Raw genomic sequence first — 72,089 nt, forward strand, 5'->3', positions numbered from 1 at the left:
CGAGGAGTATACAATATTGGCTTAGTGAAAGAGATCTCAACCTAGGGCCAGTATGCTGCCTAGGCTGAGCTGCTTCATGTGATCAGCTTGTCCATCAAAGATCTCAGTGGCATTTTCTTATCTCTTTCTTCTTTTGGCCTGACGTGATCTGAGAGGAGGCAACTAAAGGTGCATTCATAATGGCCTATCTTACCATCTAAATGACATTCACGGATCTTGGATGAGTTTGTGTCTCTGTACATAAAAGAAGGTGGCTCTGTGGACTACGCTGGCGTGATGAGTAACCTTGCCTGAGAGTCGTCTGAAGAGTTGCATTAGCTCTTTGAGATTAAGCAAAGTGAGCTGACAGTCTTGTGGCACACAGGCGACCAGTGTTCAAAGCCAGCCTGTTCAAGCAGCCACACAACACATAGACAGGCTGTGACTGGAATGTTGTGGAGGGCATATTATTGAGCATGGTTACATGCACATAATAATGTGATTATTGTGGATAGTCAAGTTAATATTATTGTTTGTTTAAAATGTTTACATTAAATGTTTGCAAGAAGAATGATTTCCCTAATAATCCTGTTTCCATGGACACATCTGAAATCAGGCTACTGATGGGACTTTTTATAAATGCAGAAAATCACCAATCAAAATAAACCTTCTACAAGTGACTGCTTTTTTTGAGTATTGACATAAAAGTGTGTATGTGAAAACTATTTACAAGATGCATACGTTCAGTTTTTCTGAACTCACTTCTCTCGTGGATAAGAGGGAAGCTCGCGCTACCCGGTGCTGGTACATGTGCAGATCAAATACACCACTGGAACGCTGATTAAGCTGTTTACACGTCATAATATTTAGAAACATTGCTCAGAAAACCAGCTGTTTTAATGGCCGTATGCTTACTTCGATTATGACCTGACGCCGATTAAGATAAGTAGAGTCAGGTGTTTCCATGACTAATGCCAATACTCGGCCTACTGCCATTATCAGTTTAATATTGAATCATTAGTGTGCATGTAAATGTACTCACTGACTGTCCACATGCAGACCAGACATGTAATCTCCAGTATTCATTTTTCAACCCTCTTCAATCAGTCCAATCCACAATGAGCAGGTGACGTAGTGGTAAGAAAGGTCTGTATAGCTGCACCAAGCACCACAATGGCCTCTGATTAGGTCACTCTTCTATTCTGATGTGGCTTCATGCCTTTGGCCTTAGCAACAGGGAATGCAAGTGGAGACTTGAACATGAACACATTTTCAATAGGTTACAAATTAATAAATCTATCCCTGTCCAAAAGTAGTGTGGTGCGTTGTTAGCCAGCTTGTAACTTAGCTCAGTGAGATCTGTAGAAGCCTGGGTAATTGCACGCCGTTTTCGTTGCATAAGGGGAAAAGACATGCAGGGTTTAATTATGAGCAGAGAACAAAGGAAACATTGAGGGTTTTTCGTGTTTCACAATACACAGTCTGTAATACCTAGAATTTCATCAACTATGTCTTTGTTAGAGAGCCCAGTTTCCAGGAGAAGCCCTTATACCCAAATGTGCACAGATCTTTATGGTGATTGGCGTCTAGTTGGTTGTTAGTACAAATTAGCGACGCCGCCCCTGTGGTTTAATGTATAGCCCATTACACTGGCGGTACAGGCCTCTCTGGGGCTGTCCTCAGATGACCTCCATTCACCTATTCTGTTTGTTTATTCATCCCATCATCCTTCCCATCCCTCTTCTTTCATATTACTGACAGTTCAGGTCAGGACTGGATAGAGGCTTCTCACGCTTTGACCCAAAGCCACATTACTACGATTATTCTATGACTGTCCTTCAAGTTCAAAGCGCTCAGTGATGTGTGAGTTGTTTGTGTGTTTGCACGCGTGCATACATGTCTTTGTGTGTGCATGTGCATGCGCGTGTGTGTGCATGCCTTTGTGTGTGCATGTGATCATGTTTATTCAGCATGTTTGTGGGAAATAAACACGTCGAGAACCTTGATTTCAAAGGTTATCCCTCTCCACATCAGTTCTGGATAATGTGATTTTATTTGATTGTTTTACTAAACAATAGATCTATCATCTCCCTGAAAGTTGCTAGAATTAAATGCTGCAGGATTTGAGGCATTGTTTGTGAATATTAAGCAACAGTGTTGGTGGTTGGTGTTTAGCTCAGTTCCATATGTGGCCAGTAGATAGAGGTTGTGCACTGCAGCAGAAAATGCCCAGGAATCTGAGGTACTCAGTAGCAATCACCAACTGAGACTGTTCTATTGTAATCTAACATTAGCCAACCTAAATATCAGCCTCATGCCCCGAGCTTCTACACTCTCCTATAGAGCTCAGACAAACATGTGTTCAACCCTGGTTCATCTTTGCCACCTGGTTAAATGTCTTGTTGGAGTTTCACAAAGTCAAATGGCCCTTGGAAATATTTGGTTCACGCCTGATATGGGACTAATCACTCATGGGGGGGGTAGTGTGAGGAGGGTGATGTTGTGTGTGTGTGTGTGTGAGTGAGAGAGTGAGAGAGAGAGAGAGTGACGTGTGTGCTATGGTAAAGGACCAGATCAGTCAAATGTAATGGGAAGAAGTCTATTCTGCATCAGCTCAGAACTGCCCCACTGGAGTGATGAACCTCAGAACTGCCCCACTACCCACTGGAGTGATGAACCTCAGAACTGCCCCACTACCCACTGGAGTGATGAACCTCAGAACTGCCCCACTGGAGTGATGAACCTCAGAACTGCCCCACTACCCACTGGAGTGATGAACCTCAGAACTGCCCCACTACCCACTGGAGTGATGAACCTCAGAACTGCCCCACTACCCACTGGAGTGATGAACCTCAGAACTGCCCCACTGGAGTGATGAACCTCCGAACTGCCCCACTGGAGTAATGAACCTCAGAACTGCCCCACTGGAGTGATGAACCTCAGAACTGCCCCACAGGAGTAATGAACCTCAGAACTGCCCCACTACCCACTGGAGTGATGAACCTCAGAACTGCCCCAGTTGAGTGATGAACCTCAGAACTGCCCCACAGGAGTAATGAACCTCAGAACTGCCCCACTACCCACTGGAGTGATGAACCTCAGAACTGCCCCAGTTGAGTGATGAACCTCAGAACTGCCCCACTGGAGTAATGAACCTCCGAACTGCCCCACTGGAGTGATGAACCTCAGAACTGCCCCACTGGAGTGACGAACTTCAGAACTGCCCCACTGGAGTAATGAACCTCCGAACTGCCCCACTGGAGTAATGAACCTCAGAACTGCCCCACTGGAGTAATGAACCTCAGAACTGCCCCAGTTGAGGGATGAACCTCAGAACTGCCCCACTGGAGTGATGAACCTCAGAACTGCCCCACTGGAGTGAGGAACCTCAGAAATGCCCCACTGGAGTGATGAACCTCAGAACTGCCCCACTGGAGTGATGAACCTCAGAACTGCCCCAGTTGAGTGATGAACCTCAGAACTGCCCCACTGGAGTGATGAACCTCAGAACTGCCCCACTGGAGTGATGAACCTCAGAACTGCCCCACTGGAGTGATGAACCTCAGAACTGCCCCACTGGAGTGATGAACCTCAGAACTGCCCCACTGGAGTGATGAACCTCAGAACTGCCCCACTGGAGTGATGAACCTCAGAACTGCCCCAGTTGAGTGATGAACCTCAGAACTGCCCCAGTTGAGTGATGAACCTCAGAACTGCCCCACTGGAGTAATGAACTTCAGAACTGCCCCACTGGAGTGATGAACCTCCGAACTGCCCCACTGGAGTGATGAACCTCAGAACTGCCCCACTGGAGTGAGGAACCTCAGAACTGCCCCACTGGAGTGATGAACCTCAGAACTGCCCCACTGGAGTGATGAATCTCAGAACTGCCCCAGTTGAGTGATGAACCTCAGAACTGCCCCACTGGAGTGATGAACCTCAGAACTGCCCCACTGGAGTGATGAACCTCAGAACTGCCCCAGTTGAGTGATGAACCTCAGAACTGCCCCACTGGAGTGATGAACCTCAGAACTGCCCCACTGGAGTGATGAACCTCAGAACTGCCCCACTGGAGTGATGAACCTCAGAACTGCCCCAGTTGAGTGATGAACCTCAGAACTGCCCCAGTTGAGTGATGAACCTCAGAACTGCCCCACTGGAGTGATGAACCTCAGAACTGCCCCACTGGAGTGATGAACCTCAGAACTGCCCCACTACCCACTGGAATGATGAACCTCAGAACTGCCCCACTGGAGTAATGAACCTCAGAACTGCCCCACTGGAGTGACGAACCTTAGAACTGCCCCACTGGAGTAATGAACCTCCGAACTGCCCCACTGGAGTGATGAACCTCAGAACTGCCCCACTGGAGTGAGGAACCTCAGAAATGCCCCACTGGAGTGATGAACCTCAGAACTGCCCCACTGGAGTGATGAACCTCCGAACTGCCCCACTGGAGTGATGAACCTCAGAACTGCCCCAGTCGACTGATGAACCTCAGAACTGCCCCAGTTGAGGGATGAACCTCAGAACTGCCCCACTGGAGTGATGAACCTCAGAACTGCCCCACTGGAGTGATGAACCTCCGAACTGCCCCACTGGAGTGATGAACCTCCGAACTGCCCCACTGGAGTGATGAACCTCCGAACTGCCCCACTGGAGTGATGAACCTCCGAACTGCCCCACTGGAGTGATGAACCTCAGAACTGCCCCACTGGAGTGATGAACCTCAGAACTGCCCCAGTTGAGGGATGAACCTCAGGACTGCCCCACTGGAGTGATGAACCTCAGAACTGCCCCACTGGAGTGATGAACCTCCGAACTGCCCCACTGGAGTGATGAACCTCAGAACTGCCCCAGTCGACTGATGAACCTCAGAACTGCCCCAGTTGAGGGATGAACCTCAGAACTGCCCCACTGGAGTGATGAACCTCAGAACTGCCCCAGTCGACTGATGAACCTCAGAACTGCCCCAGTCGACAGTTAGCCTCGAGGTTAGAGCGTTGGGCTAGTAACTGAGAATCGTGGAGCAGATAAAGATAATGTCGCTGTGCAAGTAGACCTGGCCATGACCTCACTTCCCTGCGGGGGAGTTGGGATATGTAAAAAAGCATTTCCATTACACACTTGTGTAACAGGACAAACATAGAGGGGCTGGCTGACAACTTCACCAAAACAATGTGACATTCTGGATGGACAGATTGCTAGCAAGAATAACAAGAAACATGTCGTTTTTGTTGCTAAACATCCAACCTGTCTATAAGCAACCCCCAAAATTATTTATTATTAACTTTTGATGTCTCTTCTTTCCACTAGATGTCCATAGAGTTCTATTCTGAAACCATGGCTGGGTTAAACTGCAGTTGAAACCTTCAGGATACATAACACTGTTATAACAGTTATGACAGCTGGTATCCCGCATGTCATCAATGCGCCGCAAAGCACACAATGCTTTGCAGATGTTTGATTAAATGCTAAATAAAACAAACACAATTGAAAAGGGACATCTGTTCCGCTTGCTAGTATGCTGTCCTGTGTTCAATTCTGCAATTGATAGAGTAAGTAACTCTTCAGTGGCTACATTCACCAGCCCATTTATTTGGTGCATTTCATACAGAATCTGCCCAAAGTCAAAAGGACAACTTTAAGTTTCGGAATAAATTACTCAAATAAATAACACACACACGTGACCAACACCCCCTTGAATGGCTTTAGAAGATAGAAGCCATTGCAATGCCTCAAAGTCAACCATATTTTTAGATCAGCAGCCATCACTCACCTCATAGCAGTATCCCACTAAAGAGGCATCATTGTAACAATATTCCATGAAGAAGGAGTACATTATTTATGTCACACACACAGAGAGACAGAGAGACAGAGAGAGATATCTATGGTTACAGCATGGTCCATGAACAGAAACTATTCATCACAGGATACCTGAGTAATACACATACTACTGACAGTACTATCATATTGCTCCTAGGAAGTGGCATGAGTTCTTTGTTTATGACCTACTGTGTTTGTTATAAAGTTGTAGGCGAGGCTTACTGTCAGCATGCAAAGTAGGCTGAACGTCGGCAGCAAGAGACAAAGGACACAGAGGCTAAGATTTTGCCACTGTTAGGTCATGAGCTGTAAGTAGAATGAACGTTCACATTTTGGCAGGCACAAAATACTATAAACCTTATATTTTTTCAAAAACAATTACTCTGAGTTTCTACTTTTTACACACTCTCTGTCCAGTCCCCGTAGCCATATCACTCTCTCACTAGTCCCTGTAGCCATACCACTCTCTCACTAGTCCCTGTAGCCATACCACTCTCTCACTAGTCCCTGTAGCCATACCACTCTCTCACTAGTCCCTGTAGTCATACCACTCTCTCACTAGTCCCCGTAGTCATATCACTCTCTCACTAGTCCCTGTAGCCATACCACTCTCTCACTAGTCCCTGTAGCCATACCACTCTCTCACTAGTCCCTGTAGCCATACCACTCTCTCTCCAGTCCTTAGTCATACCACTCTCTCACTAGTCCCTGTAGTCATACCACTCTCTCACTAGTCCCTGTAGCCATACCACTCTCTCACTAGTCACTGTAGTCATACCACTCTCTCACTAGTCCCTGTAGTCATACCACTCTCTCACTAGTCCCTGTAGTCATACCACTCTCTCACTAGTCCCTGTAGCCATACCACTCTCTCACTAGTCCCTGTAGCCATACCACTCTCTCTCCAGTCCTTAGTCATACCACTCTCTCACTAGTCCCTGTAGTCATACCACTCTCTCACTAGTCCCTGTAGTCATACCACTCTCTCACTAGTCCCTGTAGTCATACCACTCTCTCACTAGTCCCTGTAGTCATACCACTCTCTCACTAGTCCCTATAGCCATACCACTCTCTCTCCAGTCCTTAGTCATACCACTCTCTCACTAGTCCCTGTAGTCATACCACTCTCTCACTAGTCCCTGTAGTCATACCACTCTCTCACTAGTCCCTGTAGCCATACCACTCTCTCACTAGTCCCTGTAGCCATACCACTCTCTCTCCAGTCCTTAGTCATACCACTCTCTCACTAGTCCCTGTAGTCATACCACTCTCTCACTAGTCCCTGTAGTCATACCACTCTCTCACTAGTCCCTGTAGTCATACCACTCTCTCACTAGTCCCTGTAGTCATACCACTCTCTCTCCAGTCCCTGTAGACATACCACTCTCTCTACAGTCCCTGTAGTCATACCACTCTCTCACTAGTCCCTGTAGTCATACCACTCTCTCACTAGTCCCTGTAGTCATACCACTCTCTCACTAGTCCCTGTAGTCATACCACTCTCTCACTAGTCCCTGTAGTCATACCACTCTCTCTCTAGTCCCTGTAGTCATACCACTCTCTCACTAGTCCCTGTAGTCATACCACTCTCTCACTAGTCCCTGTAGCCATACCACTCTCTCACTAGTCCCTGTAGCCATACCACTCTCTCTCCAGTCCTTAGTCATACCACTCTCTCACTAGTCCCTGTAGTCATACCACTCTCTCACTAGTCCCTGTAGTCATACCACTCTCTCACTAGTCCCTGTAGTCATACCACTCTCTCACTAGTCCCTATAGCCATACCACTCTCTCTCCAGTCCTTAGTCATACCACTCTCTCACTAGTCCCTGTAGTCATACCACTCTCTCACTAGTCCCTGTAGTCATACCACTCTCTCACTAGTCCCTGTAGCCATACCACTCTCTCACTAGTCCCTGTAGCCATACCACTCTCTCTCCAGTCCTTAGTCATACCACTCTCTCACTAGTCCCTGTAGTCATACCACTCTCTCACTAGTCCCTGTAGTCATACCACTCTCTCACTAGTCCCTGTAGTCATACCACTCTCTCACTAGTCCCTGTAGTCATACCACTCTCTCTCCAGTCCCTGTAGTCATACCACTCTCTCTACAGTCCCTGTAGCCATACCACTCTCTCTCCAGTCCTTAGTCATACCACTCTCTCACTAGTCCCTGTAGTCATACCACTCTCTCACTAGTCCCTGTAGTCATACCACTCTCTCACTAGTCCCTGTAGTCATACCACTCTCTCACTAGTCCCTGTAGTCATACCACTCTCTCTCCAGTCCCTGTAGTCATACCACTCTCTCTACAGTCCCTGTAGTCATACCACTCTCTCACTAGTCCCTGTAGTCATACCACTCTCTCACTAGTCCCTGTAGTCATACCACTCTCTCACTAGTCCCTGTAGTCATACCACTCTCTCACTAGTCCCTGTAGTCATACCACTCTCTCTCTAGTCCCTGTAGTCATACCACTCTCTCTCCAGTCCCTGTAGTCATACCACTCTCTCCAGTCCCTGTAGTCATACCATCATTACTGCTCCTGCAGTCATTTTAGCCTCAATCAACAATCCCTTTTAAAATTGTGCACTTTGCAGCGCATAGATAAAATGCTCAATTATCGCAAATAAAATTGATTCAAGTAGAGAAGTGCCTACAAAACAGACTAGTACTGTTCAGCTTGCTAGATGACACCTTGCCTAATCTTATCTTTCTCTGCTTTGATGAAAAACATTTACATTTACGTCATTTTGCAGGCGCTCTTATCCAGAGTGACATACATTTTCCATACTGGTCCCCCTTGGGAATCGAACCCACAACCCTGGCGTTGCAAGATCCATGCTCTACCAACTTGGCTACAAGGGAGGAGAGGCAGGAGTTGCGAAGACCAGTGGTGGAAAAACTGCTGTCCTTCAGGGTCACAGCCAAGCTATTTGTCGTCTCTTCCTGGTACTCTCCCTGATATTGATCATTTCTCAGTACTTATTAACCATTATAAACTGGGTGGTTCGAGCCCTGAATGCTGATTGGCTGACAGCCGTGGTATATCAGACCGTATTCCACAGGTAAGACAAAACATTTATTTGAACTGCTCTAATTATGTTGGTAACCAGTTTATAATAGCAATAAGGCACCTTGGGGTCTTGTGATTTATGACCAATATACCACGGCTAAGGGCTGTGTCCAGACTCTGCGTTGTGTCATGCTTAAGAGCAACCCTTAGCCGTAGTATATTGGCCATATACCACACCTCCTCAGGCCTTATTGCTTAAGTGTCCAACACACCTGGTTTCCCAGATTAAGGGGCAAGAATGAAAGTCAGTAGACACTGAGGCCTGAGGGGTACACTCTTTGAGTCCTTAGCCCAGAAAAGCATGTGCATATCATCTAACCAAGTGTTCACTAACCTTTTCTGGGTCAAGATCACCTCCGGAGTCAAAATACAAGCCGAGATGTGTCGCTCAGATTTTTTTTTACATGACTGAAAAAAACGGAATCCTATGCAACATTAAGATATTGAAAACAGTACTGTAGCAATGAGGTTTGTGCAGTAGGCTATAGGTCCAACACATTATCACTGCATATTGGCTATACTTGAATTGCCCTGCCAAAGCATTTTTGTTTGGACCATTAAAATATATTTCATATTTCAAAATTTGAGGTAGGCTATGTGATCACACCGGTTATAGATCAATTGTTGTATTACTTGTGAGCATACATTTACAGCTGAGTGAGCATACATTAAAATATTTTTTTATTTGAATTTAGTTTACTGGGCTGATGGTGCCTGCATCTGATGGTCAGTCTCAGTGGAGGTAGAGAGAGAGCAGCAGACTGACGATCTGCCTTTCAACGTCACTCCGCTCTCCTTTTCCTCTGCTGACACTGACCAAAAAGGGACACCGTCTTCCAGCTGATGGCGAAACTCGAGTCACATTGCATTATTTAAACGTAAAGATGGCGCCGAAGAACATGGCAGACGTTTTACATTCTCCAAACCAATTGTGCAATTTTGTAAGTTTTCTTGCGTAACTTATTTTGTAACTTATTGTGTACATAATGTTGCTGCTACCGTCTCTTATGACCAAAAAGAACTTCTGGACATCAGAAAAGCGATTACTCCCCACAGACTGGAAGAAACTTTTTCCTTTAACGAGTCCAACGAGAAGGATATCCTGTTTTCACTGGAACAGGCCCAGATCCACGCCTTTTGCGTGAAGAAAAGACACTGGAAAAGGGGAACCAGATTGGAGATCCTTCTGAGAAGCCGGAGGCGAATGAGTAAACTCCCAATGCCTTCCATTCTCCTTGCTAATTAGAAAATAAAATTGATGACCTACTACTAAGATTATCCTACCAACGGGACATTAAAAACTGTAAAATTTTATGTTACACCGAGACGTGGCTAAACAAAGAAACGGACAATATAGAGCTGCCGGGATTTTCCATGCAGAACAGAGACGCTACCTCTGGTGAGACGAGGGGTGGGTCTGTGGGTCTTTTTTGTCAATAACAGCTGGTGCGCGATGCCTAATATTAAAGAAGTCTCGAGGTATTGCTCGCCTGAGGTAGAGTACCTTATGATAAGCTGTAGACCACACTATCTGCCAAGAGAGTTCTCATCTATATTATTCGTAGCTGTCTATTTACCAACACAAAGTGAAGCTGCCACTAAGAAAGCTCTCAACCAACTCTATAAGGCCATAAAAAAAGAAGAAAATGCTCACCCAGAAGCAGTGCTCCTAGTGGCCAGGGACTTTAATGCAGGTAAACTTAAATCAGTTTTACCATTTTTTTTTACCAGCATGTCACATGTGCATCCAGAGGAAAATAAATCCTAGACCACCTTTACTCCACAAACAGAGATGCATACAAAGCTCTCCCCCGCCCTCCACTTGGCGAATCTGACCACAATTCTATCCTCCTGATCCCTGCTTACAAGCAAAAACTAAAGCAGGAAGTACCAGTGACTCACTCAATACGGAAGTGGTCAGATGACGCAGATGCTATACTACAGGACTGTTTTGCTAGCACAGACTGGAATATGTTCCAGGATTCATCCAATGGCATTGAGGAATACACCACCTCAGTCATCGGCTTCATCAATAAGTGCATCGATGACGTCGTGCCCACAGTGACCTTACATACATATCCCAACCAGAAGCCATGGATTACAGGCAACATCCACATCGAGCTAAAGGCAAGAGCTGTCACTTTCAAGGAGCGGGAGACTAATCCGGATGCTTATAAGAAATCCCGCTCTGCCCTCAGACAAACCATCAAACAAGCAAAGCGTCAATACAGTGTAAAAAAATTAATCACACTCGTCAGATATGGCAGGGCTTGAAAACTATTACGGACTACAAAGGGAAACCCAGATGTGAGCTGCCCAGTGACGCGAGCCTACCAGATGAGCTAAATGCCTTTTATGCTAGCTTCGAGGCAAGCAACACTGAAGCATGCACGAGAGCACCAGCTGATCTGGACCACTGTGTGATAACGCTCTCGGTAGCCGATGTGAACAAAACCTTTAAACCGGCTAGACGGATTACCAGGACGTGTACACAAAGCATGCGCGGACCAACTGTAAAGTGTCTTCACTGACATTTCCAACCTCTCCTGACTGAGTCTGTAATACCTACACATTTCAAGCAGACCACCATAGTCTCTGTACCCAAGGAAGCGAAGGTAACCTGCCTAAATGATTATCAACCCATGGCACTCACTTCGGTAGCCATGAAGTGCTTTGAAAGGCTGGTCATGGCTCACATCAACAGCATCCGGACATCCTAGACCCACTCCAATTTGCATACCGCTCCAACTGTTCCACAGATGATGCAATCTCAATCGCACTCCACACCGCCCTTCTCACCTGGACAAAAGGAACACCTATGTGAGGATGCTGTAAGACGTGAGTAACTGGTGGCAGGGAAGTCAAACGCAGGAGAGCAGAACGTGGTGAATAGCCGGAGCAGTTTAAAATATACAACTAACGGCAAATAAAACAACAAACACATGGGTACAAAAACCATAGCGCACCAGTAACACATAGCACTTACAAATAAACAATTCCCGACAAGGACATGGGGGAAACAGAGGGAAAATATACAACATGTGATTAGGGAATTGAAACCAGGTGAGTGTGAAAACAACACAAAACAAATGGAACATGAAAAATAGATCGCCGATGGCTAGAAGACCGGTGACATTGACCGCCCGAACAAGGAGAGGAACCGACTTCGGCAGAAGTCGTGACAGATGCTGTTCATCGACTACAGCTCAGCGTTCAACACCATAGTGCCCACGAAGCTCATCACTAAGCTAAGGACTCTGGGACTAAACACCTCCCTCTGCAACTGGATCCTGGACTTCCTTACGGGCCGCCCCAGGTGGTAAGAGTAGGCAACAAAACGTCTGCCACGCTGATCCTCAACACTGGGGCCCCCTCAGGGGTGTGTACTTAGTCCCCTCCTGTATTCCCTGTTCATCCATGACTGGGTGGTCAAACATGACTCCAACACCATCATTAAGTTTGCCGACAACACAATAGGCCTGATCACCGACAACAATGAGATGGCCTATAGTGAGGAGGTCAGAGAACTGGCTGTGTGGTGCCAGAACAACAACCTCTCCCTCAATGTGAGCAAGACCAGTAGCTGATCGTGGACTACAGGATAAGGCGGGCCGAACAGGCCTCCATTAACATCAAAGGGACTGTAGTGGAGCGGGTCGAGAGTTTCAAGTTCCTTGGTGTCCACGTCACGTACGAAATATCATGGTCCAAACACAAGACAGTCATGAAGAGGCCATGACAAAACCTTTTCCCCCTCAGGAGACTGAAAATATTTGTCATGGGCCCCCAGATACTCAAAAGGTTCTACAGCTGCACCATCGAGAGCATCCTGACCGGTAGCATCACCGCCTGGTATGGCAACTGCTCAGCATCTGACCACAAGGCGCTACAGAGTGTAGTGCAAATGGCCCAGTACATCACTGGGGCCAAGCTTCCTGCCATCCAGGACCTATATAATAGGTGGTGTCAGAGGAAAGCCCATAAAATTGTCAGAGACTCCAGTCACCCAAGACTGTTTTCTCTGCTACCGCACTGCAAGCGGTACCGGAGCGCCAAGTCTAGGACCAAAAGGCTCCCACAACATGATGCTGCCACCCCCGTGCTTCACGGTTGGGATGATGTTCTTCGGCTTGCAAGCATCCCACCTTTTTCCTCCAAACAAAATGATGGTCATTATGTTCATACGGTTCTATTTTTGTTTCATCAGACCAGAGGACATTTCTCCTAAAAGTAAGATCTTTGTCCCCATGTGCAGTTGCAAACTGTAGTCTGGCTTTTTTATGGCAGTTTGGAGCAGTGGCTTCTTCCTTGCTGAGCGGCCTTTCAGGTTATGTCGATATGGGACTCGTTTTTACTGTGGAAATAGATACTTTTGTACTTGTTTCCTCCAGCAACTTGACACGGTCCTTTGCTGTGGTTCTGGTATTGATTTGCACTTTTCGCACCAAAGTACGTTCACCTCTAGGAGACAGAACGCATCTCCTCCCTGAGCGGTATGACGGCCGGTGGTCCCATGGTGTTTATACTTGCGTACTATTGTTTGTATAGATGAACGTGGTACCTTCAGGCGTTTGGAAATTGCTCCCAAGGATGAACCAGACTTGTGGAGGTCTACACTTGTTTTGATTTTCCCATAATGTCAAGCAAAGAGGCACCGAGTTTAAAGGTAGGCCTTGAAATACATCCACAGGTACACCTCCAATTGACTCAAATTATGTCAATTAGCCTATCAGAAGCTTCTAAAGCCATGACATAATGTTTAAAGTCAGTCAGTTTAGCGTATGTAAACTTCTGACCCACTGGAATTGTGATACAGAAAGTGAAATAATCTGTCTGTAAACAATTGTTGGAAGAAGTACTTGTGTCATGCATGAAATAGATGTCCTAACCTACTTGCCAAAACTATAGTTTGTTAACAAGAAATGTGTGGAGTGGTTGAAAAATGAGTTTTATTAAATCCAAACTAAGTGTATGTAAACTTCCGACTTCAACTGTATGTGCTGAGTAAGAACTTAAACATAAACTCACTCATAAAAACAGCATCTCTCTGCTGTATTTGTAGACAGTCTCTATCTAGTCATGGTTTTAAACGTTTTTAAATCTCATAACTTTGCTGTAGCTTCCTTTTGTTCCTGCTACGTTACTGCAGACACGGTCATCTGAGCCATCCGATTGGTCAGCGGTAGGCCTATAGTGCACTTGATTTGCTCTTGGGGCCCATGGGGAAGACAGAGTTTGTCCCTTCAGACACATGAAACGGTTCAAAATCTGAACACTTCGGCTTCCCGGCACACAGGGCAGCTGAATCGGGTGCACCTACAGCCAACTGCACAAGAGGAATACAAAAAAAATAGGAACGCAATGCTTTAGAGTTGGGTTTTTTACAGAAATATTTGGAGATCGGCTAGAGATGCCTTGGGATCGATCAGTCGATCACGATTGACCGGTTGGTGACCACTGATCTAACCCCTCTACTGACCCGAGAGAGAGAGAGAAGAGAGTAGAGAGAGAGAGAAGGGAGAGTAGAGTAGAGTAGAGAGAAGAGAGAGAGAAGAGAGAGAGAGAGAGAGTAGAGAGAGAGAGTAGAGAGAGTAGAGAGAAGAGAGAGAGAGAGAGAGAGAGAGAGAGAGAAACAAAGTCAGACAGGTCAGACAGACGGTCAGCAAGACGAACCGGGAGTGTGAGAGAGTGCAATCAAGAGAGAGGAGGAGTACAATCAAGAGAGAGAGGTACATTTGTCTAACAAGTCCAGTGTTTAGTGCTGAGCGATTTATGCTTTTTGAGGTCGGTTCGGTTTCCGTTAGATTATTACAAAATAATTACTGTTTCAATTTTGATTATTTTTTAAAACATTAAATGCACTATGCATTATGTGGGTTGAATACTGTAACAGAATAAAACAATTAATAAAAGTCCGATGATGGTAGTGACGTCCCATTACTGCTTCCCATTAACCATAATTTATTCACATTACTTTAATAAAATATTTCAGTTGTTGTATATATTACATTTGTTTTATTTGATTAATTTATTATTTAATTCCAAGTCATCTGCGCAATGGATTTAGGTCATTGTAGTTAATTACAGCGTTTTATGCTCTAACCTATTGGACATTTCAACTCCCTACTACTGTACATTGCACAGTTCAGGCGGGATCGGATTTATCTCTAGAGAAACTGTGCGATGTGCGCATTGAGCTAACAGAAAAAAACGAATGAAATGGAATTAAAATAATTGAATTAATTGGTCAATTAGTTGTTTAAAAAACAAAAAATAACCAACATTTCGGTTAATCACTCAGTGTCTACTCAAACTCTAGTTTGGGGGGTTCTATAGCATCAGGCTGTGTTCTGAGGAAGCCGACCAGGAGTTCATAGGTAGCGAACACCACCATGTTGACAGGGAAGGCACGTAGACAGTTGATACCCAAGCTCCTAAAGAACACCCCTGACCCCTCCATCCTGACTGTCTCTGTGATGCAGTGGACAAAGCCCTTGTATCTCTTGATATCCCTGGCTCCGTCCATCTGGAGGCGAGCCTTAATCACGTCCATGGGCGTACCCACTGTCCAGCCGGTCATACCAGCCACCCCGCCAGCCAGCATCACCCCTGTCCACTCTGAGAATCGCAAGAGATAGGGATTAGGGTTAAATGCTCTATCTATGAACTACAACAATAATTACTTTAACCATTTGTAGAGTAGAACACATTCATAAGAGGCCAACGTTGTATCCTGTTGAGGACAGACGCCCACGCTTTGGACCAATAGAAAACCAGCTGGAGGGTCAAAAGGTAAGCTATGGACCAAATAGAATCTCACCCACCTGGTCCCTTCTTTCCAGTCGGGGTGAACCACTCACAGAGTGTGCTGTAAGTCAGGAAATAGGTGGCGTAGGACGGTCCGTCTCTTAGCATGAGAGGCAGAGCTCCCCTGTAGAGCCCCAGTACCCCCTCCTCTCTGACGATGGTCAGGAGACAGTGGACGGGGCCGCGGTACTTGGGTTTGGGCAAGTTGGCCCCTTTTCTGGCTGGCATGGACTCTGTCTGACACTGCAGCCTGACTTTCACTATGTCGCCTGGTGACATCACTGTCACCTGAGAGACCAGAATAAGGAAACGGGACAGTCAGTGAATTCACATACAGGTTGGCAGTTACTCACTAATTACACTGTAACAGGACTACCATATTTTAAAACCAAATAATGTCAATAAATCAAATAAACTGTTATTGGTCGAGTACACATATTTTGCAGATATTATCGCAGGTGCAAAAAAATGCTTATGTTTCTTGCTCCAACAGTGCAGTAATACCTAACAGTACAAAACATTACACACAATTCCCTCAAGAAATTGAGAAAGAAATGAAGGAATATCAGAACAAGCAATGTCAGAGTCCAGTATATAAGTAAATATGTATATGATGGTGTGTACAGACAGTATGGGCAGTATATGAATAGAAAAGGTGTGTACAGCAGTAGTTATATAGGATGAGCCTTGACTAGAATACAGAGTATACATCTGAAGTGGATAGAACCGTATGTAAACATTAATAAAGTGACCAGTGCTCAATGACTATGTACATAGGGCAGCAGTCTCTAAAGTGCAGGGTAGAGTACCGGGTGGTAGCCGGCTAGTAAAAGTGACTATGTTCAAGGCAGGGTAATGGGCGGAGGCCGGCTAGTGGTGACAATTTAACAGTCTGTTGGCCTAGAGATAGAAGCTGTTTTTCAGTCTCTCGGTCCCTGCTTTGATGCACCTGTACTGTCGCCGCCTTCTAGATGGTAGCAGGGTGAACAATAAGGTCCAAGTCTGGATAACATGACATTGTCCTCCCTTAGAAAGTAAATACATTGGTCATACAATCACAAATCCTGTGAAAGTTCATTCTGGAAAACAACAACAAAATAATATATATCCTCAGAAATAAAACTCCTCACCGTAGCCACACCCCCGGCCAGGCCGGAGAGGAAGATTTCTGGTTTGGTGTTTGGGGTTCCTGGTCCTCCCCTCAGCTGACTGAGACACTGACGGCAGTTCCTGTACATCCCAAACACCACAGAGGAAGTCATGGAAACTGTGGTAACAGGCAGGGACATCCCCTTGAAGAAGCCATGGACCTGGAGGTACAGGAGAGAGAGGAGGGTGGGTCAGTGTGCTTCTCAGTTTAGACATTAAGATAAGGTGACTGATGAAGCAACTGATTAGGACTGCTTGATGCCGGAAAGGATTGACACTCACCCCTTCTTTAGATAACGTTGTTATGAAGCAATGCCAAATTCCAGTGAACTGCTTCTGAGTTTGTATCCTCACCTGTCAACGTCAGGAAGAGTTCAGCCTAGCAGGAGTTATGTCATCACCAGAATAAGGCTCATGGCAACATCTTTAGGTATGTACAGTATCAGTCAAAAGTTTGGACACACCTACTCATTCAAGGGTTTTTCTTAATTTTTACTATTTTCTACATTTTAGAATAATAGTGAAGACATCAAAACTATGAAATAACACATATGGAATCACGTAGTAACCAAAAAAGTGTTAAACAAATCAAAATATATTTTATATTTGAGATTCTTCAAAGTAGCCACCCTTTGCCTTGATGACAGCTTTGCAGACTCTTGCCATTCTCTCAATCAGGTTCATGAGGTAGTCACCTGGAATGCATTTCAATTAACAATTAACATTTCAATGACAGAAAATAGCCCCAATTTGGTAAAAAGATCAAGTACATATTATGGCAAGAACAGCTGAAATAAGCAAAGTGAAACGACAGCCCATCATTACCTTAAGACATGAAGGTCAGTCAATAAATAACATTTCAAGAACTTCTCAAGTTTCTTCAAGTGCAGTCGCAAAAACCATCAAGCGCTTTGATGAAACTGGCTCTCAAGAGGACCGTCACAGGAAAGGAAGACCCAGAGTTACCTCTGCTGCAGAGGATACGTTCAATAGAGTTAACTGCACCTCGGATTGCAGCCCAAATAAATGCTTCACAGAGTTCAAGTAACAGACACATCGCAACATCAACTGTTCAGAGTAGACTGCGTGAATCAGGCCTTCATGGTCCAATTGCTGCAAAGAAACCACTACTAAAGGACAACAATAATAAGAAGAGACTTGTTTGGGCCAAGAAACACGAGCAATGGACATAAGACAGGTGGAAATCTGTCCTTTGGTCTGACTGAAGGAAAAGCAGCCAACAAGTGCTCAGCATATGTGGGAACTCTTTCAAGAATGTTGGAAAATCATTCTTCAGAAAGCTGGTTGAGAGAATGCCAAGAGTGTGCAAAACTGTGGCTCATCAAGGCAAAGGGTGGCTACTTTGAAGAATCTAAAATATATTTTGATTTGTTTAACACTTTTTGGTTACTACATGATTCTCTATGTGTAATTTCATAGTTTTGATGTCTTCACTATTATTCTACAATGTAGAAAATAGTACAAATAAAGAAAAACCCTTGAATGAGTAGGTGTGTCCAAACGTTTGACTGGTATGGTTTTTCTCCACTTCAATAAAACACATTAACATCAAAACACTTACCTTTACTGTATCAAGAGGATATCCCACAGCAACACCACATGCCCCTGTGTTTAGACAGAGGAATGGAAATGATAAAGACCACACACATAGCAGACTAGGTGACATTGTTATTACAATGTTATTATAGCTAGCTTGATTGGTGAATGATGACATCTGTGTTAGCTAACCATCTTAATTAAGCAAACTCCAGGTGTTACTGTGGTAACATGACCACATTTCTATCACCACATGTAAATGAAGGCGTTGCTAAGACGACTAGATACATGTATGAGAGTACATATCAGTCTGCCATGCTGGTCCTTGTTTACAACATCCTAACATTGTGATGGCAAATCAATTTTGACTGCCACACAACATTAAATTGATACTTTGTAATACTGTACAAAACGTATTTGACACAAAGTAACATACAGTAGGTGCATGAGGTGGCCTGGTTAATCAAGGAGGATAGACTGCCAAAGATGTTACTATGTTTAGAAAAGGATTAGGATTTGGGTTTTGAGGCCTTCTGGACATTCCTGAATTGAACTGTATTGAATTCAATGTTGGACAAAAAAACTGGGTTTGAATCAGGCAATGTTCCTCTCACGAACTCTACAAGCCAGAATGTTGAATACAATTATATTTTAACCACTTTACTGGTTGTCTATGCAGTTCGTTCTTTTGGCGGTAGGAATGTAAGACAATATATGCACAGGAAAGTATAATTACATCAACTTTTCAAAGCGCTGGTAGTGTGTTCAGATTTCTATCACCATGAACAAAACAATGTAATCACGCGCACGAGCCTGCAAGTATGCATGCATCTCATTGCATACATGTATTTTCATATTGTGCGCATGCTTCAGGTCATATAAATCTGAAGGCACTAAAGGCACAGTGCTTAAAAAAAAAAGTGTATGTAATTATACTTCTCTGTGTACATATTGTCTTACATCCCTACCGCCAAAAGAACCAACAGCATGAACATGGACAAAAGGTAAAGTACCTTCAAATATAATTTTATTCAACATTCTGGGATATTGAGGTCGTGAAAGGAAACTTTCCTGATTCAAATGCAGATTTCTGCCCGACAGAGATTTCAATGCAATTCTAAATCGTGTTTCCAGGCAACATTCTCCTGTACAATTATATAGACTATTATATATATATAGACTCTCTATATACGCAGAGGCCTAGGCTGTTACGGTATAACCTCAAAAGCCCCCAAAAGGAGTGGGGTCACAAACTTCTATAACGAACGAACCTCCAAATATTATTAACGACGCACACATAATTTCTATGAATGATATTTTCCATGAGCTTGTTATTCAGGGCTCGGACAACCGACATTAATATTAGGCGACGTTGTTTTTAAATAACGCTATACAGCTTCGAAATCGCAATAGGTTACGTACCTCCTATGGATCCTGCCGCGAAATCGGCAATATGCATTCTTCAATCATAAGATAACTTGTGTGAAAACGATATCACTGCATGTTTCTCATGCTTCCACTGATTGTCGTTGTGTAAACTGTGTTCCCTGTTATAGAAGGACTATTCGAGCCAGTTATGTGAAGCTTCTGCGTCCTTCATACCAAAATACCACGTGTATGTTCGGTTGAGGGTTACGAAACAGAGGAGCCGAGTGTAGCCGAATAATGCCGAAGTTGCCATTGATAGGTTCGTGCGCTTCAAAACAGCCATCGTGTCTAAGCAATGACAGTATATGAAGTGTCAAAGACACACTGAAACAGATATTGAATGGCTTTATCAAAGCTTTTGAAACAATAATTACAAATGTAATAGGACTATAACAACATATTCAACATAAAAATGAACGATCCTTACAAATGCCCTCTAAGCAACTGTTATTCTAGCACCCAACCAGTAATTGTTTAATGCTAAATATCTCAAGATACTCATTGAAGTAATGCCACGTTGAGAAACAATTCAGCTTTTTCTCTTAGAAAGAGGCATAAAGGCATATTGTGTCTAAAACTAGTGTCTAAAACTGAGAACTGCTCTGAAATACATAATGTCATTGTTAAAACGAGAAGTTTTAAAGGTGGTAGGTATTCCATGATATGCTCGCCCATAAGTGACCTTGAATGTAGGTAGTTAAGCCATTACATATGGAATAGTTTCTATTTTGTCTAGGTTTGGCATATGTATGATATGGTAATCGCAATTTTCAGCAGCCAAATGTTTTTCAGCCCGTTTGCTTATTCGTAGAAACATCTATTTCCCTATGTACAATCGATATTATTTCAAACCTGCCATTATGATTCAAACGAGAGTTGGTTGTGAGGTGTTTTCATCAATGACCAAAAGCGCCACACCGTATTGCTGACGCACCGAAAGTGCGACTATTTTCATACACAACCAATAAACGTTGGGGGTAAGATTGAAAAGAGGGGTGGTGCCTTCGGCACTGTAATGTGATTGGATACGATGTTTACCCGAAGCAGGTAGTAAACACCTCCAATGCCATCTGTCAAAACGTTGGTCAGACAGACACAGGGTCGAGGTTACTACAGAGAGGGGATCGTAAAATCACTTAGCTCGGACAGTTCATGGAGGTTGTGTAGCTACTCTATTCATACCTCAGTGATTCTAACGGACGCAACAAGGAAATATTAGCTAGCAAGTTGATAGCACATTAGCCTAGCTACGAGACGAAGACTGTTGCCAACTAGCGCAGCTGTGTTTCATCAAACTGTGTAAGTGGCAAACGAATCGGCATCAAAAAGTATTAATTAACCGATATTTGACACTCTTAATCGGAAATTTGTACTGAAGAGTGGTGATGGACTTTCTCGCTGGCTGCATTGGCGGTAAGTCTGATTTGAAGCACATCAACCCAGGAGGCAGCTTTAGCTAACTACTGGCTGCACTAAGCCAATCAGGGAAGGCAAGCGCACCCATCCATCGTCATATGCTACCTATTGTCACACCACACACACAGATAATTGTCTTTAAACCAATTTGAGAAATTAATTCTTACATTGTGTCAATTTGTGTGAGCTATGTATGTCATTGAGATTGTTCAACTCTAACCTTGTTCACATGATCACCCGGCTAACTACTGTAGGTAGTTAAATCGATAGTGTGTGATGATGCAATCCCATTCAGCGATTTAAACCGCATTTTTGTACTTGGCGCAAATGGGTCGACAGGGCACGCAAGGTTAGTTTTCCAAATTATATCTATATAAATGGGAAAACGTGTGACATAATGTAAATGTCTAGAACTTTTCAGACAGTGCATTAAAACCAGTAACTGACTTTGTGTGATTGTAACCATAGCCGCGGGAAGTAGAGGTGCTGAACTCCCTGAAAATAAAAAAATAAATATTAATACATTTTTATTATCATTATTATTATTTTATTTTTTATTAAGGTAGTGCACTGCGGTAAAAATCACAGCATCCCCCATACCCAAACACCTTCCTGTGGCTATGATTGTAACATCATATACCAGGAATAACAAACTCAATTTAACACCATAAGACACTGTAGCCTACAGTCTGAATAATTGTTAGGCATGACATTGTTGCAATGTAGATATATGCATATTTGGTAAGTCAGGTCGGTGCAAGCCATATTGAGTCTGGTGTCAGAAAAAAGTAGGCCCTATGTGTCATAAAAGCTGGATACCAGGGGATAAGGGAAACCACCGTCAACTTTTCAGGGTTAGACCTTATTTAGGAATCTGATGCCAGTAGTCTCCAATGTTACCTTGGTGCTATTCTTCTTGATTAGATTTGTTTATAGGTGGTTGGTTCATAAAGTAGATGGATGGCCCTTCTCTCCAGGAAGACTAAGTTTTTGTTGTTGAAAGTTAAAGGTCTACTTCTGGTGAAATTATTTATGATAAGTGATACATCCTTTCAGTTACTGCTCTATCAATCAATGATTTATACGTCAAATAACAGGCTTACAAAGTTACTTGTCTATATTCAATGACTTGGCTATCGTTGAAGAAAGATCAAATTACTTCCTTCATTCTCACTTGGACATGGTCTAGAAATCCTACCACAGGTGTTTTCCAGCCACCCACAAGCCTCCTTAATGTCCTCTGTACACCCTGTGAAGAATGGAAAGCATTTAGTCCTATGTCCTGTAGCATTACATTTACATTTGACACTTTGGTCACTGGTAATTTAGCAGACGGTCTTAATCAGAGCCACTTACGTGCATACATTTTTTTTATATTTGCAGACTGAAACAGATAACCTAAGATGGCTCTACTGTAAAAAGGATATGCATCTACACATACCCCTTCACAGACCAATCACACTCTCCCTCCTGCTGTCACTGGTCTGCTATGGACGGGTCTGGTGTACATGTAAACCCATAGGGGAGGGATCCACATGCTCAACGTTAGTGGAATGGCGTGAAAAGCCCGACTCGACTCAGAAGGCAACTTTAGTAGTATGTGGGAATGTAAAGCCTATTAGATCCACTATTTGGAGGTGAGCCATAAACATACATGAGTGTAAACCATCCTCCATGTTGGCACCAGGTGTTCCATAACAATACCATTCTAATTGCTATTCCGACTAGAATGTGGTTATGTTGGAACTTTTGCTGCCAACATGGCACGCTGCAAAAGTGGGCGGCAGGTAGCTTAGCGTTTAATAGCGTTGGGCCAGTAACTGAAAGGTTGCTGGTTCGAATCCCCGAGCTGATTAGGTGAAAAATGTGCCTGTGCCCTTGAGCAAGGCACTTAACCTTAATTGCTCCAGTAAGTCGCTCTGGATAAGAGCGCCTGCTAAATGACTCAAATGTAAATGATGACAAACCAAGCCTTTGAGCATTTGTGAATCAATTCTTCTGAAAACTTGCATTAGGCTTTCAAAGCAATCATTCCAAGCTGACCTTAGGGGAATGAAAAACTTGCGTAGTTACTTTGTACCATAATATAAATGCAACATGTAAAGTGTTGGTTTCATGAGCTGAAATAAAATATCCCAGAAATGTTCCATACGCACCCAAACTTATTTCACTCAAATGTTGTGCACAAATATGTTTACATCCCTATTGGTGAGCATGTTTCTCCTTTGCCAAGATAATCCATCCACCTGAAAGGTGTTGCATATCAAGAAGCTGATTAAACATCCTGATCATTACACAGGTGCACCTTGTGCTGGGGAAAGTAAAAGGCCACTCTAAAATGTGCAATTTTGTCACACAACACAATGCCAAAGGTGTCTCAGGTTTTGAGGGAGTGTGCAATTGGCATGCTGACTGCAGGAATGTCCACCAGAGCTGTTGCCAGATAATTTACTGTTTACTGTTCTCTACCATAAGCCGCCTCCAACATTGTTTTGGAGAATTTGGCAGAACGTCCAACCCGCCCCACGCCAGCCCAGGACCTCCACATCCGGCTTCCTCAACTGCGGGATCATCTGAGACCAGCCACCCGAACAGCTGATGAAACTGAAGAGCATTTCTGTCTGTTATAAAGCTCTTTTGTGGGGAAAAACTCTTTCTGATTGGGTGGGTCTGGTTGCCCAGTGGGTGGGCCTATGCATTTCTAGGCCCACCCATGGCTGCACCCCTGCCCAGTCATGTAAAATCCATAGATTATGACCTAACCTATTTATTTCATTTTATGATTTCCTTATATAAACTGTAACTCAGTAAAATCGTTGACATTTTCGTATTTTTATATATTTTTCTTCAGTATAGATACTAAAAGTGAAAGAGAATTTTAAATAACTCAACTTACAAATTACCCAGGGTACTGTTAGTTTGCTGGTAGTTTTCTGCTGTAGCTACCTAAGGTATTGTAAAATATGACCAAAACGGCCCTTTGCCTGCCGGTTGCAAAGGGCACAAGTAATCGTGTCAGTTTCTCTTTTAAGTTAAGGATTTATGGTAGGGACATCCCAAGGATCACATGCCTACTGCTGTTCTTGTCCTGGCTTACAAAAGGAGGCCGGCTCTGATTGGCTGGCTGTGGCACAGCAGGCGCTTAGTAAGGATTATCCTTGCTCTTCTAGCCAGTCCCAGAGAGGCACAGACAGACCAAAGACAGAGAGATGGCCTACAGCCACAGAGTTCTGCAAGCTCTGTTTGGGTTGTAGCATTCTTTTGGTGCACTACACATTCCAACCTTTAATAATGTTGTTTGTTTTGGAACGTTTGATGCCAGTTTGGAGTATAGTCCGCCAAACTATGTAGGCCAATATCAAGGCCTATAGCAGGACAGTTGCTGTCAAGGCTCAGGGCTAAGGTTTCACTCTGTATTCAGAGCCATTGGGAGTGGATGAGAGGGCTTGTACACATGTTATGTACAGTACCTTCCAGAGCAGTCGCTTGGACAAAGCTATTCCTGAAGGAGTGTGTCTCTCCCCAGTGGCCTTGCCATATATGAGGCAGCGGTCTGTCATACCTAGATTCAAATACTATTTTAAATCATTTTAAATACTTTGCCGGTGCTTGATTGAGCCAGCCTGGCTAATGGACTAATATAATAGTTTCAACTGTGAACCCTGCCCGTCTGGCACGCAAGGCGCCTGCAAATGCTTCAACTATTTGAAAGATTCTAAAATGGTATTTGAACCCAGGTCTGCTGTCGGTCTACAGTTAGGCTACAGGTTGTTGTTGATGGCTACAGGGTTTCCATTTCCTGATGTGATGTCCTCTGTGGGGTGAGAGCCAACATTAAAAGCCTTATGTTTACAATTTTTGTTGTTGAGATCTGAATAGCGGACATGGCTATTTATTTAGTTTACAGAAACAATGTTTTGGTTGCTATAAATAACTTATTTTTTTTCCTACCAGAATACAACTTCTCAAACTATCTGTGTATCACATAGGCTACGGTCATTTTTACTTGTCTTTTTTTTTTAACAATCTGCTCTCGGTTAAGTATAGCGTAGTCTATCCTGTCTGACTGCTGTCTCGTTCTTCTCTTCAGGTGCTGCCGGAGTCTTAGTAGGGCACCCTTTTGACACGGTTAAGGTGAGTCTGGTTGTTCTCCTTTTGGGCTTTTCTTTCCATTATATGAAAAAAAAGCTTGCAGTCAATAGTTGCTGCTTGTCTCAAACAACCATAAAAAGCAGCAATACAGTATAGCAAGGGGAAATTGATGACTGTATTCTCCACACTACAACAGGTGCTATTTTGTTTGTATGTATGTATGCTACTGATTTCATACACATCCTGCTTGCGTAGGTCTAATGATTGTGGAAGATTTCCTTGTTAATGTAACAAGGACTTTCTTCGTTTCACAGAAAAGGTCTTACTGTGTTAGTAGATACTTCTACACAACCGTACACTGTAGTAAGTACAGCAAAGGTCAACCCATCCACCCGTCTCTCTCTCTGTCACTTTGACTCATATTTTTGTTGAACCACAACAAGAATAGGACTCGTCCCCATCCCCTATCAACATTTTGATGTCTGAGTTTACCAAGTTGTGTCAGAAAAATCATGTTTATACACTTCATGGCAGTACATACACTATATATACAAAAGTATGGGGACACCACTTCAAATTAGTGGATTTGGCTATTTCTGCCACACCCATTGCTGACCGGTGTATAAAATCGAGCACACAGCCATGCAATCTCCATAGACAAACATTGGCAGTAGAATGGCCTTACTAAGAGCTTAGTGGCTTTCATCTTGGCACTGTCATAGCATGCCACATTTCCAACAAATCAGTTAGTCCAATTTCTGCCCTGCTAGAGCTGCCCCAGGCAACTGTAAGTACTGTTATTGTGAAGTGGAAACGTCTACAACGCCTCAGCCGCGAAGTGGTAGGCCACATAATCTCACAGAACGGGACCGCTGAAGCCCGTAGCATGTACAAATTGTCTGTCCTTAGTTGCAACACTCACTACTGAGTTCCAAACTGCCTCTGGAAGCAACATCAGCACAATAACTGTTTGTTGGGAACTTCATGAAATGGGTTTCCATGGTCGAGCAGCGGCACACAAGCCTAAGATCACCATGCACAATCCCAAGTTTCGGCTGGAGTGGTGTAAAGCTTGCCACCATTGGACTCTGGAGTGATGAATCACGCTTCACCATCTGGCAGTCCAATGGACGACTCTTAGGTTGGCGGATGGCAGGAGAACGCTACCTGCCCAAATGCATAGTGCCAACTGTAAAGTTTGGTGGATGAGGAATAATGGTCTGGGGCTGTTTTTCATGGTTCGGGCTAGGCCCCTTAGTCCCGGTGAAGGAAATCTTAATGCTACAGCATACAATTACATTGTAGACGATTCTGTGCTTCCAGCTGTGACAACAGTTGGGGAAGACCCTTTCCTGGTTCAGCTTGACAATGCCCCCTGTGCACAATGCGAGATCCATTCAGAAATGGTTTGTCGAGATCGGTGTGGAAGAACTTGACTGGCCTGCACAGAGCAGTGACTTCAACCCCCTCGAATACCTTTGCGATTAATTGGAACTCCAACTGCAAGCCAGGCCTAGTCGCCTAACATCAGTGCCCGACCTCACTAATGCTCTTGTGGCTGTATGGAAGCAAGTACCCACAGCAAGTACCCGCAGCAATCTTCAAACATATAGTGGAAAGCCTTCCCAGAAGAGTGGAGGCTGTTATGGCAGCAAAGGGGGGACCAACGCAATATTAATGACCATGATTTTGGAATGAGATGTTCGACAAGCATGTGTCCACATACTTTTGGTCATGTAGTGCATAATTCTGTGTATTGGTAAGCTATTCTGTATTCCCTCATTTTTGTTCCTATGTTGCGATACTGTTGTCAGGAAGTGTTGGTTTGTTCAGTAGGGATGCTGTTTGGCCATCCAGGTTCTCTTTGACCTTGACCTGTGTGTGTGTTGCAGGTGAGACTCCAGGTCCAGAATGTGGACAAGCCTCTCTACCGCGGGACCTACCACTGTTTCCAGTCCATCATTCGGCAGGAGTCGGTAAGTCCTACCTAAATCTGTATCATTAAGTGGCAGCTGCGTCTCCAATTTAACTTTAAACAGGCGATGAGCTCATGTTAAGTTGTCATGTTTGGTATATTATTGTCCTATAGGCTTCAGATTTGTTTGATGAGACTTTGGCCACTCTCTCATCAACACAACCACATTGAAGTCTGCTCTGCTTGAGGTCAGTTTGTCCTAAGCGCTGACCCTAGACCTGTCTGTTTCAGACGACCTCACCTGTCTTGTCTTGTGACTGATTGTTATGGGCCTGATAGAATACTCACAGAGCTGATGGGTGTGGGAGAGGCAGTAGCACAGAGCTAGCTCTACAGTGCAACCATTTTACTTGCAAATGCGCAAACATATTTAGCTGTGCGACCTGGAATTTTTATTCAATAGCACTTTTTATTTAAGAGCACTAGTGTCCCTTGAAAAATGAAGGATTCTACCCTTATTACCCCAAATATTTTTCATTGTGCTGCTAAATTTCTTGGTGTGTGCCTACGTTTTCCACACATGCTCCTAGTAAAAAAAAGGTAAGCGTAGCGCCTGTAGCAAAATATGGGCATCTGGAATACGTATTTTGGTTTGTGTTCTGTTAACTTTATAAGGGTTTTAACAAGTTTATAAATGAATCTACAATATCCATTGAGTTAGAATTATGTGTCTCACTCTTTTCATGCTCCACATGAGTCCATAGCCTGAAATATAAAATGTTTTTAATTTCTCCCTTTCTCCCTCTCTTTGCCATCTCTCCCTCCTTCACCCCCCACCCCAGATGTTTGGGCTGTACAAAGGCATCGGCTCCCCCATGATGGGCCTAACCTTCATCAATGCCATAGTGTTTGGAGTGCAGGGAAACGCTATGCGTTACCTGGGCCACGACACCCCTATGAACCAGTTCCTGGCCGGGGCCGCAGCCGGAACCATCCAGTGTGTCATCTGCTGCCCCATGGAGCTGGCCAAGACACGCATGCAGATGCAAGGTAGGGATTATCAAAAATATGGGCTTTTAATGTCTCGTTCAAAACAGCTGGGAACTCAAAAATCTCAGACTTCAGTGCATTCAAGACAACCGGCAACTCAGGAAAAAATAGACCTCTGACTGGGAAAAATAGTTTTGAACGCTCATCCAAATCGAAATTCCAAGCTGGAAACTCCGGCATCTTTCTAGAGCTCCGACCTGGAGGTCAACATCATAATTTGACCTCCGTTTTTTTTTCTGCTTTCCCAGTTGTCTTGAAAGCACCATTTTAATACGAGGAAAATAGGGGAGATAATTACTATTCTCTCCAACTGCTTAAAATGGTGCTTTTCTTTACGCGTGTGTCATGGTGCGGTATAAACCAGGTCATCTGACCACTAGATGTCCTTGTATGCCCATGCATGTAATAGATGCACACATATTTCAATTGAAGTTGCTATATGTTATGAAGAAAGTCATGAACAAGTATTAGACATTTTTTTTGACAACCTTGGGGACCATTGATAATTCGTTATCATATTGATTTGAGTGAAGTATGTTGTGATAACCATACTGTTGTTGCAAGCATGCACCACTGCCTTAGGAGAGTGCAATATCATGATTTGATGAGGTATTTGTTACTTTAAGATAACAAAAACTGTTGTCAACACTTGCATGAATACTTTACTGGGCAAAAGTGTTCCATGTTTCATTCATTGGTTTCCCCAGTATTTGGTGGTGGAGCAACTTCGCTAACTAGCCAGCAAGTTAAACAATTTGTGGATTGTACTCTGCCTTTTCAAGCTAGCGACTTAGCTACCTCCTTAGCGAACAATCATTTCTAAGAAGCACATTCTGTGTAGTTGATGTTTGTGCAGATGTTTTTGTTCTAGTTAGCAAACGTTTCTAGCTAGTTGTCAAATGTTTGTCATTTTAGCTTATCTGAGCTAGCTAGCATAATGTACTCGGTGCACTGCCCCTACACTGTTGGAAAGCGTGTGTACCATAGACGGATGGGTTGTTTAGCAACAAAGCCGATGCATACTCAACTTTGGGGCAAAACAAAGTGGGTTGCCTTAGTATCAAAGGATTATTGACAACATGTTAACTATATTGTAAACTATAACACAGTACACACATTTTTTCTCTAATACATATTAGCATTGACGTGACATAAGTGAAAACACCTAAAAACAAGACATGTTATCAAGAACAACATACAACTAGCTGAAACAAGCCACCTACGATTCTCCACATGGCCGCTTCTTGTCATTGCTGCTAGAGATCTGACCATTTCAGAATCATAACAACACACTGCCTTTTTCCTCTGCAACGCGCATGCATAATTCTGGTGACATTGTCAACCCACCCGTCTATAGTATCAGTTTTTAAAGGGTTCACTAATGGCACTAACGATTAAAATGTTTTCAAAACATGTATGGCCACCTATTTCATGTTTCTCCTAGCGTCAACTTTTCCATATTGGTACCCATCACTAGTATTTATAATTATACTGTGTTACTAAGGCACTGGGGAGAAGAAGTCCAAGAGGAAGCTCTACAAGAACTCCCTGGACTGTCTGGCCCGTATCTACAAGCGGGAGGGGCTGTCGGGGGTGAACCGTGGCATGGTTACCACGCTGATCCGAGAAACCCCCGGTTTTGGGGTCTACTTCCTGGCCTATGATGTCCTGACTCGCTCCATTGGCTGTGAACCTGACGACCCCTACATGATCCCCAAACTGCTATTCGCCGGTGGGATGTCCGGGATTGCCTCTTGGCTCTCCACCTATCCAGTGGACGTGATTAAGTCCCGCCTCCAGGCGGATGGGGTGGGTGGGGTCTACCAGTACACCAGCATCGCTGACTGCGTGCGGCAGAGCGTGAGGAGGGAGGGGCTCAGAGTGTTCACGCGAGGTCTTACCTCCACCCTGCTCAGGGCATTTCCCGTCAATGCTGCCACCTTCGCCACCGTCACGCTGGTGCTGCTGTACGCACGGGGAGTGGAAGAGGGGCCCAAAGACTGTGAGCTGGGGCCCCCCAACACAGCTCACCACACACAGCTACCGCAGCAGACCCAGGCTTCCAGCTTGTGATCTGAGTCTGGAGGTGTTACTCCCACCAAAGCTGCTCTACTGTGGGGTGGGGGAGGGAGAGAAACCCATTGGGACCCAATGCCCTTTGAATCGCTGAGTATGGAAACCCATAGACTCCTGATATTGTACACTACCGTTCAAAAGTTTGGGGTCACTTAAAAATGTCCTTGTTTTTGAAAGAAAAGCAACAACAACAAATCCATTAAAATCACATTAAATTGATCAGAAATACAGTGTAGACATTTTTAATATTGTAAATGACTATTGTAGCTGGACCCGGCTCATTTTTTTTATTGGAATATCTACATAGGCGTACAGAGGCCCATTATCGGCAACCATTACTCCTGTGTTCCAATGGCACGTTGTGTTAGCTAATCCGAGTTTATCATTTTAAAAGGCTAATTGATCATTAGAACACCCTCTTGCAATTATGTTAGCACAGCTGACAACTGTTGTGCTGATTTTAAAGAAGCAATATAACTGGCCTTCTTTAGACTAGTTGAGTATCTGGAGCATAAGCATTTGTGGGTTCGATTACAGGCTCAAAATGGCCAGAAACAGCCACCCGGGTGACGCAGTGGTTAAGGGTCGTTGTACTGCAGCGCCAGCTTCACAGATCAGTGCAAACTGGCGCTAACCAGAATTGAAAGAGGAGTGGGAGGCCCCGGTGCACAACTGATCAAGAGGACAAGTACATTAGTGTCTAGTTTGAGAAACCGACGCATCACAAGTCCTCAACTGGCAGCTTCATTAAATAGCCCCCACAAAACACCAGTCTCAAAGTCAACAGTGAAGATGCGACTCCAGGATGATGGCCTTCTAGGCAGCGTTCCTCTGTCCAGTGTCTGTGTTCTTTTGCCCATCTTAAGGTTTTATTTTTATTGGCCAGTCTGAGATATGGCTTTTCTTTGCAACTCTGCCTAGAAGGCCAGCATCCCGGAGTTGCCTCTTCACTGTTGACTTTGAGACTGGTGTTTTGATGGTACTACGCTGTATTTCTAATCAATTTGATGTTATTTTAATGGACTAAAAATGTGCTTTTCTTTCAAAAACAACGACATTTCTAAGTGACCTCAAACTTTTGAACAGTAGTGTAGATCTATAGATTTGCAGGCTAAGACTGCACTTGACTTGTGTATATATAATTTACTTTGGGGGGGGGGTATTTTGTATAATGTTTAAAGTAACTGTTATTTCCTGCCTTATTACATTTTAACAGTTTTACTGAAATGGAGAAGTCGAAGCACTGATATCTTTGGAAGATGCGACAAAAAAGACTGAGATTGAACCCACAGTTTAATATGCCACTGTCTCTCTCAGACCATAGTATTGCTCAAATAAACCAAGAGTTATGGTTAAGTTGCTGGTACTAACTGGTACAACCACATGTATACTAACAAGCACTGTAATGGTATGGTTATGCAGTTTATCCTTTTTATAGCTCTGTCTTTGCACAGTAACTATTCAGTAGTCTACTTTGGCCTCAGGAGATTCACATGTAGGGTACTAGTTGAGTTAAAGCACTTATCATGTCCTAACTGAAAAGCAACCTATAATGCACCTGAGCGATATCTGAAAGCTGAATGAAAGCCCCGAATGTGACATTTGTGTTTGAAGCACAAGTGTGAATCCCTATTAGAGTTGGCAATAATGTAATGTGTCTTGTGTGTTTTGTTTTGGGACAAGGCTTGTGTTTTACTGAGTAATGGGAAGTGTTGTCTTTGGTTTTTTACTTGTGTATAAATGTGAGGTTGATTGTATTTTGTTTTTAAAGATGCGATTGGCAAAGTGTCTAAATATTGCAAATTCTAGAGAGGATTTTTGTGTGTGTTATTATTTGAGCCGGAATGTTGCTGTTAACTAATCTATCTGTGTCTCTTGTTCCTCATAATGTAGACTTCGGTATATCTGTTACTGTTAACTCCTGTCATTTTAGAAGATTTGTAATGGGGAGTTGATATACAGCATCAGGCAAAATTCTGGACACACCTACTGATTCGACATTGTAGAACAATAGTGAAGACATCAAAACTAACACATGGAATCATGTAGTAACCAAAAAAGTGTTAAACAAATCAAAAATATATTTGAGATTCTTCAAAGTAGCCACCCTTCGCCTTGATGACAGCTTTGCACACTCTTGGAATTCTCTCAACCAGCTTCACCTGGAATGCTTTTCCAACAGTCTTGAAGGAGTTTCCACATGCTGAGCTCTTGTTGGCTGCTTTTCCTTCACTCTGCAGTCCAACTCATCCCAAACCATATCAATTGGGTTGAGGTCAGGTTATTGTGGAGGCCAGGTCATCTAATGCAGCACTCCATCACTCTCCTTCTTAGTCAAATAGCCCTTACACAGCTTGGAGGTGTGTTTTGGGTCATTGTCCAGTTGAAACATCCATATGGGATGGTGTATTGCTGCAGAATGCTGTGGTAGCCATGCTGGTTAAGTGTGCCTTGAATTCTAAATAAATCACTGACAGTTTCACCAGCAAAACACCATCACACCACCTCCTCCATGCTTCATGGTGGGTGCCACACATGTAGAGATCATCTATTCACCTACTCTGCGTCTCACAAAGACACAGCGGTTGGAACCAAAAATCTCAAATTTGACTCATCAGACTAGAGAACAGATTTCCACTGGTCTAATGTCCATTGCTTGTGTTTCATTGCCCAAGCAAGTCTCTTCTTATTATTGGTATCCTTTAGTAGTGGTTTCTTTGCAGCAATTCGACCATGAAGGCCTGATTCAAGCAGTCACCTCTGAACAGTTGATGTTGAGATGTGTCTGTGACTTGAACTCTGTGAAGCATTTATTTGTGCTGCAAATTCTGAGGCTGGTAAACTCTAATGAACTTATCCTCTGCAGCAGAGGTAACTCTGCTGCGGTCCTCATGAGAGCCAGTTTCATCATAGAGCTTGATGGTTTTTGCGACTGCATTTGAAGAAACTTAGTTCTTGAAATTTTCCAGATTGACTGACCTTCATGTCGTAAAGTAATAATGGACTGTCATTTCTCTTTGCTTATTTGAGCTGTTCTTGCCATAATATGGACTTGGTATTTTACCAAACAGGGCTATCTTCTGTATACCACTCCTACCCTTGTCACAACAAAGCTGATTCGCTTAAATGCATTAAGATGGAAAGAAATTCCACAAATGAACTTTTAAGCAGACACACCTGTTAATCGAAATGCATTCCAGGTGACTCATGATGCTGGTTGAGAGAATGCAAAGCTGTCAGGTTGGCTCCAGTTAAGAATCTCTACAATAAGATGCATTTTGATTTGTTTAACACCTTTTTTTGGTTACATGATTCCATATGTGTTATTTCATAGTTTTGATGTCTTCACTATTATTCTACAATGTAGAAAATAGTCAAAATAAAGAAACTCTGTAATGAGTAGGTGTCCAAACTTTTGACTGGTACTATATGTTTTTACTGGTTTGTGAGATACTTAGTCGTATTAGCAGAGATTGGCAGATCTCTCTGCGATATGTATGATGGGGACATTTTGCATGCTGTTCCTGTATGAGGGTATTAATATAGTAGGCTATACACATCAGTGGACCTACAGTATGGTAGCTTTGACACAGTATTCATGTGTTATTAATGACTCTTATTCCTTCACTGTGGAGGGGAGGGAAGAACACACACACACACTGAATTGTCTCTAGTGTGTTGCTGCAGTAAATTACTATCATTGTCATAACCTTCTGAAACAAAGGATTCAGGAAAATCTACGATGACACCACAGTAATGTTCTTTAAAAGAGCTATGACATCATAATGGTGTTCTCTAAAACAGCGACAGTGATGTCTTAATGACAGTCTCTAACATATCCACATGTACTGAATTGTTGAATGTAACAAGATGTTACCCCCACAAAATGGTCTCTGACTTTTACCAGGAGGAGAAGAAACATGTACCAGAGACCTGTAACAATCCGCTTCTCTTCTAAATATTTTGGTTGGTTCGAGGTAGTTTGCTGCTTGGATAGCACAACCCTTGAAATACTGGTGTCCTGCAGTCTGCTGAATTGGTGAATTGTGGTTGTGGGGTAATTGTTAGAGTTGTGTAAATTCGAATCTGGTATCAGGATAAATATAACAATGAGTCACCGATTGTATACTATGTATTTTTTTTTTATTAGCTAAGTAATAAATTGGCAAATGAAACTTTCATATTTACGGGCTCACTGTAATACCACGCAGGGCAGAACAGAGAACTGACAGGATGTACGTAAACAGTTGTTCTTATACTGTGATAGGCCAACAGACGGGTTGGAACAATGTCTATCACCGTAGAGGCTGAGCGTGGTTTAGACTTGCTCAGCCTATCTCAGGCGGGTCCCCACCTCTTGGCGCTTCTTGGAGTCCTCCCTTCTTCGATGTATAGATTCTTACTGTTCTGGTATCGCAGCCTAGTTATAACAGTTGCTCAGTTCCTGCTGTTGTGTTGTTCAGTATTTTTCCATCTCAGTTAAACCTCGTGATGACCACCCCTCCCCTATACCTAATTGACCACAACTTTGTAAGATACAGCAAGTCACCATGTGCTCAATATTGTTACATACAAACACAAGGACAAAGCATCTGCTGGGCTGTTATCTACAGTCTTGCAACATGCAGGTCACACCATGTTACTCAGTTCTTGTCACACACACAAACAGGCAAGTAGATGTAGCAAGCAGTTGTTTCATCTCATGATGATGCTCAAGTGCACAAATGCAGATACTTCACACAGCCAACATCAGATAATATATATATATATATATATGCTAATGGCTATAATGTAAAACACAGAATCCCACAAATAATAAAATAATATGTTGCTGAGTGACATTCAGTATGCCAATCAGTTTTTGCCATTGCTAATTGTTCATTTTAATATTTTTTATATACTGTATCACATTGTTTGTCACCATAATGTTTTATTGTGCTTTGTTGTGATCATTTTAATGTTCTCATACTCCTCCAGTCCTGGACACGAGGCTAAAGTAAAAAACTGGCATATGAAAATTATTTGGACTTTGGACTGGGAAGATGCGAACAAAGTATGTGATTTTGTGTGATGATAATCTGTTAGATCATTTGAAAGGGGGAATGAAAATGTAAATATATAAAACTTCGATCTGTTAGTTGTGATGTTTGATGTTTGACCAGAATATATTTTTTTTGTCTTTCTCTTAACTTGTGGGTTTTGCTGTTACAAAGATGAGCTTGGAAAGGGAAGATTCAAAAGATGGAGACACTGATATATTTTTGTAACAAACTAACAACGCTGAGCCCAGTCAGTGTATCTCATGCTTTGGTTCATCAAGGTTGACTTGTAGAACATTTTGAAAATCAATAAACGACTGACTCAGATTAAGATCTTTCTCCGTGTCATTATACCTGTGCCTTAAAAACAATAGTTTTATTGTCATACTACATTTTATAATGTTACATAGTAAAATACACATCCCAACACAATAGATGTCTGCTGCGTTGATATGAATGTGTTATTCACTCACTTCGTCAGTAGGCGTTAGTGTAATTCTACATTTTCAGAAAAGTACTTTTCTTACTCTTGTGGGCTGCTCAAGTTATTGTATCGCAGAGGCAGTTGCCACCATGAAGTAGATATTTTTAACACGTACTCACAGGCACTATCCCACTGCTGGACAGCATGTGGGCTTTGACCTGCTTAGTTTCCAACCTGGGCTAGTGCACCCCTCTATAGCCCACCTGGTTGTACCAGACTCCCCCAGGAGCACCATATCGATCTTAGTGAGGACACCTGTTCAACAGCGCGTTACAGCCCAGAGCTCCTCAGCTCACTCGATCCACCAACCTCAGCCTCCCAGTGACTTGGATTACAGGCAGTATTTTGGATGAAGCAGATGTTAGCTAGAATGTGTGACCACCATTTGCCTCATGCAGCGCGACACATCTCCTCTGCAGACGAGTTCCTGCCCCTGGGGAGGATGGCGGGAGTCCAATCCCTTAGGTTGTGTGGCCTTGCTGTCTGCATCTGCACCGTTGTGTTGATTGGAACAGTTTGTTTCCCTCCACTGGGTGACTGTTCAGGTGAAGATGAAAGTCCCGAGCCGAAGGGACCACCACAGACCCGGAGTAGTGGTCCAGAACGAGAAGTGAAACGAAGGAAAAGAGAAGTATAAGGTGGCAAATGTCACCTCATAAAAGACTTCTTGTTTGGTTTGTGGGTGGGGTCATGTGGAAGTAGGTAAGGGTCTCCATATGTAGGGGTTTCCTTTGGGGTAAACTTAACAATTATACTGTCCCCCAATACTGTCTTTAGCTACTAGAGATGCCTTGTTTTCTCTGAATGAGGAAGTAAAAGCACTCACTGAGTTGGCCCTGCAAAACAGGGAGGCACTTGACTACTTATTGGCTGGTCAAGGGGGTATTTGTGCACTCATTGGCGACGAATGCTGCACTTTTGTCCCAGATGTGTCATCAAATGTGACTGGTCTTGCTAACTACATTGCCACTGTTACAAAGTCTTATTCCCGGGAATCAGAGTGGGTGTTTACTGGTTGGCTGAAGGGCCTCTTTGGAGCTTCGGGACCTCAGATAGCTCAATGGTTGATAGCTGGAATCTTTTGTTTTAATGTGTATGATTATTTCTACTTCCCTGGCAACTTGAGTCTCAGCAACTAGCATGTTCAAAAGAAGGTGCTACTGATAACTTTCTGTCTCTCCAGGAACTTTCCCCCTATAATGGATGATAATATACAACAATGAGTTAGTATCCATGTTTGATGAAGTACCTGAAGGTTTCAAGGTAGGTTGTTATTAAGTCCAAAACACAAGTTCAGCACTGTGTTTAACAAAAGATGCCCAAATCATTATTCTTTTTTTTAAATTCGAGACATATTCTGCCTATCCAGGTGTCAGACACACTCTCTATGTTCTCCAGAGTGGGAAATGACGTCAGTCTACCGTGTAACAATGTGGTTTAACAAAACTGCTCCTCAACTACATGGATCTATAAGAGATGCATCTACTGGTACTATTGAAGAGGTCAATGGGGGGAGGTCAGAAAAGGAAAACTAACTAACAGATTCAGTGTTGGGTCTAACTTTTCTCTACATGTTAGTGATATCAAAGCTGAGTATGCTGGAGTCTACATTTTTAAAGAGAACCTTAAGAATGGGACAAAAGGTGTAGTGGGTGAAGCTTTTTATTTGTCGCTTCTAAATAGTGAGTATTACTGTTTGAATACATAAAGTTTGGTATATTAGATGTATTTGTGACAGTAAACTATCTCCTTTTCTTTCACAGTCTCCCAGTCCACGTTAATGAGAGATATAATGCCTGATGGAACAGTGAAATGAACATGCCCCTGCTCAGCTATTATGGAAACTGTAACCCACTCATCATTAGTGGTGTTACTCTGAGCTGGGTGGATGAGACCAGCTAACACAATGCTCTCCCTGTGACATCTCTCTGACTGTGACACTCCAGAGGGAGGACAACAACAGGAAGCTGACGTGTCAGCTGACTGAAAGGGGATAAGTGAAGACCTCCATTGACTTCACCTCCACATTCTCAGGTATGTGTTCCCGTTATGCTCCTATAATCTGAATAAAATCTGTAATGATATTAAAGTTGAATATCAAACCTGATACTTTCTCCTGATATCAGTGATTGGTGAACAAGCATACAGCTCTCTACTGTATTTGTCTGATGATGAAGAGTTATATAAAAGAGGATGTTCTTCTACTGATCTAGATATTAAAGACAAGGGCACTGAAGATGGTGATGTCATCACCACAGTCCCAGGTTAAAAAAAAACTCCATCAGTATGATGTGTGCAGATATACTGTAGTACACCTTCCATGTGCCATCTTGATATGTAGAAGTTAGCAACGTTTCTTAAATGTTGGGTCAGGGTTGGTACCTTTAACGGCTTGAGACTGAGAATAGAAAATAGATGTATAGAATCAATCTTTAGGATGTTTTTAACATAAATCTTCAATAAAGTTCCAACCGAAGAATTCCTTTGTCTTCAGAAATGCAATGAAATGCAGGTTGCGCTCACGTGAATGCGCGAGACTGAGCTCGTGGCTGCTGGCAGACCTCTGACTCAATCCCCTCTCATTCACCCCCACATCACAGTAGAACCATCAAACAAGGTTCTAAAGACTGTTGACATCTAGTGGAAGCCTTTGGAAGTGCAAGATGACCCCATAGACACTGTGTATTCGATAGGGTAAGAGTCGAACCTCAGATTTCCCACTTCCTGGTTGGATTTTTTCTCAGGTTTTTGCCTGCCATATGAGTTCTGTTATACTCACAGACATCATTCAAACAGTTTTAGAAACTTCAGAGTGTTTTCTATCCAAATCTACTAATTATATGCATATTCTAGCTTTTATGGCAGAGTAGCAGGCAGTTTAATTTGGGCACTCTTTTCATCCAAAATTCCCAATGCTGCCCCCTACCCTAGAGAAGTTAACTGCTAGGCTACCTTCCTAGACTACCTACCTACTGCTAAACTAATTTACAAGTTCAGGTTTTTTACTTTGCTGTGGTGCAGTTCACACTCTCATCCTGTGGACATTTCTGCTTGTCTGTGATGCCTAATACCACTACTCCATGTTTAAGATGTTATATAACTCTAAAGTTATTTAGTGGATGGTCTGAACAATCAAAGTAATCTATTAGGCATGAATTAAAACACTCAGCTAGATCGTTGGTGTTCAGACAGAGGTGAAGTTGTAGTGGTGTTTGGCTGATGGATATTAGTCCTCAACATCCTCTATTGATCGTTGTGTGATACAAACTTTACTTTCATTTAAATCAATCTAAATGATTGACTGTGTTTAATCACTGTCTGTCTCATTGTCCAGGTACCAGTAATGCTGTTAAGTTGCCCATCAGTCACATCATGCTCTTTGTGACACTGACCATCATGGCTGCCATAGTCACTATTCACACAAGGAGGATCCGCCCACCCAAGGCTCTGCCCCCACAAGCAGGTGAGAGTCACAGGCATTGGTCCAGTTCCATTTAGGTTCCTAACTCCTCCCACAACATCAGAGTTCACAGATCTGAAAGGACTGTATAGACCTAAACATTATGAATGGTTCCATCAATCCATAGAACACATGGAGCAAACAACACATTACATTCACATATTCTGATCTTCAGACGTGTGAACTGAAATGGAATCAGGTCATAAATAGTCCTTTGACGTAGTCATCTTGTCCATCTAACCCCCTATTAACTAGTTCATCTTTATGATCTGCTATAGAATGAATGGTGAGACATGTTGTCTGATGTGTTGTTTTGTTCTCTGTATAGAAGAAGCCTCTGGTATGGAGATTCATGTCCTGGAGGAATGACCCCTTGTTCCTCACTCTTCTCCCTGTGCTGGACTAAGACTTTCAAACTGTCTGTGTTTTTATTGATTAAGAGGACATTATACATGTTTTTTAAAGCTGATGTTCATCTATGATAGAGTAGAGTGTGTTGGAAGATGTATTTATAGTTGTATTTTCAACTTTTAGTATCTTTAGTATCTATTTAACATATTTGTTGTTGCATGCAGTAGGGGTGATGACATCACTGAAGCAACACATGGTCTATGTGAATGATAAGTTTGTTTTTTCCCTGTCCATTATGAAGGAAGTCAGCAAAGAGACATTCAGATTTTGTTTATCCATATGTTTTTTCCTAACCTATTTTTTTTTTATGAACACAATGCTTTTCTAACGTTTAAATTCATTTATGAAACAGTTTTTAAATAAACGATTAAAAATGTATTATGTCTAACTCTTTGTCAGTACAGTACAGAGGTTTTTTTTTTACTATACACTTCCACAATACAGTAGCCTACACAGTTTTTAGTTTTTTCACCTTTACCTGCTGCTGAATTTCATGTCGGCCTGGTGGAGCGTTCCTGGCCACTAGGGGCCCCCCGAAACCAATTTAAAAAGTAAACCCAGTGTCTCAACATACTGTTGAGAGTTAGAATAGTAGAATACACAAGGTGAAAGTTTGACATTTTAGTTGTGCATCATTAGTTTTTCTCTTGTTATGTTAGTCAATGACAGTCACTAAATTTGCCATGTCAGCTAACAATTTTTAGATTTGTAAATGAGTCTAGCCAGCTTTCTAATCTTGTAGTAATCATGTCCAAATACCGACTGGGCACGCAGGGCAAATGCCAGGGGGCCCTGACCTCCAGGGGGCTTGTATTGACTTTGTTAGTCATTCTTACTCAGATATCATGAGTCATGGCAAAATGTGCAGAATTGTCTTTAAAAATTCAAAAATGAATCTCTGCCCCATGGAAACATTTGTAGAATTGCATGACATTTTTTATAAAATAGCAACATCTTGTCTCTGCCCCATGACAAAATGTATGCAACGGCCAAAATCTTGTTTAAAAACTGGAACATTTACTCTACACCCATGGCAAAATGTGTAGAATTGAAGGAAATAACTTTAATAAGTTAATGTTTCTATTCACCTTCAAGAGGGTGGCAATAGGCTAGACATATATATACAGTGGGGCAAAAAAGTATTTAGTCAGCCACCAATTGTGCAAGTTCTCCCACTTAAAAAGATGAGAGAGGCCTATAATTTTCATCATAGGTACACTTCAACTATGACAGACAAAATTAGAAAAAAAATCCAGAAAATCACATTGTATGAATTTATTTGCAAATTATGGTGGAAAATAAGTATTTGGTCACCTACAAACAAACAAGATTTCTGGCTCTCACAGACCTGTAACTTCTTCTTTAAGAGGCTCCTCTGTCCTCCACTCGTTACCTGTATTAATGGCACCTGTTTGAACTGTTATCAGTATAAAATACATCTGTCCACAACCTCAAACAGTCACACTCCAAACTCCACTATGGCCAAGACCAAAGAGCTGTCAAAGGACACCAGAAACAAAATTGTAGACCTGCACCAGGCTGGTAAGACTGAATCTGCAATAGGTAAGCAGCTTGCTTTGAAGAAATCAACTGTGGGAGCAATTATTAGGAAATGGAAGACATACAAGACCACTGATAAACTCCCTCGATCTGGGGCTCCACGCAAGATCTCACCCCGTGGGGTCAAAATGATCACAAGAACGGTGAGCAAAAATCCCAGAACCACATGGGGGAACCTAGTGAATGACCTGCAGAGAGCTGGGACCAAAGTAACAAAGGCTACCATCAGTAACACACTACGCCGCCATGGACTCAAATCCTGCAGTGCCAGACGTGTCCCCCTGCTTAAACCAGTACATGTCCAGGCCCGTCTGAAGTTTGCTAGAGAGCATTTGGATGATCCAGAAGAAGATTGGGAGAATGTCATATGGTCAGATGAAACAAAAATATAACTTTTTGGTAAAAACTCAACTCGTCGTGTTTGGAGGACAAAGAATGCTGAGTTGCATCCAAAGAACACCATACCTACTGTAAAACATGGGGGTGGAAACATCATGTTTTGGGGCTGTTTTTATGCAAAGGGACCAGGACGACTGATCCGTGTAAAGGAAAGAATGAATGGGGCCATGTATCGTGAGATTTTGAGTAAAAACCTCCTTCCATCAGCAAGGGCATTGAAGATGAAACGTGGCTGGGTCTTTCCGCATGACAATGATCTCAAACACACTGCCCGGGCAACAAAGGAGTGGCTTCGTAAGAAGCATTTCAAGGTCCTGGAGTGGCCTAGCCAGTCTCCAGATCTCAACCCCATAGGAAATCTTCGGAGGGAGTTGAAAGTCCGTGTTGCCCAGCAACAGCCCCAAAACATCACTGCTCTAGAGGAGATCTGCATGGAATGGGCCAAAATACCAGCAACAGTGTGTAAAAACCTTGTGAAGACTTACAGAAAACGTTTGACCTCTGTGATTGCCAACAAAGGGTATATAACAAAGTATTGAGATAAACTTTTGTTATTGACCAAATACTTATTTTCCACCATAATTTGCAAATAAATTCATAAAAAATCCTACAATGTGATTTTCTGGATTTTTTTTCTCATTTTGTCTGTCATAGTTGAAGTGTACCTATGATGAAAATTACAGGCCTGTCTCATCTTTTTAAGTGGGAGAACTTGCACAATTGGTGGCTGACTAAATATTTTTTTGCCCCACTGTACATACATACATACACACACACACACACACACAGTGCTCCTTCTTAGAATCACGTGCACCTCTGATTCGTGCAACTCTGCACATTTTTGGGCGTCAAACTCTTGACATTTTTGGAAGCTTACACTTTAACTCAAACTGAGATCTATGGACTATTTTCCTATATGGCACCTTGTATATTTGTATATAGCTATGAACTGTAATAGTACTCTGATATAGAATGTTTTGTGTATTGGCTCTACGTTTGAATATTAAGTCATTGTTGTACATTCCGTGCAGTCAACAATTAGGGGCCGGTATGTTAGAGCCGATTTGGACATATTTGTATAAAAGACTGAACATACGGAGCTCCATGTACATTTGTGTAAATATATGAAATATTAATGTGCATTATGAAATACTAGGTACATACCTTTATGATTTATATTTACCTGATCGAGATATATTCATTTGTTAGTGTAACTCAGTTTTTGGCTCTTGCCCATTCATTGTACTGTGGTAAGTGTGTTAGGATAAAGGCAGGAAGTTGGGCCTTCGGGGGAGGGAGTCCTTGCTAGATGCGGGAGCGGTATAGTTTTTTGACCATACAGACAGGTATTATGTATTTTCCATATCAAGTATTCTATGCTTTAAGTTGATTGTAGAATCATTTCTTTGTTAGATATAAGAAGAATAAACATTTTTGTTGCACCATATCCCTGGATGTCATTGAATGTTTGGCCGTTTGGAAACCTTGAGTGTGGACTGTAAGCGTACGAAACAACCCCGCTTCAGACTTGGGCAGTGGCTATGGTAAAGAGGACAGGAAGCCACTACATAGCCTACAGTACATATCGTAGTAAACATGGTAAAGTGCCTAATTCCTGACATAAGGGAGAGCAGGCCATGTCCAGACTTTCTTGGTGACCTTAAGTACTCATTAACTCTGTCTTTGTTTTTTCGGGTTGCATCAGTCATGGACAGAAACTTCGGAGATGCAGTATTAATGATGAACTGGGGATTTTCACACTTACAGCAGCCGGGCTATGGAGAGCTGCGTGTTCATTCATAAACCATGTGCCATGGAGTCTCTTCCCAACTATTTTGCAATCTTCATGGCTCTCCGACATTTTGCGGTTGCATGAGGTCTTGAGTTAGAAATGTAACACTTTAGAGTACTCAAGCATCGAATTGCAAATTGGAGGATTTTCAAACCTACAGTAGCCGGGCTATGAAGAGTCTATTGTCCTGCTAGGAAACAGGAAATATTGTTGGCATGATGGGCTACACCTGTCATCGAAAATCTCTTCCCAACTATTTTGCAATATATATATATATGGCTCTCTGCCAAGAATAACATTTAGAGTATTGGAGGATTCCAAATGAATATCTAAGGGGCATTTCTCGTGAGGGCAAATCTGATCTGTGAGAATATCCTGGGGCTTTTCTATAATTATAATGTATGGTTAATAATAATCGCTTTTTTTAATAAATAACAATATTTTGGAGATTCCATTTTTAAATAACCGAGAGTGAGCCATTCTAATATGAATAAAGGGAAAGGGGCCTTTGTTGAACATGGTATGAGACATTCTTACCAATATGTAAATAAAACCAGTTTGTTATTTAGAATTTATTTCTGTTTTTAGAGGGAGAGAAACCAAAAGCCCACCGTGCCTATTTTTTGGACAAGGACATCATGGCCGACCAAACCCCCCTCTATTCCACTGTCAACTAACCTCAGGGAGCCAAGACATAAGGAGAGACAGAGAACCCTGCTGACCCCAGCTCCCTCTACTACACTGCCAACTAACCTCAGGGAGACAAGACATAAGGAGAGACAGAGAACCCTGCTGACCCCAGCTCCCTCTACTACACTGTCACCTAACCTCTGTTGTTTAACCTTTATTTAACTAGGCAAGTCAGTTAAAAACACATTCTTATTTACAATGACGGCCAACCCAGGCCAAACCCTAACCCAGACACCTCTTGGCCAATTATGCGCTGCCCTATGGGACTCTCAACCACGGACGGTTGTTATACAGCCTGGAATTGAGCCTGGGTCTGTAGTGATGCCTCTAGCACTGAGATGCAGTGCCTTAGACCACTCAGTGCAGCGGTTAAATGTATAATTTAACTTGTTAACTTGACTGAGAACACATTATCATTTACAGCAACAACCTGGGAAATAGTTACAGGAGAGATGAATGAGCCAATTGGAAGCTGGGGATGATTAGGTGGCTACAGTATGATGGTCAGATTGGGAGTGTAGCCAGGATACCAGAGTTAACACCCCTACTCTTACAGTATCTTTAGTGACCACAGAGAGTCAGGACACTTGTTTAAACATCCCGATTGAAAGGCAGCACTCTACACAGGGCAATGTCCCCAATCACTGACCTGGGATATTTTAGGACATGTGAGGCATCTGTTTCTCAAACTAGACACTCTAATGTACTTGTCCTCTTGCTCAGTTGTGCACCGGGGCCTCCCACTCCTCTTTCTATTCTGGTTAGAGCCACTTTGCGCTACTCTGTGAAGGGAGTAGTACACAGCGTTGCATGAGATCTTCAGTTTCTTGGCAATTTCTCGCATGGAATAGCCTTCCTACAAGAATAGACTGACGAGTTTCAGAAGAAAGTTCTTTGTTTCTGACCATTTTGAGCCTGTAATCGAATCCACAATTGCTGATGCTCCAGATACTCAACTAGCCTAAAGAAGGCCAGATATATTGCTTCTTTAATCAGCAAAACAGCTTTCAGCTGTGCTAACATAATTACAAAAGGGTTTTCTAATGATCAATTAGCCTTTTAAAATTATAAACTTGAATTAGCTAACACAACGTGCCATTGGAACACCTATGTAGATATTCCATTTAAAAAATCTGCCTTTTCTTGCTACAATAGTCATTTACAACATTAACAACATCTACACTGTATTTCTGATCAATTTGATGTTATTTTAATGGACCAAAAATGTGCTTTTCTTTCAAAAACAAGGACATTTCTAAGTGACCCCAAACTTTTGAATGGTAGTGTATATATACCCTAGATAGCTGATGCTATGTGTTCGCCAATGAGATGCTTTGAAGCCACTGGTTGGCCATATTGGCACTCCCTAGTAGGAGCAGTCTTCCATAGAAATGAATGGAATTGTACAGTATTTTCAATTAAAAGTTTCAAGGACGAAATGACATGTATTTAAGTATTTTTTTGTTGTATTGAGGACAGTAACATTAGAACAAAAAATAAATACTTTTAGGAAAATATTTTAGCTCACATAATATACATATGTAAAGTATGCATAAAGGTGTCTGTAATAGAATAAATGGGTAAAAAAAACAAATGAAGACATTAATAAATGCATTTCTATAGCTTCCAAAATATTTTACAATTGAGGAGGAGTGCCAAGATTGCTGCCTGTGGCTTCAATACAGCACTCCTGTCCGTCATCCAGGGTTTGCACTCATCATGGTCTTAACAAACACCCACCATGAAGCCCATTAGATTTGCTTGACATCAGACAAACTAAGGGAAGAGAAAACCCCCACCAACTTAGGTTAGGGAGTAAAAGTAACGTGCATCAAACCAAAAAATGGAGACGCAAGAAAAAAGGCTTTAACAACATAGAAAGGAAGAGCTAAACAGCTGTATAGCCGTGCTGAAACTCTTACTTCCCCGTACTTACACTTACTTCCCCTTCGTATATTCTTGACGTCTATGAGTGTGCAATGTGTCTGTTTGTTTTTATTTTTAGATACGTGATGATAGACCACCACCACAATCTTTAAATCTATGTTAAGGCCAGCTTGTAAAGCAACATCATACCAAGTGGTTAATGGACCACACACGCCATTCCGTATTCTCAGTAACTCAAAGAACCAACTTGTGCAATCCGAGTTCTGTTTCTAGTCGACATGACAGGATCATGCTGAATCATCCTTGATGATTTATTAAATCACATTGGTTGTGATCATTCATCCACAATTAAAGTGCTGATGTAGCCATCCTTTTGATGTAGCCATCCTTTTGATGTAGCCATCCTTTTGATGTAGCCATCCTTTTGATGTAGCCATCCTTTTGATGTAGCCATCCTTTTGATGTAGCCATCCTTTTGATGTAGCCATCCTTTTGATGTAGCCATCCTTTTGATGTAGCCATCCTTTTGATGTAGCCAGCCTTTTGATGTAGCCATCCTTTTGATGTAGCCATCCTTTTGATGTAGCCATCCTTTTGATGTAGCCATCCTTTTGATGTAGCCATCCTTTTGATGTAGCCATCCCTTTGATGTAGCCATCCTTTTGATGTAGCCATCCTTTTGATGTAGCCATCCTTTTGATGTAGCCAGCCTTTTGATGTAGCCATCCTTTTGATGTAGCCATCCTTTTGATGTAGCCAGCCTTTTGATGTAGCCATCCTTTTGATGTAGCCATCCTTTTGAGCTTCTATTTGAGGTTGGTGATGTGGGAATGTCCAGCACAGTCAGATGCTGATGGGAGAATGGCTCATAATAGTGGCTGGAAGGGAGTAAATGGAATGGCATCAAACACAAGGAAACCATGTATTTGATGCCATTCCACTGATTCCGCTCCAGTCATTACCACAAACTCGAGCCCTCAATTAAGGCGCCACCAATTTCCTGTGATGTACAGTTATAGCCAAACGGCCTGTTGTGATAGAATTGATGTCATCATCCTTGCACATCAACTTCAAATCGAAGAAGAGGGTATTAGCCAATCTAAGAAGTGAAGTCTGGTTCGTAAAAACAAGACAAATCCAACACCACACAGAACAGAGAAAGAAACGGTTACGGAAGGCAGAGCAAGAGCAACATGGCTGGGGCCCATCACACTCTCATTCCACTGCTGATCCTAAAGCTTATCAATGCAGGTAAGAGGACACCTACTGTAGGATAAAAGATCAGCCATGCTCATTAACCATTCATGCTGTGTGTAGGTTTGCTAACAGGTGGCTAGAGACTAATCTACATAGTATTTACCACTTATAATGGATCCTTGATGAAGTTATTTGAGTAAGGATTTTACTGTGTTACATGGATACATTTTGTTTTTCTCTTTAGGTGTGCATGGAAAACAATTATCTCAATACGTCAATGAGGGGGCTGATGTCAGTCTGCTGTGTGACAATGTGGTTAATTCAGACTGCTCCTTAATTATGTGGCTTCACAGCAGAGAGAGTTTTCTAAATGCTATTCAAGAGGTTTTTAACGGGAAGGTGAGCGTTAACTCAAAGAGAGCTAAAAAACTGAGTGTGGACGCTGACTGTTCTCTACATATTCACAATGTCACAGCTGAGGATGCTGGACGCTACACATGTCGAATTTTAAAACACCAAAATCCCTTTTCAGACACTGATACCTATCTGTCTGTTCTAACCAGTGAGTATTACAGTAAAGTAAAACATAAAGTAAAACATATGCAATACAGTATTATACAGTATTATAGTATTACAGTATTATAGTATTATAGTATTACAGTATTTTAGTATTAGTGTTATAGTATTGCAGTATTATAGTATTGGTATTATAGTTTTACAGTATTATAGTATTTGTATTATAGCATTGCAGTATTATAGTATTGACATTATAGTATTACTCTATACATGAGTGACCTACAACAATACTTTATTCCTTGAAGAGAAACCATGGTAAAATTGAATGTTTTCTTATGTCTCTTGCAGTCTTCTTGTCCACACTACTGACATATCTAAAGCCTGATAGACCAGTAACAATAAGGTGCTCTCTGCACACCAATGAAGGACCTGGAAACTGTAGGTTATTTCTCAATAGTGAAGTTCATCTGAGCTGGATGGATGAGACTGGTCGGAAGCTGCAGGGAGACTCCAGATACCAGCTCACAGGGCCTCGCTGTGACATCACTCTGAATATGACATTCCAGAAGGAGGACAACAACAGGAAGTGGACGTGCACGCTGACAGACAAGGGAAAAGTGAAGATCTCCATTGACTTCACATTCTCAGGTATGTGTTCTTGTTATGCTCCTATTATCTGAAGAAGTTCACAAGATTTAATGGCATTAAAGTGAATGTCAAACCTGATCCTTTCTCTTGATATCAGTGATGAGTGAACACGCATACTGCTCTACTGTATGAGTCTGATAATGAAGAGTTATTTAAAAGAGCATGTTCTTCTCCTGAACTAGATATTAAAGACACGGATGATGACGGTGGAGAGGAAAATGACGGTAAGAAACCATCTACACCGTAAAACCAGATAAGTTCTGGCTGTTCAAACAGCCAGAGGAAACGATTACCTCAAAAATGTGAACTTAAGAAACTTAAAAATAACTGAACCGAGCAGTACTACCTTCATATGAGTAATACAAATGCATTTTTTTGGACTAAGATATACTTCAATTTAACACCCCCACTAAGCAACAAATCCAATACTTTCCCTGTGTGCCTTGGCTCTTCGATTGAATTGTAGCTTTACCAGCCATTACTTAATTTGTTTGTGAGACATGGTTGTTGAATTCGTTCATTTTCAGTCCTGTGGCCTTCAAGTGAGTTCCTAGGTGAATATTATTATAATAACATTATAATTAAACCATTATCTATATCATAAAGTGTAATACAGTAGCCTGAAACTTATAGTTTAAGTGGGGTTTCAAAATTTCACAAACGTACCACAAAAAATGTCCAGTAATCTTCGAACGAGGATGTACCAGAATTTTGCAACCCTTACTCTAAATCACATCATGCTGGCTTGCAAAGTGATGTGATGTGTAACTCATATTGAAATTGATCATGCATCTATCCAACAGTTGAAATTTGTATTCACCCACAACCTGCATTCATAATGACTGCCAGGGTTAAGAACAGTGGGAGGAGACTACCTAAACCATTTAAACTGGAACAACCATTTCAGTAATGGGGCAAATATTCGGTGATCGGATTAGTTTAAAAAAATGTTATTCATCTTTATGTAGCATAACTTTTCAATCAATCAATCAGTCAATGTACATGCAAAAACACAGATATTAAAACTATTTAGAAAACTCTACCCGCAGTACAGCATGCTCGGAAAATAGTTCATTTATTATCATATCTTTAAAAAAAAATGTTGGTGCGACTTCTCATTTAGTTCTGAGTCAGTACCACATAAACATTTTAAGTATTAATAACTTTTCCTTAACTTTGAGTACTAGAAGTATTTCAGTTAAAAATGCCTTGGGGTTTACAGTGTACTAAGTCAAATTCAAACTTTGTTTACCAAGGCAACGCTTTTACTACTGTACCTCATTGTGCTTCATCTATGGACTATTGTGTGCCAGTCCCTCCTTCTCCTTGTTGTGAGCCAGGCGGATCTCAAGTGACACAGGTGTGCTCTCTGTCTTCCTCCATCAGGTCTTAAACAGTCGCTGCTGATCTGGGTGCCAATGGGGGTGGTGGTGTGTGTGGCTGTGTGTGTGGCCGCAGTCACCTTCAGAAGGAGGGCGTGTAAGTCAACTATAACTCTCTTATTTACCCTCCTGAAGTCAGGTTCTGTTCTATCTGAAATGAACTAATTTCCTTCATACAGTAGATATTTATAATGTTGTATAGAAAAGAAAACCTTATTTTTCTTGCTAAATGTGTATTTTATGAATGATTCATGGTCGTTTGTTCTCAGATTATGTTTCAGGAAATCAGATGGCAGTCAACCCAGGAAATATGGTGCAAGCAAACAACAGGGATGTAAGTAAATGGGTTGTCAACAAAATAATTCCTTTTGATTGTTACTGTGGATATAATGTGTGTGTGTGTGTGTGTGTGTGTGTGTGTGTGTGTGTGTGTGTGTGTGTGTGTGTGTGTGTGTGTGTGTGTGTGTGTGTGTGTGTGTGTGTGTGTGTGTGTGTGTGTGTGTGTGTGTGTGTGTGTGTGTGTGTGTGTGTGTGTGTAGGACCAGAGAGCAGACATGACCTATGCTGAGGTCAACCTTCCCACTAGTAGGAGGGTGGTGGAGAAAGACCAACAGACAGAGTATGCAACCATCAGAACATGACCCTGAATCATAAACTGTTCCGTATTGAGGCTGTAAAGAAGTGGTATTCAAATCCTACCCTGCAGGTCTGGAGTACTGTTGGCTTTCTGGAATACCCGGTGTCCTGGGTCTAAATGAAACTAATAAGAATGGAACTGGCTTCAAGGTCCACATTTTAATTTGATTTGATTTGATTTGATTTGACATTTTAATTTGAGGGGCTATGAAGTGGAGATGTAAGAACTGCACGGTTCCCTTGAAATAAACTTTCTGAGTTAAGCTATACCAAAAAGTGTGGTTCTTACAACATTTACATTACCTTTACATTACCTTTACAGACTTACAGTAAGTGGGTTCATCCAGAGGTGGCAGAACGGAGCAAGTTTCAAGTTTAAATATCACACGCACAAGTACAGCAAAATGCATTTATTGCCCAATCCAAACCCCAACAACGCAGTAATAAATAACAATGTAATACTAAACATAACAAGGTAGAAAAAAAACGAGATATACCAATAAGAATAACAATAAAATAATAAGAACATGATAAAGTAAGTAAGCATACTATATACAGGGTCAGTTCCAGTACCATATTTACAATGTGCAGGGATACTGGAGTGATGGGGGTAGATATGTTTAGGGGTAAGGTGACTAGGCATCAGGATATGTGATAAACAAAGTAGCAGCAGCATATATGATAATTGTATGTGAGTGTGAGCAAATGAGAGAGTGTTTGTGTGTGTGTTGGAGTGTCCATGTGCGTAGTGTGTGGGGCCCTGTGAGTGTGCATAGAGAATAAGAATAAAATACAAAGGTCAGTTTAGATCATCCGTGAAGCTATTTAGCAGTCTTATGGCACGGGATAGAAGCTGTTCAGGAGCCTGTTGGTGTCAGACTTGAGGCACCGATACCGCTTGCCATCCTGAAGCAGGGAAAACAGTGGCTTGGGTGGTTGGAGTCTTTAATGATTTTCTGGGTCTTCCTTTCACACCGCCTGATACACAGTAAAGGTCATGGATGGCAGGGAGCTTGGACACACCCATGTGTTGAGGTTCTTCATGGCAGAGGTGATGTTGCCAATTCTTACCATCTGGGGTCGGCCTGTCAGGAAGTCCAGGATCCAGTTGCAGAGGGAGGTGTTCAGGCTGAGGTTCCTAAGCTTGGTGACGAGCTTGGAGGGGACAATGGTGTTGAACGCTGAGCTGTAGTCAATGAACAGCATTCTCACATAGGTATTACACCTAGGTGGGTGAGGGCAGTGTGGAGTGCAATTGAGATTGCATCGTCTATGGATCTGTTGGGGCGGTATGCAAATTGGAGTGGGTCTAGGGTGTCTGGGATAATGGAGTTGATGTGAGCCATGACCAGCCTTTCAAAGCACTTCATGATTACAGATGTGATTTCTACAGGGCGGTAGTCATTGTGGCATGAAGCATTAGAGTTTTTGGGAACAGGAATGATGGTGATCATGTTAAAATGTGTGGAGTACAGACTGGGAAAGGAGAGGTTGAAAATTACAGTGAATATACCTGCCAGCTGTTCTGCATATGCCCTGCGGCCTTGCTGTTATTGACCTGATTAAAGACTTTACTCACGCCAGCCACATGCGGCGCATGTCAGAGCCTGTGTAATATGATTCTACCTTATTCCTATATTGACCATTTGCTAATTTGATGACTCTGCGAAGGTCAAAGCGGGACTTCTTGTACCTGTTCCTGTCCACAGCCGTAGTCTCAAGGTTGTCTGCGATGGCCCTGTGTGCGGTAGCTCTATCCTGGCCCAGTGTCGTCCAGGAACTGTAAAAAATGTGTTTAGCGCCAACCTCAGTGTGAGTCCAGGGCTTTTGATTGGGGAAGCAGCGAACCTTAACTGTGGGGACAACATCGCCGATGCATTTCCTAATGAAGCCGATGACAGAGGTGGTTAGCTCATCGATGTTATTGGTGGAGTCCCGAAAAACATATTCCAATCAGCGCAAGCAAAGCAGTCCTGTCCTGATTTGATTTGCCGATTGGTGGACAAGGGAGGGCCTTGTATGCTTGCTTGTGGGTAGAATAACAGTGGTCTAGGACTTTATCACCCCTAGTGGTGCGGGAGACATATTGATGGAAGTTGGGCTTCACGTGTCTTAATGACGTGGAATTAAAATCGGCAGCAACCAGAGAAGCGGCCTTGTACAGTTTGTTAAGTGTCCGGTTGTTATTTTTCTTGTCCTTAGGTGGAATGTATACAACAGTCACGGTAACAGCTGAAAACTCCTGAAAAGGGTCTGCATTTGACCATCAGGTATTCAAAGACGGGTGAATAATGGGTCGACACTTCCATCGCACTCGGGTCAGCACACCTGTTGTTATTGATGAAGAGACAAACCCCTCCCCCCCTCAATTTCCCTGAATCCACTGTCCTGTCGGCATGGTGGTTAGAGAATCCATAGAGTTGGATAGCCATGAGGGGTATCCTTTCCAAGAGCAATATTTCAGAAAAGCAGAGAATATTGCAGTTTCGAGAGTCTCGTTGGTAGCAAATCCACAATCGAAGGTCATCCCTCTTATTATCAAGTGATAATGGAGGGAAGATTTGGCCAGTCTTCCCTTCGCCTTAAATTCGCCAGGATCCTCCCTCTCTTGCCTCTGTAACTTCAGCGTTTCCTCTTGGGTAGCCCAAGAATTGGCTTTGGAAGCCCAGGACAGATGAGTCAAAGTTGAAGCCAGAATTGAGGTTGGGGTGTACTGTAGCAGAGCCTTAAGGTAGGGAGGGGCAGTTTCCCTTGCTGCTCCGTAGGCAAGTACCACGGTCATGTTCTGGATGCAAGTTTAGACTGGAAGCCAGTGGAGTGTTCAGAGGAGTGTGGTGGCATGGGAGAATTTGGGAAGGTTGAACACCAGGTGGACTGCAGCAATCTGGATGAATTGCATGGGTTTGATGGCACACGCAAGGAGCCCAGCCAACAGCGAGTTCATAAGTCCAGACGGAGCAGGCAGGCCTTGGAGCGGGCAGGCTTTCCCCGGGAGGAAGAGTAGCCATCTTGTCGAGGTTGAACTTGAGGTTGTGGGCCAACATCCAAGCTGAGATATCTGCCAGGCACGCAGAGATAAGTGTCACCACCTTGGTGTCATACGGGGGGGATGAAGAAAAGTAGTTGAGTGTCATCCGCATAGCAATGACAGGAAAGACCTTGTGAGGATATGACGGACTTGATGTATAGGGAGAAGAGGACAAGGCCTAGGACGGAGCTCTGGGGGACACCAGTAGTGAGAGTACGTGGTGCAGACACAGATCCTCTCCACGTCACCTGGTAGGAGCGGCCTGCAGGGTAGGATGCAATCCAAGAGTGTGCAGAGCCTGAGACGCCCAGCCCTGATAGGCTGTAGAGGATGATCTGATGGTTCACAGTGTCGAAGGCAGGTGATAGGTCTAGGAGGATGAGAACAGAGGAGAGAGAGTTAGCTTTAGCAGTGTGGAGAGCCTCCTTGACATAGAGAACAGCAGTCTCAGTTGAGTGACCTGTCTTGAAGCCTGACTGGTTGGGGTCAAGAAGATCTTTCTAAGAGACATAGTGAGAGAGTTGCTCAGAGACACAGTAGACTGATGGCCTTGCATCAGTCTACTGTGTGACAATATCCCTTGTATTCTCCACTTCCCTTTCTCATTCTGTTCCAATGAATGATGACACAACCGATGCAGATAAAAAATAAATATTACTATTAATCTCAATCTTGAAATAACTCAGAGGTCACATAGGAATCTGCATACAGAGTCTGACAATGATTAATCTGGACCGTAACTATATTATTTACAATGCTACTACGTCTTTATATGGGACACACCTCCTTCCACCCACTTTTGTGTGAAAACTTAATCTGTGGTCTAAAAATAATTCACGTTTTAGCCTGTATATTTGATATTTTACCAGTAGCCTACAATAGGCTGTCAAAGCTGTTTCTGTCCAGGCCACAATGACTCACACTTGACCATGAACTTAGTTGTTTTTGCAGTAAAGTGTTGTTGCACTGGTAACATCTTGTGTCCAAAAATGTATGATAGCTCTAATTGACTGTGCTGTCTGAAGATTTAGAGACTACCTTTGGATTTTGAAGGAGGGAGCAACATTCGTCCTCGTTTATTCATGCAGTCTAATCTAAATCCTTCCCAGGCACGTTGTGGCCTATTGTTTTTACCTTTTTAAAGATTGTCACTCCCCTGTCACTCAACCACAAAGTCACTAACATAGACCATATAAACTGATATTTGCAGCGTCAGTGAAGTGAAACCTTAATTCCACCCACTTAAGAACATAGCCATTGAGTAAGATTGAATTTGCTTTGCCTGCCTGCACTAAAGATGCTTGAAGTTATTCCTCGAGGTTGAGGCCCATACTCCCAGTAGGTATTAGATAGAATGTCTCGGCAACCTGTGGTTACCTACAGTAGGTTACCCCATTGGCTCATAACAAAATCTTGACCTTTTTCAAACACAATTATATAGAACATTGTGGCAAACTGTGGTTACCTAGGTTACCCCATTGGCTCACAGCAAAAACTTGACCTTTTTTCACAATTTTCTTGTTTTCTGCTTGTTTTAGTCAATTACAAAACTACATTAAGAAAAAGACAACATGTCTAAATACTTTTTTTAAACCATTATTTTACCAAGTAAGTTGACTGGGAATTCATTTTCATTTACAGCTCACAGATTACTGCACCTGTACATAGCCCACCTATAATTTAGCCCAAACAACTACCTCTTTCCCTACTGTATTTATTTTATTTATTTATTTGTTTTGCTTCTTTGCACCCCATTATTTTTATTTCTACTTTGCACATTCTTCCACTGCAAATCTACCATTCCAGTGTTTTACTTGCTATATTGTATTTACTTTGCCACCATGGCCTTTTTTTTGCCTTTACCTCCTTTATCTCACCTCATTTGCTCACATCGTATATAGACTTGTTTCTACTGTATTATTGACTGTATGTTTGTTTTACTCCATGTGTAACTCTGTGTTGTTGTATGTGTCGAACTGCTTTGCTTTATCTTGGCCAGGTCGCATTTGTAAATGAGAACTTGTTCTCAACTTGCCTACCTGGTTAAATAAAGGTGAAATAAAAAAATAAAAATTGACCTGGGGAATACTTAGTGAGGAGGCATGAATGAGCCAATTAGAAGCTAGGGATGATTAGGTGGCGATGATGGTATGAGGGCCAGATTGGGAATTTGGCCAGGACACCAGGGTTAACACTTTTACAATAAGGGTGTTATAACCCTTAACTACAGAGAGTCAGAAGACCCATTTAACATCCCATCCGAAAGACAGCACCCTACACAGGACATGTCCCCAATCACTGCAGTGGAATCTTATTTTAGACCAGAGGAAAGAGTGCCTCCTACTGGCCCTCCAACACCACTTCCAGCAGCATCTGGTCTCCCATCCAGGGAGAACGAACCCTGTTTAGCTTCAGCGTCAAGCTAGCAGTGGGATGCAGGGTGGTATGCTGCTGGCATACCATTTATTTTGAACAATGCCTGCTCCCAAGCGTTCTCACTACTTAGAAAAGCATAATATTATAGAGCTTCCCTGAGGCCCTTTTCATGACGATGCCAGCAGCCACCTGAGTGAGTGAGTGAGTGCTAGCTAGCTACCGACCGGAACATTAAGCTAGCCAAGACCAACAACTTAACAAATTGACTATACAGCTACAAGTAGTGAATGGAGTTACAAACGGACTATACTAAACAAGTTAAATGTCTTACGTGTGAGGACTTTTTTTCCACACACATAGCTAGCTACATGTGTAGCCTACTTGGACACCGGCTCCCCACAATTTCCCACTCTCTCACGCTGAGGAATAGTGAAGCCACAGGGGTCTTCTCGCGGTGTCTATTTCCCTATGTGGGAGTATTGCGAACTGTTCCATCTACATTGAACAAAACAGCAGCTTTTCGGCTTGTTTAGTTATTTCTGTATTTTAAAAAATCAACGAGAAAGTTGGCTCTTTTACTCTGGGGGTCAATATGAAATAATGTTTGTTTTTCTCCAAATTCTGGGTGTGGTTGAAAGGGATTCCTTATTATTACGTGAATATTGACTCGGACTATCTAGTGAGTTTACCCTTGCATTCCGTTGTTAAGGGAATTTTTCAGAGGTTGTGCTTTGAACAAAGTAGTGTCCTAAATATTCCCTCCATTACTGATTATTTTCACTCCTAATGATGACTGAATTTGTCAACAAATAGTGCTGAGCCATTAACCGAAATTGCGGTTAATTTTTGGTTCAATTATCTGAATTTATTTCATTTTTTTCCTGTAAGATAAATGCTCACATTGCACAGTTTCTCTAGAGATTAATCAGATCCAGCCTGAACTGTGCCATGTATTAGGGAGGCCAGAATTTTGCTACAATAACATATGTTTTATTTACATTAAAGAACTACAAAATAGTGATCTTGTCAGACAGCACAGGCAGCAGCTCTATAGAGATGAGAGGATGACTTGGAATGAAATAATACATTCATCAATTCAAATGAATGTAATATACACAACTGAAATATTTTATTAAAGTAAAGTCATGTGAATAAATGATGGTTAAGTGATAAGCATTAATGGGCAGTCACAACCATCATGGGACTTTTTAAATGTTATTCTGTTTGTTACAGCATTCACCTCACATAATATGACGTGGTGAGGTTGGACCCAGGTGCAGAGAAGAGACCAGATGAGGAATCAGTGGTTAAGGATAAACATAATACTTTACTGAGAAACGGTAACAGAAGGATCACAGTACACTGGGAAAACAACAAACACTAACAACACTAAGTCTCAAAAACTCACTCAAGAAACACACACACACACAGTAAGAAATTCAAGCTTCTGCAAAGGACCACAGAAAACAGGGACACAATCATGAAATAATAAGACACACCGAAGTCCAATAAACGTCTCTAGGGCGGTCTCCGCTGCCCTCTGGTGCCAGGAGGAACCATGACACATAATGCATAGTGCATTTTATGTTTTTTAAATGATTCTTTTTTTAATAACCTAAACGAAACTTGTGTTTGATTTGATATAAACTATACAAAAAATAACATAATCAGCTTACAATAGCGTGGAATAATGGCCACAAGGTAGGCTGCAAGAGTTGAGTGAATTGATAGTATAATGTATTTTCATCTCAAGAAGACACACCTGGGACAGATACATTTACTTGAAGGTAGTCTATTATTTGAGGCGTGTGTGCTTTAGCTTGACATTTGTCAGTATTCCATTGTTCCATTGTAAAAATGCTTGAAAGTATTTTAAAGTTTTGACAGTATTTTACTCAGGTTTAGAAGGAGAGCTCCCTACTGGCCTGGCCCACTGACCGATAATAAAGACTTCATACCCTAGAGGCTCCTCCAGAATGTCAGTGAGGGAGACCAGCACCAGATAGAGAAGATGGTGGACATGGGCGTAAAAGACCTCTTCAACCTGACAGAGCCACGTGAGGGCACTGGCACCCTCCACCTGGCCGCTGTGGCCAACAACACAAACATGGTAAGCTTCCTGCACCCCAGTCATGTTAGCTGCTGAGTTGGGGCACGATGGCATGGTTGCCTTGCTGGCTAAGAACTACGCTGACATGAACCTGCTGGATGCTGAGGGGAAAGGGGAGAGGATATAGTCAGGCCACAGAGTAGGTGATGCTGCTGTGTGTGCTAGAGATATAATTCGGGCCACCAAATAAAATAGAATTGAGTAGAATATTCAGCCACTGAATAGAATGACTTTATTTTCCACCTGTAGATAGAAATGGGCCTTTAAACCACAAATGTTTCAACCACAGGGTTTGTTTACTTATTATATTACTGCATGTAGCTCTTATACCAAGAGCTGTTGAATGCCGTGCCTGTTTGACTCATAAAAATGCACGCTCTCTCTGTTTACATGATGATGAGATCAGTGTTTCAGGCGACTCAAATCGACTCACCCACTCCAAAGGAACCAACGCAACGACACTCATACAAACTCCTTAAAACCCAATTATGATAATAGCCTCAATTGCAGTGCGGTCCAGTCTTCAGTTAGAGTCAATGACGCTGGGCTCTTTTGAGGGGATGATTGTGGACATCTAATTACAGATCAGAAGGGATCCTCTCCCTGGTCTGTAAAGCCTGCTGGCCTACTGGGTAATCCCATTTGATCGGCTCACCGACTCGGTGTCTCTTGGCTCTTTTCCCAGGTGTGCTCCTCTGCTGCGTCTTCCCCCCATGCGCTGCCTGCAGGTGGCCTACACAGCATGGCCGATGTCAACAACGTCTCGCTTGCCGGGACACCCGTGTTCCTGCTGGCTGGCCTGTGCCTCTGCATCCTGGTGCAGGGCGCCGACCCTGACGCAGCTGATCATGACATAAGGGGTTCTGGGAGATCAAAGGCCAAATCTGAAAGGACACCCTATTCCCTATGTAGTGCACTACTTTAGTGTTATGAGGTAGAGTTTGGCGGAGTGTTACAAGTATGCCATTTTGGATTCAACTAGGGTTATATTCCTAAAATTGAACTGTTGAAATTTGGGAATGTAAATGACCTGAATGTCTGAATTGTTGACTCTCTGAGTCTCTAGATACCTGTGTTGAATAGAATAAAGTAACTTAGACTTTGCTGTGTGAATTCTATCTTCTTAATGTCATTCATCACATGACAGGCTGCACTGACAGGCCGTACTGACAGGCCGCACTGACAGGCCGCTCTGACAGGCCGCACTGACAGGCCATACTGACAGGCCGCACTGACAGGCCGCACTGACAGGCCGCACTGACAGGCCGCACTGACAGGCCGCACTGACAGGCCGTACTGACAGGCCGCACTGACAGACCGCACTGACAGACCGCACTGACAGACTGCACTGACAGACCGCACTGACAGGCCGCACTGACAGACCGCAATGACAGACCGTACTGACAGGCCATACTGACAGACCGCACTGACAGGCCGTACTGACAGGCCGCTCTGACAGGCCGCACTGACAGACCGCAATGACAGACCGTACTGACAGGCCATACTGACAGACCGCAATGACAGACCGTACTGACAGGCCGCACTGACAGGCCGCTCTGACAGGCCGCACTGACAGGCCATACTGACAGGCCGCACTGACAGGCCGCACTGACAGGCCGCTCTGACAGGCCGCACTGACAGGCCGTACTGACAGGCCGCACTGACAGGCCGCACTGACAGACCGTACTGACAGACCGTACTGACAGGCCGTACTGACAACCTGCACTGACAAGCTGCACTGACAGGCCGTACTGACAGGCTGCACTGACAGACTGCACTGACAGGCTGTACTGACAGACCGTACTGACAGGCCGTACTGACAGGCTGCACTGACAACCTGCACTGACAAGCTGCACTGACAGGCCGTACTGACAGGCTGCACTGACAGACTGCACTGACAGGCTGTACTGACAGACCGTACTGACAGGCCGTACTGACAGGCCGTACTGACAGACCGCACTGACAGACTGCACTGACAGGCCGTACTGACAGACCGTACTGACAGGCCGTACTGACAGGCTGCACTGACAAGCTGCACTGACAGGCTGCACTGACAGGCTGCACTGACAGACTGCACTGACAGGCTGTACTGACAGGCTGTACTGACAGGCCGTACTGACAGGCTGCACTGGCAGACCGTACTGACAGGCCGTACTGACAGGCTGCACTGACAGACCGTACTGACAGACCGTACTGACAGGCTGCACTGATAGACCGTACTGACAGGCCGTACTGACAGGCTGCACTGACAGGCTGTACTGACAGGCTGTACTGACAGGCCGTACTGACAGGCTGCACTGGCAGACCATACTGACAGGCCGTACTGACAGGCTGCACTGACAAGCTGCACTGACAGGCCGTACTGACAGGCCGTACTGACAGGCTGCACTGACAGGCTGTACTGACAGGCCGTACTGACAGGCTGCACTGACAGGCTGTACTGACAGGCCGTACTGACAGGCTGCACTGACAGGCTGTACTGACAGGCCGTACTGACAGGCTGCACTGACAGGCTGTACTGACAGGCCGTACTGACAGGCTGCACTGACAGGCTGCACTGACAGGCTGTACTGACAGGCCGTACTGACAGGCCGTACTGACAGGCTGCACTGACAAGCTGCACTGACAGGCCGTACTGACAGGCTGCACTGACAGGCTGCACTGACAGACTGCACTGACAGACTGTACTGACAGGCCGTACTGACAGGCTGCACTGGCAGACCGTACTGACAGGCCGTACTGACAGGCTGCACTGACAGACCGTACTGACAGGCTGCACTGACAGACCGCACTGATAGACCGCATTGACAGGCTGTACTGACAGGCTGTACAGACAGACTGCACTGACAGGCCGTACTGACAGGCTGCACTGCGTTGATGGAAGCAGCCAGGGCTGGGGCTGTGCAGCAGATCAGAGCCATCCTACTGAGGGGGGCGAACACACTTCACTGCCATGGGGGGATTCTTTGCGGTGGGTTATACAGTATTATAAACCTGAATGCTGATTGGCTGAAAGCTGTGGTATACCACGGGTATGACAAAACATTACTTCTTACTGTTCTAATTATGTTGGTATCCAGTTTATAATAGTAATAAGGCACCTTGAGTGCTTGGACATATACCACACCTCCTCAGGCCTTATTGCTTAAATAATGCATTTGAACGTCAGATGTCTGTCAGTAAAGGCTAACCATGTCTAGTTGTGGGTCTGATTCCCACATGGCCACATATACTGTATGTCTATACTCCATGGGCCGGTTTCCTGGACTCAGATTAAGTCTAGTCCTGGACTGAAAAGCCCTTTAAATAGAGACTTTCCATTGAGCAGGACAAGGCTTTTTTCTGGTCTGGGTAACCATCCCGATATGTCAACTTATTTTGAATACAACCGTCATCAGTTACTATAATTGTCCTGAAGGTGATCCAGGTGCTGTCTGCGAACTCAGATGACATGGGAGTGATGACATCAGAGGGGGACACACCTCTTCACTACGCTGCCTGACTGCTGCGGATTTACCTGCGGAGCCACCTTCTGTAGCGGGATTCGTCCTCCTCTGACGAGGAGTCTGAGAGATCGGGCCAATATGCAGCATGGTATGTGTCCATACTCATTAAATGAACACGGAAATAACAAAACTAACAAAGAGAACAACTGAAAACAGTTCTGGCTGGATTGACAGCTGCCTCTGATTGAGAACCATACCAGGCCAAACACAGAAATAGCAAATCATAGAAAAACTAACATAGACAACCCACCCAACTCACGCCTGACCATACTATAACAAAAGAACTAAGGTCAGAACGTGACACCTTCACTAATAACTCATTAACACTGAGTGAAACGGTCCTTAAAACAAACACATTTACGTTCTACTCAGGGAATACATCTGTTATAAATATTTGAATCAGTCTTCAGTTATATGCCACTGTTCTATGCATTTAATTTCCAGCATTTGGAATGTTTTCAGTGGGCTTTTTATGATTTAACTAAAGGGTTTAATTCTTTATTGTCTGTAACTCCAGGTTGTAACCCCAAACTGAAGAACCAGGAGGGCCTTCTCCCCCGTCAGATTGCCAAAGACAATTCAGCGGTGAAGGAACTCAAGAAAGCAGAGAGGATACACAGGAAATACTCCAAACCCGGTGTGTCCAATCCCAACACTCCCTGAGCTCTGACTCTCCACTATTGGTCCCACGAGTACGAGACTGCCCTTCGGAACACCTTTTTTGATGAATCAGGAACCGAATGCACGGAGACGGTCTCCAAGAAGATGTTTATGTCCGTGCTGCAGAAGCTCCAGGGCCCAGTAGAACCAGACCAGCTCTATACAGTGGTAGTGGCCTACTACAAGAGGAGAGGAAGACTAGTCAACGTCAATGACTTCTTCAATGGCCTCAAATACCTCCATAAACCATTTACCATGCCCACAAGAAGAAGAAAGGTAAAAAGGCTAAATTCACCCACCCTTATCTGCACCGTCCCACCTGAGCTTATTTACCAGGGGCACAACGACGCCCTACTTCATGATCCAGACGTACCAGCACTGCATTGACGTCACGTGGTTCGACCGCGACCACCCGCCAGGCCACCCCATCGAGGACAACTCGGCCTGGTATATAGGCAAGCCAGAGAGGGTCTAAATCAACATCAACTACTGTGTGAAGACGGGGGACCTGGAGTCTCTGAGCCTGGCCTTTAGTCAGGGGGTCCAGGTGGACATGAAGGACCGCTTGCAATGCATTCCAAAAGTATTCAGGCCCCTTGACTTTTTCCACATTTTGTTACTTTAAAGCCTTATTCTGAAATGGATTATTGATTTTTTTCTCTCATAAATCTACACACAATATCTACACACACCCCATGCAAATGTATTAAAAATGAAAAGTATTCAGACCCTTTACTCAGTACTTTGTTGAAGCACCTTTGGCAGCGATTACAGCCTCGAGTCTTCTTGGGTATGACACTACAAACTTGGCACACCTGCATTTGGGGAGTTTCTCCCATTCTTCTCTGCAGATCCTTTCAAGATCTGTCAGGTTGGATGGGGAGCGTCGCTACACAGCTATTTTCAGGTCTCTCCAGAGATGTTCGATAAAGTTCAAGTCCGGGTTCTGCCTGAGCCACTGGATCTTGCCTGTGTGCTTAAGGTTGTTGTCCTGTTGGAAGGTGAACCTTCGCCCCAGTCCGAGGTCCTGAGTGCTCTGGAGCAGGTTTTCATTAAAGGTTCTCTCTGTACTTTGCTCTGTTCATCTTTCCCTCGATTCTGACTAGTCTCCCAGTCCCTCATACTGAAAAACATCCCCACAGCAGGATGCTGCCACCGCCATGCTTCACTGTAGGGATGGTATTGGCCAGGTGATGAGCGGTGCCTAGTTTCCTCCTCTTCCATACTGCTTCCTCTCCTCCAGACAGCTTCCACTCTTCCAGACAGCTTCCACTCAGCTTCCTCTTCATCAGACAACTTCTACTCTTCCAGACAGCTTCCAATCCTCCAGATAGCTTCCACTCTTGCAGACAGCTTCCACTCTTCCAGACAGCTTCCTCTCCTCCAGACAGCTTCCACTCTTCCAGACAACTCCCTCTCCTCCAGACAGCTTCCACTCTCCCAGACAGCTTCCACTCAGCTTTCTCTCCTCCAGACAGCTTCTACTCTTCCAGACAGCTTCCTCTCCTTCAGACAGCTTCCACTCTGCCAGAAGGCTTCCTCTCTTCCAGACAGCTTCCACTCTTCCAGACAGCTTCCACTCTTCCAGACAAGTAGCTTCCACTCTTCCAGACAGCTTACACTCTTCCAGACATGTAGCTATCGTTCTTCCAGACATGTAGCTATCGTTCTTCCAGACATGTAGCTATCGTTCTTCCAGACATGTAGCTTCCACTCTTCCAGACAGCTTCCTCTCTTCCTGACAGCTTCCACTCCTCCAGACAGCTTCTACTCTTCAAGACAGCGTCCTCTCCTTCAGACAGCTTCCACTCTTCCAGACAGCTTCCACTCCTCCAGACAACTTCCACTCTTCCAGACAGCTTCCACTCTTCCAGACAAGTAGCTTCCACTCTTCCAGACAGCTTCCACTCTTCCAGACATGTAGCTATCGTTCTTCCAGACATGTAGCTTCCACTCTTCCAGACAGCTTTCATTCTTCCAGACAGCTTCCACTCCTCCAGACAGCTTCCACTCCTCCAGACAGCTTGACTTTTCCAGACAACTTCCACTCTTCCAGGCAGCTTCCTCTCTTCCCGACAGCTTCCTCTCCTCCAGACAGCTTCCACTTTTCCAGACAACTTCCACTCTTCCAGACAGCTTCCTCTCCTCCAGACAGCCTCCTCTCTTCCAGACAGCCTCCTCTCCTCCAGACAGCCTCCTCTCTTCCAGACAGCCTCCTCTCCTCCAGACAGCCTCCTCTCTTCCAGAAAGCCTCCTCTCTTCCAGACAGCCTCCTCTCTTCCAGACAGCCTCCTCTCCTCCAGACAGCATCCTCTCTTCCAGACAGCCTCCTCTCTTCCAGACAGCTTCCTCTCTTCCAGAGAGCTTCCTCTCTTCCAGACAGCCTCCTCTCTTCCAGAGAGCTTCCTCTCTTCCAGACAGCCTCCTCTCTTCCAGACAGCCTCCTCTCCTCCAGACAGCCTCCTCTCTTCCAGAGAGCTTCCTCTCTTCCAGACAGCCTCCTCTCTTCCAGAGAGCTTCCTCTCTTCCAGACAGCTTCCTCTCCTCCAGACAGCTTTAGAGTTCTACTGATCTGAGCTGGAGGTAGAGCCCAATGACGTGAAATATGCTGAGGAGGATGTACTGTAGATCTGGGCTGCAGGCTGGTGGTTGACATGTGTCAATATCTTATCTCTCCCCTCCTCTTCGTCTCTCTATCACCATCTGTCAGACATGCTGGGCAGCAGGTCTCACTCTGCAGGTACCCACAAGCACTGCACACACACACGCACGCACGCATGCACACACACACACACACACACACACACACACACACCTTGTTAAGATACACACATCTCCATAAGCCTGTGAATGGCATCCCACATGGTTGATGTCACTGCTTGACTGGTTCTGTAATGTGCCTGTTTCATCCTTTGTTAGACATCCATGTGCCTGTAATTGACTGGGAGAGTCAGGCTGTTTGAGAGGTAATGGTTTCCAATGCAATACACAGTTCTTCCTCTGAACCAGCAGAGGACACTGTTTGGCTAACTTTACTGGGGAAAAAAGTGGTTGTTTATATTGAGGTGAATAGAAACTTCTAGGGAGCTCTTGTCTTACAGCCCAGAATGAAGCAAAATGGCAGCCGTGTATATTTACCTTGCTTATATAAATACCACCATGGCCATCATAGCTTGCTTTACAATTGTATGTTTTGCCAGATTTCAATCTGACGATAAATAACAAGAAAATAAATTGTATGAGCTCTAATATTGATCTCTCTCTCTCTCTCTCTCTCTCTCTCTCTCTCTGTCTATCTGTCTATCTGTCTATCTGTCTATCTGTCTGTCTGTCTGTCTGTCTGTCTGTCTGTCTGTCTGTCTGTCTGTCTGTCTGTCTGTCTGTCTGTCTAATTCTCTCACTATCTTGCTCTCTCTCTCTCTATGCCTCTCCAGCTATCTCTCTCTCTCTATGACTTGCCAAAGCAAGTGAGGTAGATAATATACAGAAGTGAAATAAACAATACAAATATATATATACATATATCTCTCTCTCTTGCTCTCGCTCGCTCTCTCTTGCTCTCTCAATTCAATTCAAGGGTCTTCATTGGCATGGGAAACATATCTTAACATTGCCAAAGAAAGTCAGGAAGATAATATACAAAAGTGACACTCACAGAAGTTCCAAAAGAATAAAGACATTACAGATGTCATATTATTTATATATACAGTGTTGTAGTGATGTACAAATGGTTAAAGTACAAAAGGGAAAATAAATAAGCATAAATATGGGTTGTATTTCCAATGGTGTTTGTTCTTCACTGGTTGACCTTTTCTTGTGGCAACAGGTCACAAATCTTGCTGCTGTGATGGCACACTGTGGTATTTCACCCAGTAGATATGGGGGTTTAACAAAATCGGGTTTGATTTCGAATTCTTTGTGGATCTGTGGAATCTGAGGGAAATATGTTTCTCTAATATGGTCATACATTGGGCAGGAGGTTAAGAAAAGCAGCTCAGTTTCCACCTCATTTTGTGGGCAGTGTGCACAAGGCCTGTCTTCTCTTGAGAGCCAGGTCTGCCTACGGTGGCCTTTCTCAATAGCAAGGCTATGCTCACTGAGTCTGTACATAGTCAAAGCTTTCCTTAAGTTTGGGTCAGTGACAGTGGTCAGGTATTCTGACACTGTGTACTCTCTGTTTAGGGCCAAGTAGCATTCTAGTTTGCTATGTTTTTTTGTTAATTTTTTCCAATGTGTCAAGTAGTTATCTTTTTGTTTTCTCATGATTTGCTTGGGTCTAATTGTGTTGCTGTCCTGGGGCTCTGTGGGGTGTGTTTGTGTTTGTGAACAGAGCCACAGGACCAGCTTGCTTAGGGGACTCTTCTCCAGGTTCATCTCTCTGTAAGTGATGGCTTTATTATGGAAGGTTTAGGAATCGCTTCCTTTTAGGTGGTTGTAGAATTTAATGTCTCTTTTCTGGATTTCGATCATTAGCGGGTATCGGCCTAATTCTGCTCTGCATGCATTATTTGGTTTTCTACGTTGTACACGGAGGATATTTTTGCAGAATTCTGTATGCAGAGTCTCAATTTGGTGTTTGTCCCATTTTGTGAAGTCTTGGTTGGTGAGCGGACCCCAGACCTCACAACCATAAAGGGCAATGGATTCTATAACTGACTCAAGTCTTTTTAGCCAAATCCCAATTAGTGTGTCGAATTTTATGTTCCTTTTGATGGCATAGAATGCCCTTCTTGCCTTGTCTCTCAGATATTTCACAGCTTTGTGGAAGTTATGTGTGGCGCTGATGTTTAGGCCAAGGTATGTATCGTTTTTTGCGTGCTCTAGGGCAACGGTGTCTAGATGGAATTTGTATTTGTGGTCCTGTCGACTGGACCTTTTTTGGAACACCATTATTTTGGTCTTACTGAGATTTACTGTCAGGGCCCAGGTCTGGCAGAATCTGTGCAGAATATCTAGGTGCTGCTGTAGGCCCTCCTTGGTTGGTGACAGAAGCACCAGATCATCAGCAAACAGACTCTTTACATATGCTGGTTATGTAAAGAGTTGGTAGGCTTTATGGGGACTCCTATGGTAGGTAAACCTATATCTCATCTCTTGGAAGTAGTACTGTAGACTACTTTATCTTGTCTCTCTCTGTATGTCTCTCTTGCCATCTCTCTATCTGTGTTAAACGTGTTAGCACTTGCTGATGCTGATCCACACTCTCTCTCCATCTCCAAATCAAATTAGACTACAGTGTCCTCAAGGTCCATTGGACATAGTTACATGATCGAATAAAAGGAAAAATAACAACTCAGAGGTTAGGGATAGAGGCCAATGTTGTTGAATATGCATTACCACTAGACCTTAATGATATCAACCAGAGAGAGAAAAGGAGAGGATGAGGAAGGGCTGAGAGACGAGAGCGAGAGAAGACAGAGAGAGACGCTAGAGAGTTAGAGAGACGATAGAGAGACGACAGAGAGAGATGACAAAGAGAGAGAGACGATAGAGAGACGACAGAGAGAGAGACGTTAGAGTTAGAGATGAGAGACGACAGAGAGCGAACTCACAAAAGAACACTAGACACTATGGATCACAAAGCTTTTACTATCTCATCCTGGAATATACAAGGTCTGAGGTCATCTGGCTTTGGCCTAAAGACCAGGAACCCAGACTTCATCAAAGAAATTGGAAATACAGACATTGTCATCCTACAAGAAACATGGTATAGAGGAGACAGACCCACTGGTTACCCTCTAGGTTACAGAGAGCTGGTAGTCCTATCCACCAAACTACCAGGTGTGAAACAGGGAAGAGACTCAGTGGGTATGCTAATTTGATATAGAGCAGACCTAACCCACTCTATTAACTTAGTCAAAACAGGAACATTTTACATCTGCCTAGAATGTAATAAGGAAATGATCTCAACAGAGAAAAATGTCCTCCTGTGTGCTACATATATCCCCCATTGGAATCCCTGTACTTTAACGATGACAGCTTCTCCATCCTGGAGGGGGAGATCAACCATTTCCAGCCTCAGGGACATGTACTAGTCTGTGGCTACCTAAATGCCAGAACTGGACAAGAACCCGACACTCTCAGCACACAGGGGGACAAACACCTACCTGGAGGTGACAGCATTCCCTCCCCCATATGCCCCCCTAGACACAACTACGACAACATAACCAACAAAAACGGGCCACAACTCCTGCAGCTCTGTCAGATGCTGGGTATGTAAAGAGTCAATGGTAGGCTTTGAGGGGACTCCTATGGTAGGTACAACTATAGCTCATCTCTTGGCAGTAGTACTGTAGACTACTTTATCACTGACCTCAACCCAGAGTCTCTCAGAGCGTTCACAGTGTGCCCACTGACACCCCTATCAGATCACAGCAAAATCACACTACTTGAACAGATCCATGGTCAATCATGAGGCATCAAAGCCAAAGGAGCTGAATAACATTAAGAAATCCTATAGATGGAAGGAAAATAGTGTGGAAATCTACCAAAAACAATTAGGCAACAACAATTCAATCCCTTCTAGAGAATTTCCAGGACACAAGGTTTCACTGTAGTAGTGAAGGTGTAAACTTGGCAGTAGAAAACCTAAACCGTATATTTGACCTCTCAGCTTCCCTATCAAATCTAAACATTTCAAGCAGACAACCTAAGAAAATGAACAACAACAACAACTGGTTTGATGATGAATGCAAAAACTCTAGAAAGATATTGAGAAACCTGAGAGAAACCTTGAGAAACCAACCAAAAACATAGAGACCCAGAAAACCTGAGTCTACACCTTCACTATGGTGAATCACTAAAACAAGACAGAAATACACTACGGATAAAGAAGGAACAGCACGTCAGAAAACAGCTCAATGTAATTGAAGAATCCATCAAATCTAACCACTTCTGGGAAAATTTGAAAACTCTAAACTAACAACAACACGAAGAGTTATCTATCCAAAATGGAGATGTATAGATAAACAACTTATCCTATCTTTTTGGCTCTATAACAAAGAACAAACAGCAAAAACATATACATGATCAAATACAAATCTTAGAATCCGCTATTAAAGACTACCAGAACCCACTGGATTCTCCAATTACATTGAATGAACTACAGGACAAAATACAAACCATCCAACTCAAAAAGTCCTGTGGTGTTGATCGTTTCCGACATGAATATATAAAATATACAGACCACAAATTGGTTAAACTGGTTAAACGTAAACTCTTTAACATCTTCTGCTGCTCTGGCATCTTTCCCAATATTTGGAACCAAGGACTGATCACCCCAATCCACAGAAGTGGAGACACATTTGAACGTAATAAATACCGGGTGTGGGGGAGATGCCTCAACAGCAACCTTGGGAAAATCCTCTGCATTATCATTAACAGCAGACTCGTACATTTCCTCAGCGAAAAATATGTACTGAGCAAATATCAAATTGGCTTTTTACCAAATTACCGTACGACAGACCACATATTCACCCTGCGCACCCTAATGACAAACAAACCAAAACAAAGGCTAAGTCTTCCCATGCTTTGTTGGTTTCAAAAAAGCTTTAGACTCAATTTGGCATGAGGGTCTGCCATAAAAATGGAGGGAAAGTGGTGTGGGGGGAAAAACATAATACGTTATAAAATTAATGTACACAACAACAAGTGTGCGGTTAACATTGTCAATAAATGGGGCTTGGGGTGAGACAGGGATGTAGCTTAAACCTGACACAGAGAGAGACAACAGAGAAAGAGAGATGACAAAGAGATTGAGATGACAGACGACAGAGAGAGAGAGAGATGACAGAGAGAGGGAGGACAGAGGGAGAGGCGACGGAGAGAGACAACAGAGAGAGAGAGAGAGACTACAGAGAGAGAGAGAGAGACGACAGAGAGAGAGACGGCAAAGAGAGAGAGAGATGGCAGAGAGCAAGAAAGAAAAGATGACTGAATTAACACAATAGAGGGAGAGAGAGAGAGAAAGAAAGCCTAGTAGTGACATGCATGTGTGTAATGGGATGGAGAGATGGAGAGAAGGGGAGTGAGAGCAGGGCAGGGTGAGTCAGTGAGGGGGAGGAGGATATGGAGAGAAGGGGAGTGAGAGCAGTGCAGGGGGAGTCAGTAAGGGGGAGGGAGCTGGGGGAGGAGGAGATGGAGGGCGGGGAGGACGGTGGAGAGAGGAGGGCTGTTCTACCACAATCAATGCTATGCAGGTTAGTAGGAGTAAACAAGGCCGGAGGCTCTAATTGTCGGTCAGAAAGCTATGACGCAGTGAGTGTGTTAGGGTGTTTGTGTCTGTAGGACTATTGCGCACGTGTCAGAGCACATGTCTGCATAAACGGTATGTGTGTGTGTGCTCCCCCTCTGATGAACAGTCCTGTCTGGGTGTGTGTTCCCCCTCTGATGAACAGTCCTGTCTTAGTGTGTGTTCCCCCTCTGATGAACAGTCCTGTCTTAGTGTGTGTTCCCCCTCTGATGAACAGTCCTGTCTGGGAGTGTGTTCCCCCTCTGATGAACAGTCCTGTCTTAGTGTGTGTTCCCCATCTGATGAACAGTCCTGTCTTAGTGTGTGTTCCCCCTCTGATGAACAGTCCTGTCTGGGAGTGTGTTCCCCCTCTGATGAACAGTCCTGTCTTAGTGTGTGTTCCCCCTCTGATGAACAGTCCTGTCTTAGTGTGTGTTCCCCCTCTGATGAACAGTCCTGTCTGGGTGTGTTCTCTCTCTCTCTGATGAACAGTCCTGTCTTAGTGTGTGTTCCCCCTCTGATGAACAGTCCTGTCTTAGTGTGTGTTCCCCCTCTGATAAACAGTCCTGTCTGGATGTGTTCTCTTTCTCTGATGAACAGTCCTGTCTGGATGTGTTCTCTTTCTCTGATGAACAGTCCTGTCTGGATGTGTTCTCTCTCTCTGATGAACAGTCCTGTCTGTATGTGTTCTCTCTCTCTGATGAACAGCCCTGTCTGGATGTGTGTTCCCCCTCTGATAAACAGTCCTGTCTTAGTGTGTGTTCCCCCTCTGATGAACTGTACTGTCTGGATGTGTGTTCCCCCTCTGATGAACAGTCCTGTCTTAGTGTGTGTTCCCCCTCTGATGAACAGTCCTTTCTGGATGTGTGTTCCCCCTCTGATGAACAGTCCTGTCTTAGTGTGTGTTCCCACTCTGATGAACAGTCCTGTCTTAGTGTGTGTTCCCCCTCTGATGAACAGTCCTGTCTGGGTGTGTTCTCTCTCTCTCTGATGAACAGTCCTGTCTTAGTGTGTGTTCCCTCTCTGATGAACAGTCCTGTCTGGGTGTGCTCTCTCTCTGATGAACAGCCCTGTCTTAGTGTGTGTTCCCCTTCTGATAAACAGTCGTGTCTGGATGTGTTCTCTCTCTCTGATGAACAGTCCTGTCTTAGTGTGTGTTCCCCCTCTGATGAACAGCCCTGTCTGGATGTGTTCTCTCTCTCTGATGAACAGCCCTGTCTTAGTGTGTGTTCCCCTTCTGATAAACAGTCCTGTCTGGATGTGTTCTCTCTCTCTGATGAACTGTCCTGTCTGGATGTGTGTTCCCCCTCTGATAAACAGTCCTGTCTTAGTGTGTGTTCCCCCTCTGATGAACAATCCTGTCTTAGTGTGTGTTCCCCCTCTGATGAACAGTCCTGTCTTAGTGTGTGTTCCCCCTCTGATGAACAGTCCTGTCTTAGTGTGTGTTCCCCCTCTGATGAACAGTCCTGTCTTAGTGTGTGTTCCCCCTCTGATGAACAGTCCTGTCTGGGTGTGTGTTCCCCCTCTGATGAACAGTCCTGTCTTAGTGTGTGTTCCCCCTCTGATGAACAGTCCTGTCTTAGTGTGTGTTCCCCCTCTGATGAACAGTCCTGTCTGGGTGTGTTCTCTCTCTCTGATGAACAGTCCTGTCTTAGTGTGTGTTCCCCCTCTGATGAACAGCCCTGTCGTGATGTGTTCTCTCTCTCT

The 72,089-nt window shown here is 43.5% G+C and overlaps 3 protein-coding genes, 1 long non-coding RNA gene and 1 pseudogene across 5 annotated transcripts; 4 read left to right on the forward strand and 1 right to left on the reverse strand.

Moving 5' to 3' along the window:
* Positions 1–14,825: 14,825 nt before the first annotated feature.
* Positions 14,826–20,162, reverse strand: slc25a47a (solute carrier family 25 member 47a). The gene is made up of 6 exons (XM_021600923.2): positions 19,817–20,162; positions 18,420–18,463; positions 17,120–17,191; positions 16,819–16,998; positions 15,706–15,976; positions 14,826–15,499 (listed from the first exon to the last, which is right to left on the reverse strand). Exons 1-6 carry the CDS (start codon positions 19,851–19,853, stop codon positions 15,186–15,188), a joined length of 918 nt encoding a protein of 305 aa, XP_021456598.2. The 5' UTR covers positions 19,854–20,162; the 3' UTR covers positions 14,826–15,185.
* A 669-nt stretch (positions 20,163–20,831) lies between these two features.
* slc25a29 (solute carrier family 25 member 29) lies at positions 20,832–30,582 on the forward strand. 2 transcript variants are annotated; one of them, XM_021600925.2, is made up of 5 exons: positions 20,832–21,235; positions 25,329–25,372; positions 27,223–27,306; positions 28,088–28,295; positions 29,800–30,582. In XM_021600925.2, exons 1-5 carry the CDS (start codon positions 21,208–21,210, stop codon positions 30,366–30,368), a joined length of 933 nt encoding a protein of 310 aa, XP_021456600.2. In that variant the 5' UTR covers positions 20,832–21,207; the 3' UTR covers positions 30,369–30,582. The 2 variants fall into 2 exon arrangements, with proteins under 2 accessions (XP_021456600.2, XP_036831987.1); XM_036976092.1 differs by having other exon boundaries at positions 20,832–21,121.
* A 7,358-nt stretch (positions 30,583–37,940) lies between these two features.
* LOC110522495 lies at positions 37,941–40,787 on the forward strand. Its single transcript, XR_005051520.1, has 3 exons — positions 37,941–38,588; positions 39,229–39,357; positions 39,683–40,787. It is a non-coding gene; the product is annotated as an uncharacterized LOC110522495 (long non-coding RNA).
* Positions 40,788–47,118: 6,331 nt separating this feature from the next.
* On the forward strand, positions 47,119–50,710 carry LOC110522493. Its single transcript, XM_021600924.2, has 7 exons — positions 47,119–47,344; positions 47,535–47,852; positions 48,155–48,454; positions 48,637–48,678; positions 49,841–49,933; positions 50,106–50,170; positions 50,376–50,710. Exons 1-7 carry the CDS (start codon positions 47,287–47,289, stop codon positions 50,475–50,477), a joined length of 978 nt encoding a protein of 325 aa, XP_021456599.2. The 5' UTR covers positions 47,119–47,286; the 3' UTR covers positions 50,478–50,710.
* Positions 50,711–51,469: 759 nt separating this feature from the next.
* LOC110521075 overlaps positions 51,470–72,089 on the forward strand; it is a 32,510-nt pseudogene continuing 11,890 nt past the window's right edge.

Source organism: Oncorhynchus mykiss, chromosome 4, assembly GCF_013265735.2.
Source record: "Oncorhynchus mykiss isolate Arlee chromosome 4, USDA_OmykA_1.1, whole genome shotgun sequence".
Taxonomy (NCBI): Eukaryota; Metazoa; Chordata; class Actinopteri; order Salmoniformes; family Salmonidae; genus Oncorhynchus; species Oncorhynchus mykiss.

Excerpts from the sequence above, each read along its gene's own strand:
- slc25a47a (XM_021600923.2), bottom strand. The coding sequence starts at position 19,853 with ATGCATATTGCCGATTTCGCGGCAGGATCCATAGGAG. Across the intron at positions 16,999-17,119 it reads CAACGTTATCTAAAGAAGGG|GTCCATGGCTTCTTCAAGGG; the intron begins GTGAGTGTCAAT and ends CTGTACCTCCAG. Across the intron at positions 15,977-16,818 it reads TGGCCGGGGGTGTGGCTACG|GTGACAGTGATGTCACCAGG; the intron begins GTGAGGAGTTTT and ends CTGGTCTCTCAG.
- slc25a29 (XM_021600925.2), top strand. The coding sequence starts at position 21,208 with ATGGACTTTCTCGCTGGCTGCATTGGCG. Across the intron at positions 21,236-25,328 it reads TCTCGCTGGCTGCATTGGCG|GTGCTGCCGGAGTCTTAGTA; the intron begins GTAAGTCTGATT and ends TCTTCTCTTCAG. Across the intron at positions 28,296-29,799 it reads GACACGCATGCAGATGCAAG|GCACTGGGGAGAAGAAGTCC; the intron begins GTAGGGATTATC and ends TGTGTTACTAAG.
- LOC110522493 (XM_021600924.2), top strand. The coding sequence starts at position 47,287 with ATGGCTGGGGCCCATCACACTCTCATTCCACTGCTGATCCTAAAGCTT. Across the intron at positions 47,853-48,154 it reads CTATCTGTCTGTTCTAACCA|TCTTCTTGTCCACACTACTG; the intron begins GTGAGTATTACA and ends TGTCTCTTGCAG. Across the intron at positions 50,171-50,375 it reads TGCAAGCAAACAACAGGGAT|GACCAGAGAGCAGACATGAC; the intron begins GTAAGTAAATGG and ends GTGTGTGTGTAG.